Here is a 72,089-nt window from a genome sequence, read left to right on the forward strand (position 1 = left end):
CTAACAACATTCTGGCTGCTGAACCACCTAATTAGCTTACTGATCAGTTAAAACAATGTCTTGGTTCAAAGCTTAGTTTCCTGAGCTCCACTGAGCTAAAAGCCTTGGCACTCATCAAATGAGTTCATGAGTTAGACTTCACTCCCTTTTGTGCGTTCAGTTTCGATTCAACGTTTGCTACAGTGCGTGATGGTTTATACTGAATGATACGTTTCCCCAAAACTGTTCTTCAACTGCTGGTGATGTATTTGATACCATTCCATTGATTCCACTCCAGCCATTACCACGAGCCCGTCCTCCCCAATTAAGGTGCCATCAACCTCCTGTGCTGTACATATCATTCTTAGCTGATCTCAGCTCAGCTCCATACCCCCCCCCCCCCCCCGCAGCTCCATACCCCCCCCCCCCCCCCCCCCCCCCCGCTTACATGCCCAAGCCTCCCCAGTTTCTCTTTCACCCAAATCCAGATAGATGTTCTGAAAGAGCTGCAACACCTGGACCCGTACAAATCAGCTGGGCTAGACAATCCAGCAATTATCCATTGCCATTGTTGCAACCCCTGTTACTAGTCTGTTCAACCTCTCTTTTGTATCGTCTGAGATCCCTAAAGATTGTAAAGCTGCCGCGGTCATCCCCCTCTTCAAAGGGGGTGACACTCTAGACCCAAACTGTTACAGACCTATATCCATCCTGCCCTGCCTTTCTGAAGTCTTCGAAAGCCAAGATAATAAACAGGTCACTGACAATTTTGAATCCCACCGTACCTTCTCCGCTGTGCAATCCGGTTTCCGAGCTGGTCATGGATGCACCTCAGCCACGCTCAAGGTTCTAAACGATATCTTAACCGCCATTGATAAACGACAGAACTGTGCAGCCGTCTTCATCGACCTGGCCAAGGCTTTCGACTCTGTCAATCACCGTATCCTTATCGGCAGACTCAACAGCCTTGGTTTCTGAAATGACCAACTACTTCTCAGACAGGGTTCAGTGTGTCAAATCAGAGGGCCTGTTGTCCAGACCTCTGGCAGTCTCTATGGGGGCACCACAGGGTTCAATTCTCAGGCCGACTCTCTTCTCTGTATACATCAATGATGTTGCTCTTGCTGCTGGTGATTCTCTGATCCACCTCTACACAGACGACACCATTCTGTATACATCTGGCACTTCTTTGGACACTGTGTTAACTAACCTCCAAACGAGCTTCAATGCCATACAACTCTCCTTCCATGGCCTCCAATTGCTCTTAAACGCTAGTAAAACCAAATGCATGCTTTTCAACAGTTCACTGCCCACACCTGCCCGCCCGACTAGCATCACTATTCTGGACAGTTCTGACTTAGAATATGTGGACAACTACAAATACCTAGGTGTCTGGCAAGACTGTAAACACTCCTTCCAGACTCACATCAAACATCTCCAATCCAAAATTAAATCTAGAATCGGCTTCCTATTTCGCAACAAAGCCTCCTTCATTCACGCCACCAAACATACCCTCGTAAAACTGACTATCCTACCGATCCTCGACTTCGGCGATGTCATTTACAAAATAGCTTCCAGTACTCTGCTCAGCAAACTGGATGCAGTCTATCACAGTGCCATCCATTTTGTCACCAAAGCCCATTATACCACCCACCACTGCGACCTGTATGCTCTAGTCGGCTGTCCCTCGCTACATATTCATCGCCAGACCCACTGGCTCCAGGTCATCTATAAGTCTATGCTAGGTAAAGCTCCGCCTTACCTCAGCTCACTGGTCACGATAGCAACACCCACCCGTAGCACACGCTTCAGCAGGTATATCTCACTGGTCATACCCAAACACCTACTTTGGCCGCCATTCCTTCCAGTTTTCTGCTGCTATTGACTGGAACGAATTGCAAAAATCACTGAAGCTGGAGACTCATATCTCCCTCACTAACTTTAAGCATCAGCTGTCAGAGCAGCTCATAGATCACTGCACCTGTACATAGCCCATCGGTAAATAGTGTACATAGCCCATCTGTAAATAGCCCATCCAACTACCTCATCCCCATATTGTTATTTATTTTATTTTTTGCTCCTTTACATCCCAGTATATCTACTTGCACATTCATCTTCTGCACATCTATCACTCCAGTGTTTATTTGCTAAATTGTAATTATTTCACCACTATGGCCTATTTATTGCCTTACTTCCCTTATCTTACTTCATTTGCACACACTGTACATATATTTTTCTATTGTGTTATTGACCGTATGTTTGTTTATGTGTAACTCTGTGTTGTTGTTTTTGTCGCACTGCTTTGCTTTATCTTGGCCAGGTCACAGTTATAAATGAGAAATTGCTCTCAACTGGCCTACCTGGTTAAATAAAGGTGTTCTCAACTGGCCTACCTGGTTAAATAAAGGTGTTCTCAACTAGCCTACCTGGTTAAATAAAGGTGTTCTCAACTGGCCTACCTGGTTAAATAAAGGTGTTCTCAACTGGCCTCCCTGGTTAAATAAAGGTGTTCTCAACTGGCCTCCCTGGTTAAATAAAGGTGTTCTCAACTGGCCTACCTGGTTAAATAAAGGTGAATAAAATCAAATAAAGTGCCACCAACCTCCTGTGCATATCATTCTGAGCTGATCTTGTGTAAATGTTCCTGGTGTTTATATACATATACTATATGCTATTTGTGTTAATTAGATTCGTCCTGATGTTCTTGATATCTTTTTGATATTTGTTTTTTGTCAACCTTTTATTTTATTTTTACATTTTACTGTTAATAAGCATTTCGCTGCACCCGCTATAACATCTGCTAAACTGTGTACGTGACCAATAAACTTTGATTTGTTTTGACAGGGCTTTAGTGGAGCCGCTTGAGAGCTTCATGCTCCTCGATGTCCACATCACTAAGGACCTATCATGGTCCACACACACCAATACAGTCGAAGGCACGACAACGCCTCTTCCCCATAGGAGGTTGAAAAGATTTGGCGTGGGTCCTCAAATCCTGAAAAAGATCTACAGCTGCACCATTGAGAGCATCTTGACTGGCTGCATCACCGCCTGGTATGACATCTGCTTAAGCATCCTACCACACAGTGCGTACAGCCCAGTACATCACTGGGGCCGAGCTTCCGACCTTCCAGAACCTCTATACCAAGCGGGAGTCAGAGGAAGACTCTAAAAATGTTGAAAGACTCCAGCCACCCAAGTCATAGTAGCTGTTCTCTCTGCTACCGCATGGCAAGCGGTACCGACGCACCAAGTTTAGAACCAACAGATTTTACCCACAAGCCATTAGACTGCTAAATACTTTGTTAAATAGTTAACCAAATAGTTACCCAGACTATCTGCATGCTCCTTTTCGGACAACATTTTTTAAACTCATCACATACGTTGCTGCTACTATTTATTATGTACATATTTAGTTATTTGTACATATTTACCTCAATTACCATGTACCCCTGCACATTGACTCAGTACTGGTACCCCGTGTATATAACCATACCCCTGCACATTGACTCAGTACTGGTACTCTGTGTATATAACCATACCCCTGCACATTGACTCAGTACTGGTACTCTGTGTATATAACCATACCCCTGCACATTGACTCAGTACTGGTACTCTGTGTATATAACCATACCCCTGCACATTGACTCAGTACTGGTACTCTGTGTATATAACCATACCCCTGCACATTGACTCAGTACTGGTACTCTGTGTATATAACCATACCCCTGCACATTGACTCAGTACTGGTACCCCGTGTATATAACCATACCCCTGCACATTGACTCAGTACTGGTACCCCGTGTATATAACCATACCCCTGCACATTGACTCAGTACTGGTACCCCGTGTATATAACCATACCCCTGCACATTGACTCAGTACTGGTACCCCGTGTATATAACCATACCCCTGCACATTGACTCAGTACTGGTACCCCGTGTATATAACCATACCCCTGCACATTGACTCAGTACTGGTACCCCGTGTATATAACCATACCCCTGCACATTGACTCAGTACTGGTACTCCGTGTATATAACCATACCCCTGCACATTGACTCAGTACTGGTACCCCGTGTATATAACCATACCCCTGCACATTGACTCAGTACTGGTACTCTGTGTATATAACCATACCCCTGCACATTGACTCAGTACTGGTACCCTGTGTATATAACCATACCCCTGCACATTGACTCGGTACTGGTACTCTGTGTATATAACCATACCCCTGCACATTGACTCGGTACTGGTACCCTGTGTATATAACCATACCCCTGCACATTGACTCGGTACTGGTACTCTGTGTATATAACCATACCCCTGCACATTGACTCAGTACTGGTACCCTGTGTATATAACCATACCCCTGCACATTGACTCAGTACTGGTACTCTGTGTATATAACCATACCCCTGCACATTGACTCAGTACTGGTACCCCGTGTATATAACCATACCCCTGCACATTGACTCAGTACTGGTACTCCGTGTATATAACCATACCCCTGCACATTGACTCAGTACTGGTACCCCGTGTATATAACCATACCCCTGCACATTGACTCAGTACTGGTACCCCGTGTATATAACCATACCCCTGCACATTGACTCAGTACAGGTACCCTGTGTATATAACCATACCCCTGCACATCGACTCAGTACTGGTACCCTGTGTATATAACCATACCCCTGCACATCGACTCAGTACTGGTACCCTGTGTATATAACCATACCCCTGCACATTGACTCAGTACTGGTACCCCGTGTATATAACCATACCCCTGCACATTGACTCAGTACTGGTACCCTGTGTATATAACCATACCCCTGCACATTGACTCAGTACTGGTACCCCGTGTATATAACCATACCCCTGCACATTGACTCAGTACAGGTACTCTGTGTATATAACCATACCCCTGCACATTGACTCAGTACTGGTACCCCGTGTATATAACCATACCCCTGCACATTGACTCGGTACTGGTACTCTGTGTATATAACCATACCCCTGCACATTGACTCAGTACTGGTACTCTGTGTATATAACCATACCCCTGCACATTGACTCAGTACTGGTACCCCGTGTATATAACCATACCCCTGCACATTGACTCAGTACTGGTACTCTGTGTATATAACCATACCCCTGCACATTGACTCAGTACTGGTACTCTGTGTATATAACCATACCCCTGCACATTGACTCAGTACTGGTACCCCGTGTATATAACCATACCCCTGCACATTGACTCAGTACTGGTACTCCGTGTATATAACCATACCCCTGCACATTGACTCAGTACTGGTACCCCGTGTATATAACCATACCCCTGCACATTGACTCAGTACTGGTACTCTGTGTATATAACCATACCCCTGCACATTGACTCAGTACTGGTACTCTGTGTATATAACCATACCCCTGCACATTGACTCAGTACTGGTACTCTGTGTATATAACCATACCCCTGCACATTGACTCAGTACTGGTACCCCGTGTATATAACCATACCCCTGCACATTGACTCGGTACTGGTACCCTGTGTATATAACCATACCCCTGCACATTGACTCGGTACTGGTACTCTGTGTATATAACCATACCCCTGCACATTGACTCAGTACTGGTACTCTGTGTATATAACCATACCCCTGCACATTGACTCAGTACTGGTACTCTGTGTATATAACCATACCCCTGCACATTGACTCAGTACTGGTACCCCGTGTATATAACCATACCCCTGCACATTGACTCAGTACTGGTACTCCGTGTATATAACCATACCCCTGCACATTGACTCAGTACTGGTACCCCGTGTATATAACCATACCCCTGCACATTGACTCAGTACTGGTACCCCGTGTATATAACCATACCCCTGCACATTGACTCAGTACAGGTACCCTGTGTATATAACCATACCCCTGCACATCGACTCAGTACTGGTACCCTGTGTATATAACCATACCCCTGCACATCGACTCAGTACTGGTACCCTGTGTATATAACCATACCCCTGCACATTGACTCAGTACTGGTACCCCGTGTATATAACCATACCCCTGCACATTGACTCAGTACTGGTACCCTGTGTATATAACCATACCCCTGCACATTGACTCAGTACTGGTACCCCGTGTATATAACCATACCCCTGCACATTGACTCAGTACAGGTACTCTGTGTATATAACCATACCCCTGCACATTGACTCAGTACTGGTACCCCGTGTATATAACCATACCCCTGCACATTGACTCGGTACTGGTACTCTGTGTATATAACCATACCCCTGCACATTGACTCAGTACTGGTACTCTGTGTATATAACCATACCCCTGCACATTGACTCAGTACTGGTACCCCGTGTATATAACCATACCCCTGCACATTGACTCAGTACTGGTACTCTGTGTATATAACCATACCCCTGCACATTGACTCAGTACTGGTACTCTGTGTATATAACCATACCCCTGCACATTGACTCAGTACTGGTACCCCGTGTATATAACCATACCCCTGCACATTGACTCAGTACTGGTACTCCGTGTATATAACCATACCCCTGCACATTGACTCAGTACTGGTACCCCGTGTATATAACCATACCCCTGCACATTGACTCAGTACTGGTACTCTGTGTATATAACCATACCCCTGCACATTGACTCAGTACTGGTACTCTGTGTATATAACCATACCCCTGCACATTGACTCAGTACTGGTACTCTGTGTATATAACCATACCCCTGCACATTGACTCAGTACTGGTACCCCGTGTATATAACCATACCCCTGCACATTGACTCAGTACTGGTACCCCGTGTATATAACCATACCCCTGCACATTGACTCGGTACTGGTACTCTGTGTATATAACCATACCCCTGCACATTGACTCAGTACTGGTACTCTGTGTATATAACCATACCCCTGCACATTGACTCAGTACTGGTACCCCGTGTATATAACCATACCCCTGCACATTGACTCAGTACTGGTACTCTGTGTATATAACCATACCCCTGCACATTGACTCAGTACTGGTACTCTGTGTATATAACCATACCCCTGCACATTGACTCAGTACTGGTACCCCGTGTATATAACCATACCCCTGCACATTGACTCAGTACTGGTACTCCGTGTATATAACCATACCCCTGCACATTGACTCAGTACTGGTACCCCGTGTATATAACCATACCCCTGCACATTGACTCAGTACTGGTACTCTGTGTATATAACCATACCCCTGCACATTGACTCAGTACTGGTACCCCGTGTATATAACCATACCCCTGCACATTGACTCAGTACTGGTACCCCGTGTATATAACCATACCCCTGCACATTGACTCAGTACTGGTACTCCGTGTATATAACCATACCCCTGCACATTGACTCGGTACTGGTACTCTGTGTATATAACCATACCCCTGCACATTGACACAGTACTGGTACCCCGTGTATATAACCATACCCCTGCACATTGACTCAGTACTGGTACCCCGTGTATATAACCATACCCCTGCACATTGACTCAGTACTGGTACTCTGTGTATATAACCAAGTTATCATATACTCAGTACTGGTACTCTGTGTATATAACCATACCCCTGCACATTGACTCAGTACTGGTACTCTGTGTATAAAACCAAGTTATCATAGACTCAGTACTGGTACTCTGTGTATATAACCAAGTTATCATAGACTCAGTACTGGTACTCTGTGAATATAACCAAGTTATCATAGACTCAGTACTGGTACTCTGTGAATATAACTAAGTTATCATAGACTCAGTACTGGTACTCTGTGTATATAACCAAGTTATCATAGACTCAGTACTGGTACTCTGTGTATATAACTAAGTTATCATATACTCAGTACTGGTACTCTGTGTATATAACTAAGTTATCATAGACTCAGTACTGGTACTCTGTGTATATAACCAAGTTATCATAGACTCAGTACTGGTACTCTGTGTATATAACTAAGTTATCATATACTCAGTACTGGTACTCTGTGTATATAACCAAGTTATCATAGACTCAGTACTGGTACTCTGTGTATATAACCAAGTTATCATAGACTCAGTACTGGTACTCTGTGTATATAACCAAGTTATCATAGACTCAGTACTGGTACTCTGTGTATATAACCAAGTTATCATAGACTCAGTACTGGTACTCTGTGTATATAACCAAGTTATCATAGACTCAGTACTGGTACTCTGTGTATATAACCAAGTTATCATAGACTCAGTACTGGTACTCTGTGTATATAACCAAGTTATCATAGACTCAGTACTGGTACTCTGTGTATATAACCAAGTTATCATAGACTCAGTACTGGTACTCTGTGTATATAACCAAGTTATCATAGACTCAGTACTGGTACTCTGTGTATATAACCAAGTTATCATAGACTCAGTACTGGTACTCTGTGTATATAACCAAGTTATCATAGACTCAGTACTGGTACTCTGTGTATATAACCAAGTTATCATAGACTCAGTACTGGTACTCTGTGTATATAACCAAGTTATCATAGACTCAGTACTGGTACTCTGTGTATATAACCAAGTTATCATAGACTCAGTACTGGTACTCTGTGTATATAACCAAGTTATCATAGACTCAGTACTGGTACTCTGTGTATATAACCAAGTTATCATAGACTCAGTACTGGTACTCTGTGTATATAACCAAGTTACTCATTGTGTATTTATTATTACTTTAATATTTCTACTTTCTTTCTCTCTGTGTTGTTGGGAAGGATAATTGGTAAGCATTTTCCTGTTAGTCTGTACACCTGTTGTTTACCAAGCATTTCCTGTTAGTCTACACCTGTTGTTTACCAAGCATTTCCCTGTTAGTCTACACCTGTTGTTTACCAATCAGTTCACTGTTAGTCAACACCTGTTGTTTACCAAGCATTTCACTGTTAGTCTACACCTGTTGTTTACCAAGCATTTCACTGTTAGTCTACACCTGTTGCTTACCAAGCATTTCACTGTTAGTCTACACCTGTTGTTTACCAAGCATTTCACTGTTAGTCTACACCTGTTGTTTACCAAGCATTTCACTGTTAGTCTACACCTGTTGTTTACCAAACATTTCCCAAAACATGCTTACCTAGCATGTTTTGAGCACACACCACACACAGTCTCCCTCTGTGCCACCGTAATCACACCGCTCTTCAACCCCAGGTTTCCTGCTATTCACATGAATCATTCAAATTTTATTTTATAAAGCCCTTTTTTTTACATCAGCAGTTGTCATGAAAGGGATTTACAGATACCCAGCCTAAAACCCCAAAGAACAAGTGTAACAGTATAACTTTAGACCGTCCCCTTGCCCATACCCGGGCGCGAACCTGGGACCCTCTGCACACAACAACAGTCACCCACGAAGCATCGTTACCCATCGCTCCACAAAAGAGCAAGTGACGTCACCGATTGAAACACTATTTAGGGCTGCACCACCACTAACTAAGCTAGCGTTTCACATCCGTTACACAAGCAACGCAGAGGCAGGAGTACAGTGGCTAGGAAAATATCCCACTGAGCTAAATCCGTCTTCTGCTCTCTGGCAAGGTTAATCATCATCATGCATGGCTTCGAACCACGTATGTCATAAAAGCATCTGCTATGGCATATTATACTACTCTAAGAGAAAAATATAACAAATGAATGGTGTTACTTTCCTTGTAACAGTTACTTAGACCCAACGCATATAGACACATTTCCTATAAAGAGTCTATGATTTGATATAATTGTGTGGCACAGTCATCTGACCTTGAGGAAAACAAATGATTCGGCCTAGTAGAACTACAATTCCCATCATGTCCGTGTGTACAGCGCATGTGCGGATCCATTTCCTGGTCCGACCTTCTCATATAAATACCATACGCAGGGTTATGAGTCAGAGTTCGTAGTCTGAGAAACACGAACCAATGATTCCCATATGTCCAGTGGTCTCCTTCACCTATGGTGAGTAAATCTTTATGAAAAACAAATAAATATATTTACAAACTATTCATTATTTATCATGTTTACGAGGAAAGCTTGGTTTTGGGTCGGTGGGTCTTGGATTGAGGAGCTCTCTTTGCGCTAATGCGGGGTATAGCTGTTAACTAGCTAGCCAACCAGTACTAGCCTACCGTTTACCCTCAATATATCTATTCTGCAGTGCCCAGCCGGCTAGGTGAAGATGCTAAAATGGCTACCGGCAACTACTTTGGATTTACCCACGGTGCTGCCGCGCAGTACAGGTAAGAAACGACGCATTGGGAGATGCGATCCATCGCCGTACGAGACCAATTTACTGTCAGTACAGATACCCCCCAACCCATAGTTAGGTTGCTATTGTTTCAGGTTGGGGGAGGGGGTGATAATAGTAAGTATTCTGCGGAGCTGATATCTGCCAGTGGCTGGCCAGTTAATTAAGAACAAGGGTATTTTATTCTCATTGACGATGATTTCGAGAGGTATCGATTGTCGAGTGAATTGTAAGTTTCTCACGTCTCCTACGTTACAGCCGGAGGTTACACATGGCACTCGTTCAACAGTAGCTACAGATTGTAGTACTGTATGTTATAACGAAATTCGGTACTAGAACAGTGAAATGTCTTTACGTTATGTACTGATTGAGTGGATCAAGTCAGCCTAGTAATTTGTCCGAATCTTCTGAAGGGGGTTAGTAAGCAACGTGTATATAAATCCTGGATTGCTGATGCTTTGTATTGGACATGAGAGGATTTGAAGGCCACTGGTCAGCCATATTGGCACTGTCCCGTAGGAGCAGTCATCCATAGTGATGAATTAAATTCTACACACTTACAATTTAAAGTATTTCAAGGATAAAAATTAACATGTATTTTTGTTGTAGTGAGGATGGTAACATTGGTCATCAAAAAAAATATATACTTTAAGGAAAATGTTTTTAGGCATCTTGTGTTTTAACTCGCATAATTAAACAGTTTATTAATATAATTGTACTTTTTATTTCAACAAGGAACATAGAATGAGACCACTGTCTCTTTTACAGCTGGGCCCTGCATATACATGTTTACACATATACAGTTTAGGTCCAATGATTTAAGAAACTACACAAGACAAACACAACCATCACAGATAACACAAACACATACAGCACCAGATTACATTTACACACAGGGGAATAACCTGTTAGTAGAATAACCTGTTAGTAGAATAACCTGTTAGTAGAATAACCTGTTAGGGGAATAACCTGTTAGGGGAATAACCTGTTAGGGGAATAACCTGTTAGGGGAATAACCTGTTAGGGGAATAACCTGTTAGGGGAATAACCTGTTAGGGGAATAACCTGTTAGGGGAATAACCTGTTAGGGGAATAACCTGTTAGGGGAATAACCTGTTAGGGGAATAACCTGTTAGGGGAATAACCTGTTAGGGGAATAACCTGTTAGGGGAATAACCTGTTAGGGGAATAACCTAACAGCACTAGAACTTGTATTACCCAAAACAGTTACAAGCAATACGAAAATAAAATCCTCTAATAAATATTTAAAATGGGCGACAGGGGGACGAGAGTCTCAGGTTGAAGTTTAGTCTGCAGGCTATTCCATAGGTGAGGAGTGTAACAGGGGGACGAGAGTCTCAGGTTGAAGTTTAGTCTGCAGGCTATTCCATAGGTGAGGAGTGTAACAGGGGGACGAGAGTCTCAGGTTGAAGTTTAGTCTGCAGGCTATTCCATAGGTGAGGAGTGTAACAGGGGGACGAGAGTCTCAGGTTGAAGTTTAGTCTGCAGGCTATTCCATAGGTGAGGAGTGTAACAGGGGGACGAGAGTCTCAGGTTGAAGTTTAGTCTGCAGGCTATTCCATAGGTGAGGAGTGTAACAGGGGGACGAGAGTCTCAGGTTGAAGTTTAGTCTGCAGGCTATTCCATAGGTGAGGAGTGTAACAGGGGGACGAGAGTCTCAGGTTGAAGTTTAGTCTGCAGGCTATTCCATAGGTGAGGAGTGTAACAGGGGGACGAGAGTCTCAGGTTGAAGTTTAGTTTGCAGGCTTATTCCATAGGCGAGGAGTGTAACAGGGGGACAAGAGTCTCAGGTTTAAGTTTAGTCTGCAGGCTATTCCATAGGCAAGGAGTGTAACAGGAAAAGGCAGCCATACCCAACTCTGTGGAGATCGCATGGGCCTCAAGTGTAATCCATGCGTGAGACCTGGTTTTAGGAATTCTAATTCTAATATTGATGACCGATGATAAATAAGAAGGTAGTTTATTCAGAAGTGCTTTATAGACAAACACTAGAGCATGTTGTTCTCGTCTCACGGACAGCGAAGTCCAACCCACATTTTGATATAATACACAGTGCTGAGTTCTGTAGCTAGCACCCGTAATAAACCTGGAACAATATGGTGTCTAATTGAATGAATGTAGACATTAATAAATGCATTTCTATAGCTTCCCCATCATTCTAAACAATATTTTGGGAGTGCCAAGTTAGAGGCAGCCTGGTCTCATTGACTAGATGTAACATAGTAAACGTGATTCCGGGACACTCGTAATTAGTATAATATGTTTTGGTATGGTTACTTAAGGCAGAAACCCAGGGTGGGTGAATGGATGGGTGTATATACTGAATGTCTAGTGAGTTAAAATCTTATCATGCACAACTTTAATATTTTAGCTAATTAGCCATTTTTCAACCACGAGCAACTACTTAGCATGTTCAGATAACAGTTCAGTTAACTCCTAAAAGTAACCCTAGCATAGCTAGAAATCATATCAGATGTTATTGGTTACATACACATGGTTAGCAGATGTTATTGGTTACATACACCTGGTTAGCAGATGTTATTGGTTACATACACCTGGTTAGCAGATGTTATTGGTTACATACACCTGGTTAGCAGATGTTATTGGTTACATACACCTGGTTAGCAGATGTTATTGGTTACATACACCTGGTTAGCAGATGTTATTGGTTACATACACCTGGTTAGCAGATGTTATTGGTTACATACACATGGTTAGCAGATGTTATTGGTTACATACACATGGTTAGCAGATCTTATTGCCAGTGTAGCGAAATGCTTGTGTTTCTAGTTCCGACAGTGCATCAATATATAACAATTCCACAACAAATACCTAATGGAGTAAAAATATATGGATGAGAAATGACAGAGCGGTATAGTCTAAGATGCAATAGATGGTATAGAATACAGTATATACATATGAGATGAGTAATGCAAGGTATGTAAACATTAAAGTGACTAGTGTTTGGCCTTCCTGTGACATCGGGTGCTGTAGGTGTCCTGGAGGGCAGGTAGTTTGCCCCCGGTGATGCGTTGGGCAGACCGCACCACCTTCGGGAGAGCCGTGCAGTTGCCGTACCAGGCAGTGATACAGCCCAACAGGAAGCTCTCAATTGTGCCTCTGTAAAAGTTTAGGTGACAAGCCAAATTACTTCAGCCTCCTGAGGTTGACGTGGCGCTCAGCACACTCTGTGTGGGTGGACCATTTCAGTTTGTCGAGGAACTTTAAAACGTTCCACCTTATCCACTGCTGTCTTATCCGGCGATAGGGGGGTGCTCCCTCCACGATCATCTGTTTTGTTGACGTTGAGTGGGACGTTGTTTTCCTGACACCACACTCCGAGTGCCTCACCTCCTCCCTGTAGTCTGTCTTGTTGGTAATCAAGCCCACTACTGTTGTGTCATCTGTAAACTTGATGGAGTTGGTGTGCTTGGTCACGCAGTCATGGGTGAACAGGGAGTACAGGAGGGGGCTGAGCACACCCTTGTGGGGCCCCAGTGTTGAGGATCAGCAAAGTGGAGATGTTTCCTACCTTTACCACCTGGGGGCGGGCTGTCAGGAAGCCCAGGATCCAGTTGCACAGAGCCCGGTTCAGACCCAGGTCCTCGAGCTTGGGGTGTACTATGGTGTTGAATGCTGAGCTATAGTCAATGAACCGCATTCTTACGTAGGTATTCCTCTTGTCCAGGTGGGATGATGCAATCGCCATACACAAGCTTCCCACAACACAGTTGAAGTTTACATACACCTTAGCCAAATACATTTAAACTCAGTTCAAAATTCCTGACATTTGATCCTGGTAAAACATCTCTGTCTTAGGTCAGTTAGGATCACCACTTTATTTTAAGAATGTGAAATGTCATAATAATAGCAGAGAGAATGATTTATTTCAGCTTTTATTTCTTTCATCACATTCCCAGTGGGTCAGAAGTTAACATACACTCAATTAGTATTTTGTAGCATTGCCTTTTAAATTGTTTAACTTGGGTCAAACGTTTCAGGTTGCTTCCCACAATAAGTTGGGTGAACTTTGGCCCATTCCTCCTGACAGAGCTGGTGTAACTGAGTTAGGTTTGTAGGCTTCCTTGCTCACACACGCTTTTTCAGTTCTGCTCACACATTTTATATAGGATTGAGGTAAGGGCTTTGTCATGGCCACTCCAATACCTTGACTTTGTTGTCCTTAAGCCATTTTGCCACAACTTTGGAAGCAGGCTTGCACTTTTCACACTAAAGTACATTCATCTCTAGGAGACGGAAGATGTCTCCTTCCTGAGTGGTATGACTGCTGCTTGGTCCCATGGTGTTTATACTTGCGTACTATTGTTTGTACAGATGAACGTGGTACCTTCAGATGTTTGGAAATTGCTCCCAAGGATGAACCAGACTTGTGGAGGTCTACAATTTTTTTCCTGAGGTCTTGGCTGAGTTCTTTTGATTTTCCCACAGTGCCTCAAGCAAAGAGGCACTGAGTTTGAAGGTAGGCCTTGAAATACATCCACAGGTACACCTCCAATTGACTCAAATTATGTCAATTAGCCTATCAGAAGCTTCTAAAGCCATGACATAATTTTCTGGAATTTTCCAAGCTGTTTAAAGGCACATTCAACTTGGTGTATGTAAACTTCTGACCCACTGGAATTGTGAGTGAATTATACGTGAAATAATCTGTCTGTAAACAATTGTTGGAAAAATTACTTGTCATGCACAAAGGAGATGTCCTAACCGACTTGCTGAAACTATAGTTTGTTCACAAGAAATTTGTGGAGTGGTTGAAAAATGAGTTTTAATGACTCCAACCTAAGTATGTATTACTAGTGCAAAAAGGACATGTTAATTAGTGGGTGATTTCATAACCAAAGTGGGTGGACAAATTTGATTGTGGTAGATGCCTCGTCTCCCTTATGGTTCAGGTGGGGACGGACAGATGCCAGCAGATCCATCCGCAGCAGATATTAATTTAGAATGGAAAATGGATGTGTGTATGCAACATGTTAGTGCCTACCTGGTTAAAATAAAGGTGAAATAAAATAACATGTTGTGCATTGATTTGTTCCTCTAATCAAACCCACTCGTACAGAGTTGTTTCAAACTAAAACGTATTGTCTCGGCGCCCGAGAATATCTATTCTGACCAAAAATATACATGTGGTGGGTCCCATGTTTGAGGAGCTGAAATTAAAAAATACCAGAAATGTTCCATGCACACGGTGTATTTCTCTTAAATTGTACACAAATTTGTTTTACATCCCTTTTTTAGTGAGCGTTTCTCCTTCGCCAAGATAATCCGTCCACCTGACAGGTGTGGCATATCAAGAAGCTGATTAAACAGCATGATCATTACACAGGTGCACCTTCTGCTGGGGACAATTTTAAAGGCCAGTTTAAAGTGCTGTTTTGTCACACAACTCCAGATGTTTCAAGTTGAGGGAGCGTGCAATTGGCATGCTCACTGCAGCAATCTACGCCAGAGAATTAAATGTTCATTTCTCTACCATAAGCCACCTCCAACATTGTTTTTAGATAATTTGGCAGTATGTCCAACTGGCCACAACCACCGACCACGGCAGCCCAGGACTTCAACATCTGACTTCTACACTTGCTGGATTGTCTGAGACCAGCCACCCGGACAGCTAATGACACTGGGTTTGCACAACTGAAGAATTTCTGCACAAACTGTCTCAGGGAAGCTCATCTGCGTGCTCGTCGTCCTCATCAGGGTCTTGCCAATGAAGAGGAGTGGGAAAACATTCCACAATCAACAGCCTGATCCGCTCTGTGAAGGAGATGTGTCTCGCTGCATGAGGCAAATGGTAGTCACACCAGATACTGACTGGTTTTCTGATCCACGACCCCCTAACTTGTTATTAAGGCATCTGTGACCAACCGAAGCATATCTATATTCAGTCATGTGAAATCCATATATTGGGTCTGAATTGGTTTAATTTCCTTATTTGAACTAACTCAGTAAAAATCTTTGAAATTGTTTCGTTTAAGTGTAGATTTTGAAAGATGCACACCCCCAGTTTACCTCATATATCCGTCCATACCGTCTATTGGTTTACATGTATTTTTATAGCCACCCCGGAGTGCAGGTCATTGTTTTAAAAGCGCTATGAAATGTGAGTAACTCTCAAGGGACCAGAATTATAGTTATGACATGTTCCTACACAATTGACTGATTCTTACATGCGGCCCACTGAGACGTTAAATCATGGATAACATTTTAGTATTTTACCCACTGAGAGAACAGATTTCCACCAAATTGACCATTTTCATGATTTATGTTTCTGGGTTTGTATTCTCTTTTTTGACATTTCATTCAATGAGAATCGCCTCTTTTTAGTGGAGTTGATTTTACCTGATCAAATCAGACGGCAAGTTATTCTGCTGACGGCCACCTTCTTTGCATGCAGTTTGACTTGCGTGAGATGTTTACCTAGCATGACAGATGAAAACATCTATTGGACACAATGTGTTTACAGTAACTAAGCGATTTCGCTATCTTGCTGTCACCCACTAAGCTAGGTACTTGTCATATTTTCCTCTAAAAGTAAACTGTAAACATCTCCATGTTATATCGCCACCTTGAATTGGGTTTAGATCCACTTTAATGCCCTGAATTGGGTTCAGATCCACTTTAATGCCCTGAATTGAATTTAGTCCCCCTGGTGTAATGTTTCCGTTCATCTTAAAGGGTTGAATGATTCCCAAATGAATGAGATTTTTTATTTTTAGTCCTGCCTTTTTTTTAAATCAGTCATCTTGGCATTTCAGATGGAGAAGCGCACAATAACCTGTCTCACTATTACACTTTTGGGTGGATCACCCTGCCAATCGGCGAAGAGGAGTGAAACTGATGTCTAATGAGGGAATGAGAACCAGGAATTGACCCCCCCCCCCTTATATACAGTGCATTCAGAAAGTATTCAGACTCTTGGACCTTCACCACATTTTGTTACATCACAGCCTTATTCTACAATGGATTAAATCAAACATTTTCCTCATCAATCTACACCCGATACCCCATAATGACAAAGTGAAAACAGGGAACCACAAGGTGGTTTCAGCACCTTGTGAAAGTCTGCTCTTGTGTAAATCTGAGCTTTTAAAAAAAAAACTTTATTCTGTTTTAACTAGAGCCTATGTGTACGTTGTAATCTAAATGTACATCTTAATTGGCGCATTTCAAACTGTCATTTTTTAATGTGAGGTGCAGCTGGGAACCAGTTCTGTATTTATTTACCCTTTTTATTTAATCAGGCAAGTCAGTTAAGAACTAATTCTTATTTTCAATGACGGCCTAGGAGCAGTGGGTTAACGGGCCTAGGAGCAGTGGGTTAACGGGCCTAGGAGCAGTGGGTTAACGGGCCTAGGAGCAGTGGGTTAACGGGCCTAGGAGCAGTGGGTTAACGGGCCTAGGAGCAGTGGGTTAACGGGCCTAGGAGCAGTGGGTTAACGGGCCTAGGAGCAGTGGGTTAACGGGCCTAGGAGCAGTGGGTTAACGGGCCTAGGAGCAGTGGGTTAACGGGCCTAGGAGCAGTGGGTTAACGGGCCTAGGAGCAGTGGGTTAACGGGCCTAGGAGCAGTGGGTTAACGGGCCTAGGAGCAGTGGGTTAACGGGCCTAGGAGCAGTGGGTTAACGGGCCTAGGAGCAGTGGGTTAACGGGCCTAGGAGCAGTGGGTTAACGGGCCTAGGAGCAGTGGGTTAACGGGCCTAGGAGCAGTGGGTTAACGGGCCTAGGAGCAGTGGGTTAACGGGCCTAGGAGCAGTGGGTTAACGGGCCTAGGAGCAGTGGGTTAACGGGCCTAGGAGCAGTGGGTTAACTGCCTGTTCAGGGGCAGAACGACAGATTTGTACCTTTTCAGCTCTGGGATTTGAACTTGCAACCTTTCGGTCCAACATTCTAACCACTAGGCTACCCTGCCGCCCCTGTATGATGGTGGGGTGGATAAACAAGGAGGATTCTCATCGTTTAAATGTCCAGTTTGGGGACAAAATATGTCAATTACAACGGTGACAGAGTATATCTCCACTGCTCAACTAGAATAGCCTATGCAGCTGTCAACTCCTCAAACAACATGTTGACACATTAACGCCAACATCCGTCTCCCCTCCGCATTCGAGCAGCCCTTTGTAGCTGATTCTTACCGGGGCCAAAGAAATTACTATTTGATAATAGGCGCAGATATGCGTCCATTCTCGGTGGTCGAGAATAATGGGTGGTTTCAGCTCCTTGTGAATGTCCGAGCAATGTGTAACATTGATTTCACATCCATATTGCACTGTATTTTACCATAGAATTAGGAATCAGAATACTAGAATGAACCTTCTTATGATGGGATGAAGATCAGCCATGTTGATCAGGGAGTTGGTCAACCATGGTTTGCCAGTGTTGGGATTGTGAAGAATGTCTGCAATGTTAGTTAACCAGCCAGTTTTGGATGGATTGTTCAAATGAACTGCCAATATGCTGACATTTCATTCAAACAATGCGTTCAATTCAACAGCCATAGACTGGCTGAAATCAGTTGTAAATATAGGACTTGGGACAGGTAGTGGTAGTAAATATAGGACTTGGGACAGGTAGTGGTAGTAAATATAGGACTTGGGACAGGTAGTGGTAGTAAATATAGGACTTGGGACAGGTGGTTGTCGTAAATGCAAGTATTGATACTGTATCATAATTGCACTCACAGCTTTCCAAGAAAACTAAATCTGAGACTTGGTCTGTTTACAGTTTGAGTTTTATACAGAATCTGTATGAAACTCACTAACAGTATTTCTAACTGACAAAAGTCTGATACACAGCACATGCCTTTTTTGTATTTCCTATGTCTCTGCTGCCATTCATTCCAATTTTAGATGGCTTTTGGATATCTCCCTGACCAAGATGGCTGCCATTTTTTTTTTTTATTGACCCATTCTAGAATGTTGAGTGTTTATGACAGCTTCTCCAGTAATTTGAATAGGATCTCTGTGGTTGTCGCTTGGTTCCTTGATCTATAGGCTATGTATCAAAGTAGCTTACGCTGCCTTGATAACCAAAATATAATCTCAGCAATTGTTCAAACAATAAACTTAACTTTGTAGTCTTATAAGAATCCACCAAATGGGTATTTCTGAAGTAATAGTGAACTACTGATGCACTATAAACACAGCTGGTGGCTGTGAGCCGTCTCTCTGTGATATCAGATTAAAATAGAATGTAAACCTATGGGAGAGAATACATTGAAGCAGCATATCAAACTGTAATGTTGTAGGCTACGGGAATATTTGTCAGGGCTAGTTATTTTATTAATCTTATTTGGCATGGGGAAGATCTGGGAAGCTTAAAGGCGACCGACAGGCCCGGCGACCGACAGGCCCGGCGACCGACAGGCCCGGCGACCGACAGGCCCGGCGACCGACAGGCCCGGCGACCGACAGGCCCGGCGACCGACAGGCCCGGCGACCGACAGGCCCGGCGACCGACAGGCCCGGCGACCGACAGGCCCGGCACAAAAACAAGGCGATGTAATGAAAGTTCAGGTTGGATATACATGTAGGCCTAGCTAATATTTAAATATGCAGTCCTTTCAAATGAGCTTAGTGGTAATGTTTTTCAAGTTTCCCATCTGCCTACATCAAATGGGAAAACAGATCTCTGCCCCCCCCCATAAGTACCTGCAAGCATTTGATTGTTACTGTTAGTGAAATTTCATATTTAAAATTTTATTTTTATTTTTTTTAACAAATTGTCATAAATAAAATGTTATTTGGGAGTCTAGAAATGAGTGGACCGGCGAGGTATCATGTTACCAAATGGTGTCCGCTGTTCAGACTCCACCCAAGCTCTCGCATGTAGCTCTCTGCACACAGAGCCTTTTGTCGGAAGCTTTTCCTGACCCAACCGACCTCTTAGTCTGCTGGTCATCAGAGCAAACGTCAAATGATTTTCCTGAATATTGCCTCTCTCTCTCTAATATGTCCAACACCTGTTTCCTCATTTTGATGCAGTGACGTCTCCTCTGCAAGTCACATGATGACAAGTTCCTGCCGAATCAGTGTTGTCAAAGATTCCTGTTGAAATGGTTCCCCCTCTTAATAAACACACGATGGCCTGCCATCACTACAGTGTTCTATTAGAATCTATGGGAGCATATAGGCTTGCTGTTACATATGAATATATTTTTTTAAGTGGGAAATTGAATGGTGGCAATGCTTCGATACCCATCTAGATATGGATTTGATATTTGACTTTTTGTTGTCAATTCCTATTTGATACTGATGGTGTTCAGGAGCTGAGCTGCATCGGTCTCCTGTGTGTGCATCCTAATGCCTTTGAGTCCAGTCTAAAATCCACAGAGCAAGGATTTAATACTTGATTTTACACCTCAGATTTTTTAAATTGTGGTATGGAGTAGAAAAACCACGCCTCTACAATATAAATGACTGGAAGTATTGATACGTTGTTTTGGTTATCGCCTCGGCCAGGGTTTCCGTTAAGACGGGAATATCCGGTGTTTGGATGATTTTAAATATTTACTTATAAAACTGCCGTTGGCTAATTTTGTCTGGAGGGGGGGGGGGGGTCCAACTGCAAGTGAATAGAAAACCATGACTGGTCAAATGCATATCGGTCAATAGGTCACTTTTGTATAATATAGTGGAATTAAATTGCTGTGTGGATTTTCGTTAGCCTATGATAAACTACTATGAACTGAATCTCAGTGGCGCCCCAGCCTCTCTGACGGCGCCCCAGCCTCTCTGACGGCGCCCCAGCCTCTCTGACAGCGCCCCAGCCTCTCTGACAGCCCCCCAGCCCCTCTGACAGCGGCGCCGCTGTATTGAAACTTCTGCCTAATCATTGCGCAACAATTCTAAATGCAATTGTGTGTTAACAGTTTTAGATGGTTTAATGAACTCTTTATTGCTCAATTGAAGCGCGGTTCCCATTCGCCATTAAAGTGCATAGGCAATGGTAGGTAGGCTTCAGTGCATCACACCACTTTGCAATGAGCTGAAGGCAGTATGCGTTTTGAAAACCGTGTATTCAGAACCCTTCACTTTTTCCGCATTTTATGTTACAACTTGATTCAAAAATTGATTTGAATAGTTTTCTCATCTACACAAAATACCATAATGAAAAAGCGAAAACAGTTTTGTTTTTTTGAAAATTTTGCAAGTTAAATTACATGGAACTGAAGTGTCTGTCCTAAATCTGAGAGATATAAGAAAGTTGACGAAATATATATATATATATATATATATATATATTATAAATTTTAAATACATTTATTTATATAAGGATTCCGACCCCTCTGAGATTCGCATTTTGTTTCCATTGAACTTTCTACAACTTGACTGGAGTCCACCTGGGGTAAATTCAATTGATTGAACATGGTTTTGAAAGTCACACCTGTCTATATAAGGTCCCACAGTTGACAGTGCATGTCAGAGCGAAAACCAACCCATGAGGTCAAAGGACTTGTCCCTTGAGCTCTGAGACAGGACTGTGTTGAGGCACAGATCTGGGGGAGGGTACCAACAAATGTCGGTCGCATTGAAGATCCACAAGAACACAGTGGCATCCATCATTCTTAGAAGAAGTTTGGAGCCACCAAGACTCTTCGGAGAGCTGGCTGCCCAGTCAAACTGAGCAAATAGGGGAGAATGGCCTTGGTCAGGGAGGTGATGGTCACTCTGAAAGAGCTCCAGACTTCCTCTGTAGAGATGGATGTCCTTCTGGAAGGTTCTCCCATCTCTTCGGTACTCCACCAATCAGGCCTTTATGGTAGAGTGGCCAGACTGAAGCCACCCCTCAGTAAAAGGCACACGACAGCCCGCTTGGAGTTTGCCAAAAGGCACCTAAAGGAGAAAGAAGATTCTCTTGTCTGATGAAACCTAGATTGAACTCTTTGGCCTGAATGCCAAACGTCACATCTGGAGGAAACTAGGAACCGCTCAACACCTGGCCAATACCATCCCTACGGTGAAGCGTGGTGGCAGCATCATGCTGTGGGGATGTTTTTCAGGGACTGGGAGACTAGTGAGAATCAAGGGAAAGATGAACCTTCATGAAAACCTGCTCAGGACCTCCTACGTGGTCTTGGCTGTGTGCCCCCAGTCGGAGTGGCTTCGGGACATGTCCTTGAGTGGCCCAGACGTGAACCCAATCAAACATCTCTGGAGAGACCTGAAAATAGCTGTGCAGAAGCGCTCCCCATTCAGACAGAGCTTGAGAGGATCTGCAAAGAAGAATGAAGAAACTCCCCAAATACAGGTGTGCCAAGCTGGTAGCGTCATACCCAAGAAGACTTGAGGCTGTAATCGCTGCCAAAGGTGCTTCAACACAGTACTGAGTAAAGGGTCTGAATACTTATGTAAATGTCATACTTCAGTTATTTTTCTAAATGTTTTTACACATTTCCTTTATCATTATGGGGTATTGGGATGACATTATGGGGTATTGGGATGACATTATGGGGTATTGGGATGACATTATGGGGTATTGGGATGACATTATGGGGTATTGGGATGACATTATGGGGTATTGGGATGACATTATGGGGTATTGTGTGTAGATTGATGGGGAAACTTAATCAGTTTTAGAACATAACTGTGAAAATGTGCCAGGTTCTGAATACTTCTCGACTATATTTAATTGTTTGAGACTTGAATGTTTTACCACTTTGTATTGAGGTCTTTCTTTAAAGTAAAATCTGACCATATAAAAAGAGGCAATTAGGGAACACTTAAACAACACAATGTAACTCTGTCAATCACACTTCTGTGAAATCAAACTGTCCACTTAGGAAGCAACACTGATGCTTCACATGCTGTTGTGCAAATGGAATAGACAACAGCTGGAATTTATAGGCAATTAGCAAGACACCCCCAATAAAGGAGTGGTTCTGCAGGTGGTGACCACAGACCAATTCTCAGTTCCTATGCTTCCTGGCTGATGTTTTGGTCACTTTTGAATAATGGCGGTGTCACTGAGCACATGTGACAGAGTCTGGAGATGCCGTGGAGAACGTTCTGCTGCCTGCAACATCCTCCAGCATGACCGGTTTGGTGGTGGGTCAGTCATGGTGTTGGGTGGCATTTCTTAGAGGGCTGTGCGACTTGTTTTAAGGACATTACATCAAAGTTGGATCAGCCTGTAGTGTGGTTTTCCACTTTAATATTGTGTGACTCCAAATCCAGACCTCCATGGGTTGATCAATTTGATTTCCATTGATCATTTTTGTGTGATTTGTCAGCACATTCAACTATGTAAAGAAAAAAGTATTTAATAAGAATATTCCATTCATTCAGATCTAGGATGTGTTATTTTAGTGTTCCCTTGAATTTTTTTGAGCAGTGTAAATTCTGGCAATCCGACCAATAGAACATGTGCGGTGGTACTTAATGAATATGATGTCAGTTCAGTTGTCATCTGAGACATTCTCATCAATGACAAGATGACATAAACTCTACAGTGGAAAGTCTACACATCAGAGTTATCTGATTCACATGGAATTGTTGTTCAATTTAAATGTTTTAATATTAAATTATTTGTGATTGGATGAAATGTGATTTTTAGCTTCTAAAATGTGAGATTTAGGTTTTCATAAGGCAGGGCTCTGCTCAGTGGCCCGCCCCTGTGAAGGGACGTGGGCTATAAAACTTTTCAAACACGCCCTCCTCTCCCTTCCTATATAAGCCCTTGACAACAATATAACTTCCTGTTCCGAGGATGTAGGATGACGGTCCTATGTCAGAATGGTTCAGATAATGACTACAGAACAAAGCTAACATCAGCGTGAGCTTTGGTTGCGAATGGTATGAACTTTGAACTCTTATTCACTACAGAAATGATAGCTCCTAGCCGTTGAGTTAGCAACAGCAGATGCAAACGAGGGTTTGGAAGGAACAGACAGTATCCCATCTATCACCCAACGACGTTACTACAACGTATCCAATTGACCACCAGAGACATTATACAAAGGACTCGGTTTGGCAACACGGCCTTCCATCTACCACCAACCTACTGAAGCGCAGCTCAGAGTAAATATTTATTGCATTTTCCTTTTCCAAATGGGCGGTAATTTAGAATGCATAAGATACTGTATTTACGATAGCACAGCTTCTCCCTGTGTCCCTCAGTCTTCCCGCTCTTTCACTCCAAACCAGACCTTTTCCTTTTGTGTAGCAAGCTGTCATATCTGTTCCGCCCGCTAGGGACGTTTTCCTTTATGACGTAATTTTGTAATCAAGTTATGATTTAATTGTGTGACTATTTCGTAAATTAAAATAATTAAACCCAATTTTTGTATTGCTGATTCAAATTGTTAGCCAGGGTTCGTGCAGATAACCAAGAATTTACAACTTTCAGATGAGACTGAATTAAGATGACGATTGATATTGATGTAAAATATTACTAGGTCTTTAAGAGTTTATTCGGAAGATAACAGCTCTATAAATATTATTTCATGGTGCCCCGACTCTCTAATTACATTTACATGATTAGCTCAATCAGGTGATATTAATTACGGAGAAATTATTTTATAGAATAGCATGTCATATCACTTAATCCGGCATAGCCAAAGACACGACAGCAGTATGCATTAGGGCAGGTAGCGTTATCCTCGTATCCGCCAGACCCAGATCTGTCCGTCGGACTGCCAGATAGTGAAGCGTGATTCATCACTCCAGATAACGCGTTTCCACTGCTCCAGAATGGCGGCAAGCTTTACACCACTCCAGCTGGCGCTTTTCTTTGAGCATGGTGATCTTAGGTTTGTGTGCGGCTGCTCTGCCATGGAAAACCATTTCATGAAGCTCCCGACGAACAGTTCTTGTGCTGACGTTGCTTCCAGAGGCAGTTTGCAACCGAGGACTTTGTGCATTCGGCTGTTCATCCTGTTCTTTTGACCTTGTGTGGTCTACCACTTCACAGCTGAGCCGTTGTTGCTCCTAGACGTTTCCACTTCACAATAATGGCACAGTTGACTGGGGCAGCTCTAGCAGGACAGAAATTTGACGAACTGATTTGTTGGAAAGGTGGCATCCTATGATGGTGAGCTCTTAAGGCCATTCTACTGCCAATGTTTGTCTATGGAGATTGCATGACTGTGAGCTTGTGTTTTTATACACCTGTTAGCAAACTTGTGTGGCTGAAATAGCCGAACCTACACATTTTGAAGGGGTGTCCACATACTATTTGTGTGTATGAATTGTCACAATGATGATCTTCAAATTTATGCATTTCATTGTCTCTGCTGCTCTGGACACTTCAGAGTAAAGAAACCAATGTGTCATTTAAACTGAACTATCAGTTGGTAGGGTTTCAGACCTGTCCGTCACTGTGGGTGGGACTTTGAAGGAAGTTTGTCGATCCTATTTACATTTTGAGGCAAAAGAAACTAAGGGGTTCTGTCAATATGGATTTCCTGTTGAGAAACCATATAGAACTGCAGGAAAAATAGTTTTAAAAATGCACAAATTTTCAGGGGAAGGACCCCCCTCCCCCCCACACACACACACAAATTATGCACCCCCACTTTTATATGACGTCAGTCGTAATAAACGGACGGGTGTGGTTGGAGAATGAAGCAGGTGTTAAACATGGGCTTTGAATAGACCTCTGTGATGGATATAGGATAGACTTCATTCAGTTCCACACCTTTTTATATATAAACCTAGTCCACACTCGCTGTTCACTCATCAAAGCACAGTAAAATAGCCTTGGCGCCCAACTTTGTGGCTGTATAGGCCTATGGATCATGCAAAAGACAATGAGTGTGCCACAAAAAAACGACGTAGATTTCAACTCATTACCACTTACATTTACATGAGACATGTAAATTCCCTCACCGGAGACGATGATGAAGCATAATGCTCTGTGAAAATAAATTTGACTGCGGGGGCAACCACAGTGTACAACAAATAACACTGGTACCGAGGAGGCGGGGCAGACAAACCAGCTCTTTTTCCCCATGTCATCGCTGGCTTTGACTGACAGGTGCCTGTCCTATCAATAGATCACTAGAAGATGCGTATCGTTCATTCTAGCGGGAGAAGGGTTAAACAGACTTTTCTGACACAGCGAATTGAAACTAAAATGTAAAAGGAGTTTTAATTTATGAAGTGGAAAAAGAAGCTCACAGTGAGTCTCTGATTGGCCGTTTAGCTGTCGTAAAGCGCAGACATGACCTGCAATCAGAACTCTGGCCTATTGGCACGCAGCCGTTAATACTACCCTTCTTTTTCTCCAGTCAGCAGCCGGGCGCGGTGGCCTACACCCACCCTACCACCGTGGCCAGCTACACAGTACACCAGGCACCGGTGGCTGCCCACACCGTGGCAGCAGCCTACGCTCCCACCGCTGCCACGGTTGCTGTAGCCAGGCCCGCCCCAGTTGCCGTGGCAGCCGCAGCCACCGCCGCAGCCTACGGCGGGTACCAGCCGGCGCACGCCACAGCAGACTACGGCTACGCACAACGCCAGCCGGACGTCCCACCCCCGCCTCCCCCGGTCACCTCCCAGAACTACCAGGTGGGTTACCAGGTAACTAACTGCCCAACTCTGTTTTTAATTCAACACAATGTTTTGAGTGTTCGTGAATTTTTAGGCTAAAGCGTTCTGAAATGTACCCTGGGGAAATGTACCCTGGGGAAATGTACCCTGGGGAAATGTACCCTGGGGAAATAACAAACAAGGAAACGGCTGGTGAAATAGCGACTAGCTTTCTCCTTTAAGTTCCTTTTTTCTCTTTCAGAAGCGTTGCGAAGGCTCCCCATTTCAATACTTATTTTGGAGTGTCTACTGGGTTTTTAGGCTTAATTATTTAATTTTTTCTCCAGACCGATTTTTGAAGGTGTTGGACCTCAGATATTCATTTTTAAAGTCTGTTCCCAGATTCTCTTTTTGGTTTTTAATCACAGAACAGCTGAATGATTAGAGGGGGTCTTTAAACTGCAGCTGTTGATCAGTTTTACCCAGTACTGCTGTCAGCTGTGATCAAAACTCCTTGCAATGTCTTCAATTAGGTCTAGTATGCAGATGTTGCTGTAATATTAGACAACAACTCTGTTACGGCCAAAATAAGTTTCATTACAGTCCTGCACCATTTAACAAGGGTAGGGGAACTACCCCTAGTGGTTAGAGCGTTGGACTAGTAACCGAACGGTTGCAAGATCGAATCCCCTAGCTGACAAGGTAAAAATCTGTCGTTCTGCCCTCTGAAAAAGGCAGTTAACCCACTGTTCCCAGGCCGTCATTGTAAAATAAGAATTTGTTCTTAAGTGACTTGTCTAGTTAAATAAAGGTTAAATGTTTTTAATCCATGAACGTAGCATTAGCTAGCATTAGCTATTTTGAGAGAAGGTTAGAGAATCAGGATACCGTACTGAATCACCTTGTTTCACATCTTTTATGTTTAAATAAATAATAATAATAAATATGGGAGGTGAAATTATTTTGTTTTTCCCTGACAACTCCCCTGTGCTCTCCTCATTCAGGACTCCTACTCCTACGTACGGTCTACGGCCCCGGCGGTAACCTACGACCCTAAGCAGTACTACCAGCAACCCGTAGCTAGCGCTGCGGTAGCCGTACAGCCCCAACCCACGGCCGAGTCCTACTACCAGACCGCCTCCCTTAACACCTGGGACACCCCGTGGAAGAAATCCCTACCAGGTGATGGCGACTTTACACTTTTGCTACATATTCTTATTTATTTTAATTTTTGGGGGGGGACATTCAATTAGATTGACATAATCTCTCTTGTCCTAAATAATCTCATCATGTAGGCCAGGGGTCTCCAACATTTTCTAGCATAAGAGAGACTTTTATTTTTGTAGTTTCAAATGGGCACAGTCTTCTCCTCTACCCTACAACTCTTTCTCCGGGGTCCTTGGTGTAAAGTGTTTTTCTGTCAATATAATTGGTAAAATAATAGTTAATTATTTACTCCTAAAACCCCATGACATTATATTTAGTTTTTCTTTTCTGGTTTGGAATTTTTTAATATATTTTTTTTACACTCGGTATTAATTATTCACGGACCAAACAATGAAATGAATGACTCGGAACAATGTCAATGCTTAAATCACAACCGAAGACTATTTGGGGGGGGGGGTGAGAGAAGAGTGTAACTTCCCCTTTTTAATTGATTTAATCATCTAACAAGAGAAATGTGTTGTTTCTGCTGTTAGGACTGATGCTGCACGTCAATACACACTTAGCCAAACAATCGACACCCAATTCATACAAATAATCATTACATAGTTCTGTCAGTTTTAATTTAAAGGGTTTTGGGCGGGAAAGTCTGTTTCCCCACATGCTAACTGGTTATATACAGAGGGACAAATGCCGCCACCTGACAGACCAGGGCAGTATCGCTGGACATTCATTGGTAGATATTGTTATGTTTGGCTTCTTTTTATTTTTAAGCCAATTGTGGCTAACCAGGGGTGGGATCATATCGATGTGTCTGATTGGATAGTAGCCGGGATCTTTGTTTATGACAGTTTGCGATGGAACGCATACAAAAAATCTATGTGGTTTCAGAATTGATTGGCAAGACTCTCATAGGTGGGCTGGTAGTTACTAGATCAGCCTGTTGTAGACACTAGATCAGCCTGTTGTAGACACTAGATCAGCCTGTTGTAGACACTAGATCAGCCTGTTGTAGACACTAGATCAGCCTGTTGTAGACACTAGATCAGCCTGTTGTAGACACTAGATCAGCCTGTTGTAGACACTAGATCAGCCTGTTGTAGACACTAGATCAGCCTGGTTGGGAGACACTAGATCAGCCTGGTTGGGAGACACTAGATCTGCCTGGTTGGGAGACACTAGATCTGCCTGGTTGGGAGACACTAGATCTGCCTGGTTGGGAGACACTAGATCTGCCTGGTTGGGAGACACTAGATCTGCCTGGTTGGGAGACACTAGATCTGCCTGGTTGGGAGACACTAGATCTGCCTGGTTGGGAGACACTAGATCTGCCTGGTTGGGAGACACTAGATCTGCCTGGTTGGGAGACACTAGATCTGCCTGGTTGGGAGACACTAGATCTGCCTGGTTGGGAGACACTAGATCTGCCTGGTTGGGAGACACTAGATCTGCCTGGTTGGGAGACACTAGATCTGCCTGGTTGGGAGACACTTACTTTTACACAATACTTTTTTGTATTCATTAGTGTTGAATGTGAAATATTTAACTTGCATTATCTACACTGTCATTACACACAGACTTATCTGCAAAAAGTCCATTTAATGGAAACATCTGTTTGGAAAATGTACCTGTTTTTATTTATTTATTTATATTTACACGGAAACCGTGCAAATATTCACATCTCTGCTTCTGCAGCTTCTAAAACAGGCTACACCCAGACAAGTCTGGCCCCCTACACCCAGACCCAGCAGACCAGGCAGGTGACGGCCATCAAGCCTGCTGTGCCCTCCACCTTCTCCATCTACCCGGTCTCCTCCACCGTTCAGCCCGTAGCCGCTGCCTCTGTGGTCCCCTCCTACTCCCAGAGCCCTACCTACTCTACCAACGCGGTCACGTACTCTGGTAAGCACGACATGCAAGCCGTAACCAGCATGCACTACCTGCCAACTACCTACTCAACCAACGCAGTCACGTACTCCCAGAGCCCCACGTATAGTACCAACCCCGTCGCCTACTCTGGTAAGCATTCAAATACACCTAGGGGTTGCAAAATTGGGCACATCTCCCCCACCCCTCCAAATTCCCTCCCAGGATTCCAGAAATTGCGGTTGGAGTATTAGAGTCTGAAGGAGGAAGTCCTCCAACCAAGATTTCTGGAAAACCTCTTTGAATTTTGGGATTGTTACTGTAATTTTGTAATTAACTTCACCACTGCCTACCCAACTGTCTGACTTCTGGCCTGTCCTCTAAACCTCCTGTCCTCTTATCCCTGTTGTCCTTCTCTCCTCTTATCCCTGGTGTCCTCTTATCCCTGGTGTCCTCTTATCCCTGGTGTCCTCTCCTCTTAACCTCCTCTCCTCTTATGCCTGGTGTCCTCTCCTCTTAACCTCCTCTCCTCTTATCCCTGTTGTCCCCTCGTCTTATCCCTGGTGTCCTTCTCTCCTCTTATCCCTGTTGTCCCCTCTTAACCTCCTCTCCTCTTATCCCTGGTGTCCTTCTCTCAACCTCCTCTCCTCTTATCCCTGGTGTCCTTCTCTCCTCTTATCCCTGGTGTCCTTCTCTCCTCTTATCCCTGGTGTCCCCTCGTCTTATCCCTGGTGTCCTTCTCTCCTCTTATCCCTGGTGTCCTCTTATCAATGCCCTCCTCCCAAGGCACCTCGTATTCTGGCTACGAAGCAGCGGTGTACTCTGCTGCCTCAACCTACTACCAGCAACAACAGCAGCAGCAGAAACAGGCTGTGGCGGCTGTCGCAGCTTCAGCAGCCTGGACAGGCAGCTCCTTCACCAAGAAACCTCCCTTCCAGGTCATATTTCTATTAGTGTTTTCTTACTGTTTTAAGGATATATATTTTTGGTATCTTAACTGCTTCTATTGTTAAGATTAAAATGAATTATTTACCCCCCCCCCCCCCCCCTCCTTCCAGAGCAAGCAGCTGAAACCCAAGCAGCCCCCCAAACCACCACAGATCCACTACTGTGACGTCTGCAAGATCAGCTGTGCAGGACCCCAGGTGAGTTTAGAGAACACCTGTAGCTAGGACCCCAGGTGAGGTTAGAACACCTGTAGCCAATACCCCAGGTGAGGTTAGAGAACACCTCTAGCCCTCCCTCTAGCCAGGACCCCAGGTGAGCTTAGAGAACACCTGTAGCCAGGACCCCCGGTGAGCTTAGAACACCTCTAGCCAGGACCCCAGGTGAGGTTAGAGAACACCTCTAGCCAGGACCCCCGGGTGAGGTTAGAACACCTCTAGCCAGGACCCCAGGTGAGCTTAGAGAACACCTCTAGCCAGGACCCCAGGTGAGTTTAGAGAACACCTCTAGCCCTCCCTCTAGTCAGGACCCCAGGTGAGCTTAGAGAACACCTCTAGCCAGGACCCCAGGTGAGGTTAGAACACCTCTAGCCCTCCCTCTAGCCAGGACCCCAGGTGAGGTTAGAACACCTCTAGCCAGGACCCCAGGTGAGGTTAGAACACCTCTAGCCAGGACCCCAGGTGAGGTTAGAACACCTCTAGCCAGGACCCCAGGGGAGGTTAGAACACCTCTAGCCAGGACCCCAGGGGAGTTTAGAGAACACCTCTAGCCAGGACCCCAGGGGAGTTTAGAGAACACCTCTAGCCAGGACCCCAGGGGAGTTTAGAGAACACCTCTAGCCAGGACCCCAGGGGAGTTTAGAGAACACCTCTAGCCAGGACCCCAGGGGAGTTTAGAGAACACCTCTAGCCAGGACCCCAGGGGAGTTTAGAGAACACCTCTAGCCAGGACCCCAGGGGAGTTTAGAGAACACCTCTAGCCAGGACCCCAGGGGAGTTTAGAGAACACCTCTAGCCAGGACCCCAGGGGAGTTTAGAGAACACCTCTAGCCGGGACCCCAGGGGAGTTTAGAGAACACCTCTAGCCGGGACCCCAGGGGAGTTTAGAGAACACCTCTAGCCGGGACCCCAGGGGAGTTTAGAGAACACCTCTAGCCGGGACCCCAGGGGAGTTTAGAGAACACCTCTAGCCGGGACCCCTGGGGTGAGCTTAGAGAACACCTCTAGCCGGGACCCCTGGGGTGAGCTTAGAGAACACCTCTAGCCGGGACCCCTGGGGTGAGCTTAGAGAACACCTCTAGCCGGGACCCCTGGGGTGAGCTTAGAGAACACCTCTAGCCGGGACCCCTGGGGTGAGCTTAGAGAACACCTCTAGCCGGGACCCCTGGGGTGAGCTTAGAGAACACCTCTGTCCCTCTAGCTATAATTTACCTTAAGGTATCATTATTTAGTTACATTATCTCAATGGGGCCACTGGGCTAGAAATAGGAGCTAAGTTCAATGGTCAGGTCACTCTGAGGGAGTTGTCGGCTTAATGTCCAAACGCCAGTCACCTGTTGACATTCTGTAACAGTGGATATAACGTAAGCTAAAATAAATCCAGCTAATTCTTTGAGTGTTCCAACTCCTTTCTACCTCAAACTTAGTCCTTTTTTTGGTTTTTCTTAGTAAGCCCTTGATGATTTGTCATTTTGTGTTGAACACACCCCTCCTTTCCATTGTGTGCTGAAGCGCGAAGGCCCACCTGAACTCTGAGCTAAAAACGATCTAGAGAACATGATTTTTACATGTCTCCCCGTCCTCCCACCCAGACCTACAAGGAGCACCTGGAGGGCCAGAAGCACAAGAAGAAGGAGGTGGCCCTGAAAGTCTCCCAGAGCAGCAGCAGCAGTAGTAGTGGAGGAGGCTCAGCCCGGGGGACTCAGAACCAGCTCCGCTGTGAGCTCTGTGACATCTCCTGCACCGGGGCAGATGCATACGCTGCACACATCCGAGGAGCCAAGCACCAGAAGGTAAGCTACCTGCTTTAAAAAAAATGCTTGTATGAAGCAGTTGTCACAGTGCTTTACATTTTTACATGGACCCAAAGAACCAGACTCTGAGGGGAGTTCCACAATTACAGAGTCATAGTACTTAGCTTTACTTAGACACCAACAATACCAGACAGCTATCTGCTTAATCTGTCAACAACTCCTATCAAATACTTCCAGACCTCCGGGCCAGTCTAGGGGGGGGGGGGGGCTGCTTAGGGGAAAAGGATACCACATGCTGTTTGGTCACCCAAAGAGAACTCGATCTATGACTGCATCACTCATCCGGTCAGGTTCCCCTGCTTAGACGGCACATTGTTTCAACCAATGGTTGCACGCGCCACGTCGTCATCGACTGTGTTCTGTCACCACGTTGCTGACACGTGTGACGCGCTCCGTTAAAATACCTATCCAGGCGTTGTAAGAGCTGGCATGTTTCAGAAACACCTCCATCTACAAGTGCCGTTTTGGTCACATCCTCTATATTCATCCCTGATCCCAGTCAACATTATTTTTAGTTTTAAAACTGCTGGGGTTGCATATCAGGGATGTTTTGTGCTGAAGCCCCACTGAAAAGCTTTACATTTACATTTTCCCCGGACTCTCTGAAATGTTCACGGCCGCACTGGTTGAGAAGTACCGCTAAAATGTCTCTTGTTCCCTGTGTAAAGGTGGTGAAGCTCCACACCAAGCTGGGGAAGCCCATCCCCTCTACAGAACCCAATGTCGTGACCCAGACCCCTACGTCAACCACGGCCTCCTCCTCCTCCAAGACCCCTGCTTCTTCCACCCTCACGGGCTCCACGTCTAACTCTTCCTACCTGAAACCGGTCAACATTGTCAGCCAGGGTGGGGTTGGGATTGGCAAAGGTCCAGCCACAAACAGCCTATCAGCAGCCAATGCCACCACAGCCGTCAAGAAGGTCAACACCCCCAAGATCAACTTTGTTGGTAAGAAGGGGCTGTCTTGTCTGTTACATATCTTTTTAAAAAATCAAATGGGAAGTACTGAAAGACTTGGAGAATCTTTTCCCTTCCAAAAAACCCTAGGATATAAAAAAATATATATATATATGACCGTTATGCCCCCTACTGAAATAAGCTTTGCAATGTGGAACGTGGTTCCTGTTGAATGACGAGAGGCTAAGTCTGCACTAGGTTAGTCTGGTGCTGTGTTGGCAGTAGGGCTTCCATGACCAAAAAAAACAAATATTGGTTCACCGACAGTCCGTTCTTTTGACCAATTGATTGGTCTAAATTTTGAAACGTCTATTTTTTTCAATAGACACAATAAAATCAACTATATGTAGGTCATTGAGCTTGTCTGTTGCTTTTTCAAATCATTATGACACACAAATTACTAACGGGGGAAGCCTGTCCCTCCCCTCCTCCCGCCGCTGCTGGCCAGATTCTACCGTTTACGCTCCTGAAGTTACCGGTAACAGGCTACACCAGCGATTGGAAACCTTTTCCATTTGGGGTGCCAAGTTATCTTACCGTTTCTACTGATCTGTGTGCCAGTTGTGATTTTTCATATGCAGATTTTTGTTGACATACATAAAGCCAACAAAGAAAAACATTGTAGCCTGCAGGTAGAAAATATCCTGATTTTAAAAATATATATAATCAGCCAAGCTGAGGCCGGGGTCAACTAAGGCCAGAATTCAGACAGATTGTTCTGACAGGAGCATCTCTGACATCTCTCTTTCATTCTGATTATCTCTGTCTTTGTAACCATTTGTTAATTTGATGCAGTTTCACAATGTATTCTCTTTTTGTTCTTGGATTTATGACCATTTCAAACTGAGTTGTAGGTAAGAGTCCTATCAGATAATGCATAGAATTGAATTCTCATGCTTTATCTACTGGAGGAATTTATAAACTATTTGTATGAAATGACTGGACATGAAGTTTCTTGCTATACCACAGCTGTCAGGTGGATGGATTATCTTGGCAAAGGAGAAATGCTCACTAACAGGGATGTAAACTAATTTTGTGAATTTAGCTACTACATAGTGTGAATGACAATTTAATGTTTGTTTTCAGATCATCATGCATTTACATTCCAATAGGGCCTCTTTTGAAACCGCTCTTGAACCGAACTAACGTCTGAGACCTGTTGGATCAGAGGGTGAGGGCTAGGGCCACCCCTCAAAATCCCCCCTCAAAATCAAAAGTAACAGTCAGTATCTTGTGTGGTCACCAGCTGCATTAAGTACTGCAGTGCATCTCCTCCTCATGGACTGAACTAGATTTGCTAGTTCTTGCTGTGAGATGTTACCCCACTCTTCCACCAAGGCACCTGCAATTTCCCTGACATTTCTGGGGGGGAATGGACCTAGCCCTCACCCTCCGATCCAACAGGTCCCAGGTGTGCTCAATGGGATTGAGATCCGGGCTCTTCGCTGGCCATGGCAGAACACTGACATTCCTGTCTTGCAGGAAATCACACACAGAATGAGCAGTATGGCTGGTGGCATTGTCATGCTGGAGGGTCATGTCAGGATGAGCCTGCAGGAAGGGTACCACATGAGGGAGGAGCATGTCTTCCCTGTAACGCACAGCGTTGAGATTGCCTGCAATGACAACCAGCTCAGTCCGATGATGCTGTGATACACCGCCCCAGACCATGACGGACACTCCACCTCCAAATCGATCCCGCTCCAGAGTACAGGTCTCAGTGTAACGCTCATTCCTTCAGAGATAAACGCGGATCTGACAAAACCGTGACTCGTCAGTGAAGAGCACTTTTTGCCAGTCCTGTCTGATTCAGCAACGGTGGGTTTGTACCCATAGGCGACGTTGTTGCCAGTGTCTGGTGAGAACCTGCCTTACAACAGGCCTACAAGCCCTCAGTCCAGCCTCTGTCAGCCTATTGCCGACAGTCTGAGCACTGATGGAGGGATTGTGCGTTCCTGGTGTAACTCGGGCAGTTGTTGTTGCCATCCTGTACCTGTCCCGCAGGTGTGATGTTCAGATGTACCGATCCTGTGCAGGTGCTGTTACACGTGGTCTGTCACTGCGAGGATGATCAGCTGTCAGTCCTGTCTCCCTGTAGCACTGTCTTAGGCGTCTCACAGTACGGACATTGCAATTTATTGCCCTGGCCACATCTGCAGTCCTCATGTCCTCACATCTGCAGTCCTCATGTCTCCTTACAGCATGCCTAAGGCACATTCCGCAGATGAGCAGGGACCCTGGTCATCTTTCTTTTGGTGTTTTTCAGAGTCAGTAGAAAGGCCTCTTTAGTGTCCTAAGTTTTTATAACTGACCTTAATTGCCTACCATCTGTAAGCTGTTAGTGTCTTAACGACCGTTCCACAGGTGCATGTTCATTCATTGTTTATGGTTCATTGAACAAGCATGGGAAATGGTGTTTAAACCCTTTACAATGAAGATCTGAAGTTTTGGGGGGATTTTTACAAATTACCCTTGAAAGACAGGGTCCTGAAAAGGGGACGTTTAACTTTTTTTTTGCTTCACCAAGCAGACAACGCCGTAATCTTAACAATCGTTAGCATTCCCAAACCTTTTCACTAAGCAACTACTGACTTGTTTCTGCTCTGTGGCTGAAAATTCCTATGTTTTGTTAGAGGATAGCTCTCTGACAGATCACAATTTACGACTCTTTGACATCTGGGTCATTCAACTTCAAAGCACCAGAAAGATGCCAATTCTATGCCAATCTCAGATTATTCTGAAATCGTTTCTGGAGTTGGTAACCCAACACAATTTAGCAATCTTTAAATATTTGATCTCTGAGAAATTAAGCTAATTGATTGCACCCAAATTGGCTTTTTTTAAATTAAATTTTTATAGGTTTTAGATTGTTGGGTGCAAAGTTTGGTCCAAATCGGATATCACATAAAAAATAGTAATTTAACCTAAATTAACTAAATGTTTCAGGAATGCTAATCCTACAGGTTTCTAACTCTAAATGATTTCAAAACAATCTGAGATCGTGGGTGCAATGGTATTGCTGAAATGTATATGGAATGACATCTGTTTCCTGTAAAGCTGCAACTCATTGGTGGTTCTCATTCTGGAATTCTTCTTTTTCTCCCAGGAGGAAACAAGCTCCAGACTACCGGGAAAGTGACAGAGGAAGCCAAAGTGGAGGCATCCAAACCTCCTCTGCCCTCATTGGTCCCCCAGGTTCAGGAGTCCAAGAACGAGTCCTCTGATTCACTGTCTGCGTCCACCCTGGCTGCCCTGCAGAGTGATGTGCAGCCTGTTGGACATGACTATGTGGAAGAGGTACGGTTGACAACTGAATGACTGACAGGTGTAGTAGAATGTCCTATTTAAAACACAATAGGTGTTTATTAGAGACATGCTTCTATTTGGCTGTCTATTTCTCTAATGTACACAGTTTTTGCTCATTTGCATAATTGTTTAATTCCAGCATGGTAGCCTAGTGGTTAGAGCGTTGGACTAGTAACCGGAAGGTTGCAAGTTCAAATCCCCGAGCTGACAATTTGTACCTGACGTTCTGCCCCTGAACAGGCAGTTAACCGACTGTTCCTAGGCCATCATTGAAAATAAGAATTTGTTCTTAACTGACTTGCCTAGTAAAATAAAGGTAAAAAAAAAATATTGCTAGCATTTAAATCAATTTCTTCATTTCCTGCACTATCATTTATTTTGTCTTAGTATTACTCTACAAAATGTTTTATAATAATAAGTAAGGACTTTAATTATTATTCTCACTGTGCATTTGAGCCATTTCTTACGTTCGTCACTAGAGTGCGATCGACCGCTTTCTGGGGGTCTGTACTGAAATGTTTGTCGTTGTTCGGGCTATTAAACTGGACAGGTGGATATTTGAGACTCGCGGTTTTTAGTTTTACAGTATTTCTGGTGCCTGTCATTCATATTCCATTCACCCAGTTCAATGTAACAGTGACAGGTTTAGGCTACTATATGATACTAGAATGTTCCCTATACCCATCATGAGGTTGATACAACCTAGCCTATGAATGAAAGATTAAAACATGGCTGCACACCGGTCGAGAAATTTGAGGTGACAGACGGTGACATTCAATACCGCCTTGCACACTCTTGCCTGCATCTAGCTGATCTAGGATGTAATCCACGGTCCAACCGTAGCAAACGAGAGTTTCTATTGGACAAATTCGGGTATGTTTCTCACCTTTTCTGTTCGTTTCCGTTTAAGAAATGTTTCTCAACATAATCGGTGGAATGAATACTCCCGATCACACAAACACAGTTCACTTTCATGGCAGCCACGTTGTATTCCTTCTCACCTTTTCCCTTCGCTTGTGGACTTCAATGCACAACACATCAGCTGTATGTGACAAGGAGAGAACCTTTCCAAGCCAAACCTCTACACACAGCCTACATCGTTGTCCCCATATTAGATAACACAGCGTCATAGTCAGCATAACTAATAGAAGTGTGTTAGTAAACCCTGCATTTTATGCAGTGCTAGCTGAAGCTTATGCTTTCAGTGCTAGATTTCTTCTTTTGATTGGGTGGACAACATGTCAGTTCATGCTGCAAGAGCTCTGATAGGTTGGAGGATATCCTCCGGAAGTTGTCATAATTACTGTGGAAGTCTGTGGAAGAGGGCAAGACCCATGAGCCTCCTAGGTTTTGTATTGAAGTCGGTGTACCCAGAGGAGGTTGGAAACTAGCTGTCCTCCTTTCACACCATGGTGCTACCCCGCAGAGTGCTGTTGAGGCTACTGTAGACCTTCATTACAAAAGTGTGTTTTAATCAGTTATTTGGTGACGTGATTATATTTAGTTTAATTTGCGGCGGCAGGTGGCCTAGTAACTGAAAAGTTGCTGGATCGAATCCCTCGAGCTGACAAGGTCAAAATCTGTCGTTCTGCCCCTTAACAAGACAGTTAAACCCACTGTTCCCAGGCCGTCATTGAAAATAAGAATTTGTTCTTAACTGACTTGCCTGGTTAAATAAAGAAGAAAATGTAAAATAATGTGTGTGAAATTCAGAGGATGGTCCTCCTCTGAGGAGCCTCCACTGCTGCCCTGACCTCATCCCCCATCGAACACCTTTTAGGATGAACACCGACTATGAGCCGGGCCTAATCGCCCAACACCAGTGTTCCAACATCTAGTGGAGATCCTTCCCAGAAGAGTGGAGGCTGTTATAGCAGCAATGTTCCAACATCTAGTGGAAAGCCTTCCCAGAAGAGTGGAGGCTGTTATAGCAGCAATGTTCCAACATCTAGTGGAGATCCTTCCCAGAAGAGTGGAGGCTGTTCCACCAAAGGGGGGACCTACTCCATATTAATGCTTTTGATTTTGGAATTCGATGTTTGAAGAGCAGGTGTCCACACATTTTTATTTGGTCGTGTGTGTGGATATGGGGGGGGGGGGGGGGGGGATGTTTTGTATACAGGGCACATTTTGAAAAAGAGACCTAGGTCTTTACTGTTGAATAATGAAAGCAGTATCTGAAACACAACTAACTTCTATAGCCTTTAGGAAATACATGATGTTTTATTTCCTATCTGTAGGTGCGTAACGATGAAGGCAAGGTGATCCGTTTCCATTGTAAGCTGTGTGAATGCAGCTTCAACGATCCCAACGCCAAAGAGATGCATCTGAAGGGCAGGAGACACCGCCTGCAGTACAAGGTTAGTGGAGTCACTGAAGGGCAGGAGATACCGCCTGCAGTATGAAGTTAGTGGAGTCACTGAAGGGCAGGAGACGCCGCCTGCAGTATGAAGTTAGTGGAGTCACTGAAGGGCAGGAGAAGCCGCCTGCAGTACGAAGTTAGTGGAGTCACTGAAGGGCAGGAGACGCCGCCTGCAGTACGAAGTTAGTAGAGTCACTGAAGGGCAGGAGACGCCGCCTGCAGTACGAAGTTAGTGGAGTCACTGAAGGGCAGGAGACACCGCCTGCAGTATGAGGTTAGTGGAGTCACTGAAGGGCAGGAGACGCCGCCTGCAGTATTTTAACAGGTCGACTCTGTTGTCCACTGTCATGAAATCACAAGTGTTTGGATATCCAGTCAGTCACATTGGTATTTGAAGGTGTGCCTGTCTATCCAGGCCATTTTGGATGACCCTTTTGGGGTAACCCTTAAATGAGACGTTACAGGTGAAGCCCTCTATCAGAGCTGAGATCAAATCCAATTTTATTCATCACATGCTTACAGTGCATTCGAAAAGTATAAATGCATAAAATAAAATAAACACCACCTCCCTTGAATTTAGCCGACGCTGCTGTTCTGTCCTGCCGTTTGTGTAGCAAAAAAAAAAAAAAGCTAGATGTGTTGTCCTCGTTCAGCCACGACTCTGTGAAACAGGATATTAGTTCTTCAGATCCCGTTGCTAGGATAGTCTCCAACGGAGCTCATTAATTGATCACGAGCCCCTTACATTTGTGCTATGCCACGCAGCGCCATTCTCAACAGCACCCCCCCCCCCCCCCCCTGTAGAAAAAGGTGAACCCGGAGCTACAGGTGGAGGTGAAGCCCTCTATCAGAGCGAGGAAGATCCAGGAAGAGAAGATGAGGAAACAGGTTCTGAAGGAGGAGTACTGGAGGAGGAGAGAGGAAGAGGAGAGATGGAGAATGGAGATGAGGTACGGCGTGGGGCTGTCGCTTCCCAGTTGAAACTGTTCACACTCATATATATTATGATAAACTTGTGCCTTTTTCTTTCTTTTTGTAGTCCGACAGGTTTTTTTTCTGTCTGTTTGTGCGAAGTCTAAAGTTCGATAGCTGAAGTGTACACCCCCTTCAGGGGTACTAGTCAACAGTACTACTCCTAGTAGTACTAGGCCCCGGCCTAGTGTACGGACGAACCTCCCTAGCTAACCCTCTTATGTTAACTGAGTGAACACTAAAGGGGGAAATGTGGAGAAACTGACTCTTTCTCTCTCTCGTGTGTGTGTGTCGCTCTAGACGTTATGAGGAGGACATGTACTGGCGTTGTATGGAGGAGCAGCACCACTGGGACGAGAGACGTGGGGGGCCCAGGATGCCAGGGGACGGACCATACCTCCAGGGGCCTCCTGGCCCACCTGGACTACTGGGGGTTCGGCCTGGCATGCCCATCTCTCAGCCACAAGGACCTGTGGTAGCATATCTACCAGTCCACACACATACACAGATCCACACACGTAGATCCACACACAATCCACCATGCCCAACTCTCAGCCACAGGGACCTGTGGCTGGAAACAACCCCATGTATACACACACACACACACACACTAGATGTAATCGCTGCATGATCTAGTAAAAATGCACTGGGGACTATAAAAGAGGCATCAATCCAGTCCAAGGCAGTGCTGTGGCATTTTAATTGGCCCAAACCCTGTGATGTTTTATTTTTTACAATACAGACTATTTGAGCCGTTTTGTGTTCTCTTGACAGCCTCCCCGTCGCCCGGACTCGTCAGACGATCGCTACGTGATGACGAAGCACACGGCCATCTACCCTTCTGAGGAGGAGCTGCAGGCCGTCCAGAAGATCGTCTCCATCACAGAGAGAGCCCTCAAACTGGTCTCGGACATCACAGATCAGGAGAAGACTAAGGAGATGACTGGGGAGGAGAAAGAGAAGGAGGTCCCAAAGACTGCCCAAGACAGGTGAGGAGGAGGAGGTTCACCCATTTTGAATGTTGTGTTGTTTTTGTCCATCTGAGCCACGTTGATATTGATATTTTTTCCCCGTGTGACATCTGAGCTGTTGCCTTTGGCTCAACCTGGTCCTACTCTGTTCAGACAAGCCCAGCAAGACCCTGCGTCACTGCATAGCGGAACGTCTACGTCAAGCATAGAACTCTGTCGGCTGCTCTGTTTCTAACGTTAGATACCTAATGAACACCTCCCTCCTGTAGAGCTCTGAAGGGGGTGATGCGGGTAGGGGTGTTGGCTAAAGGACTGCTGCTCCGCGGAGACAAGAACGTCAACCTGGTCCTGCTCTGTTCAGAGAAGCCCACCAAGACCCTGCTGAGCTGCATAGTGGAACACCTGCCCAAACAGCTGGTGGTACGCACATACACACACACACACACACACACACACACACACACATGCACACAGTCCACCCTGCACAGCGTCTCTCTCTTACAGACACACTCCACTCTGCACGCACACAGTCCACTCTGCACAGCATCTCTCACACACACACACACTCCACTCTGCGCGCACACACACAGTCCACTCTGCATAGCGTCACACACTTCCTTCCTGTGTGCCAGCTGTTGATTTGATTTGGTTGATTGACAGCTGGTGACCCCAGAGAAGTACGAGGTGAAGGGTTCCATCGAGGACTGTTCTATCATCCTGACGTCAGAAGCCGACCCCAAAATGACAGTCACCGTCACCCTGACCTCCCCAAGCATCCGAGAGGAGGAGACCCCTGCCACACCCCCGCCACGGGATGGAGGTTGGAAAGACATCGCCCTTCTCTCCTCCCTCCTCCTCTCAGCCCTTCTTTCCCTCTCTCTCAGCCCTTGCTCCTTCTCCTTCTCTCTGCCACCTAGCTATGGGTGCGTTAGTTTAGTTTGTCCAGGAGCGCTGGATGTGTGGAGTTTACATGTTTTGGGCTATTTCAATAGTCCTAATGTGAAATCTCTGCTCACCTGGGGCCACTGGGCAAGCACAAATAAATGTGGCCTGTAAGATAAATTCCTTTTATGTTGATTGATCCTGAAGAGACCTACCCTGGTGGCACTTTAAATGTGACTTTCTAGTTTGCCCTGGCCACTAAGTGGATTTAATCTATTGGGCATCCAAGCCTCTCGCTCAAGATTTTTTTTATTTTTAATATATATATATTTTTATATATAATTTTTTTGTCTTTTAGAAACGCTAGTTATTTTAAACTTCAACCAAGGAGGTGCTGGAGCATGTCATGACAGGAAGCTGGTTGGTTCATTCTCAAAAACAGTACTCGTGCTTAGCGTCTCGTCTAAACCTTGGGGTAGACATTCTAATTTAGCTTAGTGTTTTTTTTGTTTTTTACTCACGATACGAAAAATAATACAAGGAACTACCATTTGGTCAAGAATTCAGATTGTCCAACACTTTATTTTTTAGTTCGAGAAGCCATATTTTTTATAGAAAATACCAAATCTGTGCCGCAAAGGGAAATCTGCATCAAAGACTGGTCATTGGAGGGATAAAAACCCTTCCCTCTAGTCATGGTTAGCTCAGCACTCCTTGTGAAGTTCAGATCCTGTTGTAATAGTGCCAGCAGAGTAGATCTTAGGTCTCCAACTCGGCTTCGGTGCCCTCTTGAAAAGCTGTCCCCTTTACAAACAGCATGAACAGTGTTTGACAACGTAGTCTATTTAAATTTTTTTGTTCACAGGTAAGATACATTTTTTTGTTTCGGGGTTTTTGTTTTTGTTTTTCAGTTTCAAAGTTAAACCAACTTTCCTACCGGGTCAATCGTTATTTAGCTCAGAACTACACACATCAGAGAAACGTTTTTTTTTTTCTCTACAGAGGATACCATTTGGACAGGGAAGTGCTGGGCTGAAATGTGCTCAGAACTCAAATCGTTCATAGATTGATGTCACCGGGGAGATTTTCAGCAACAAAATAATTTTTATTTTATTTTATTTGGGATTTGCCCAAATGACTAGTGTAGATAGAAAAGGGTTACAGAACAGACTGTTTTCGAACACAAAACAGGAAACAGGAAGTAGGATCACACTTCCCCCACAGGAAACAAATCATACTTTTTTTGTCTGGCAGTGAGGTAGTTGTGAAGTACTCCCTGAGTGAACTGGTGTCCCCCTTCATACCAAAGCCTATTTTTCAGAACGATCGCACTCCATTTCCTTATTGCAGCTAATCCTTCTGTCAGATATGACTTAAAGCCCTTTTCGATCACAATATTTTTTGCATTTGTTGACAATGGAGGGTTGAAGTAGTGAGTGTTGCCAGGCTGAAATGGACCTAAAAAAAAAATGTGTTTTTTTTGGTCTATGTCCGTCTCAACAATGGAACACTCGTGTTTCTAGCACGCACCTATATGTTTTGTTGTGCCAAATGTTCCACCCTTTCCAGAAGTGTACACTTGTGCACTCTGTCAATGGATTTGAAAGCATGGGATTGGTGTTCTGTCCCCGAGACTATTTCCCTGATTGTCCACCAGTGGTAAATCCAGTGTCCAGAAATTGAGCAAGTGCACACTTCACGAGAAAAGTTGCACAAAATGGGGACGTGGTCCACCTCCGGTAGGCCAGGGATGAAGGCTTTTGGCAGAGGACTCTGTGGTTGGACCTGAGTTAGTAGGAGTAGTATCAGTAGTATCTGCCAACTTATCAGCCAGGTATGACTCACCCCAGCCATGCATGCAGTGATGTCCAATCTAACCATTATTTTTTGCTGCTGGGGGAGCATGTTGTTGTTTGCTTTCCAACACGCTGCTGTCACCATAATTTCCATCTTTCTAACTGGTCCAGCCCCAAAGCCCTCTGAAGTGTATGAGAGGTTTCCAACCCCAGCCAACCAGCTCCTGCGGAAGGATTTTTGACCAAGGTCCCCTCCCCCCTCCCCCCAAACAGCTAAACACTCTGCCACACCTACCATTGCCACACCACTTGCTGTTAGTAGAAACTCCGTTCACACGCCAAGCAACAAGTCATTACTGTTCACAGATGGACTTCAGATTCTGTCTCTCCTTTGTTTGTTCTACTTATATACATTTTATTTATACTTATTTATACCATGACCCATTGGAATCCACCTACACTGTCAACTCGGTAGAGGATTGTAAGACTGAAAATTGACTAATGATTGGCGTAACGTTGCTTACATTAACGAGTAAACTTCTCTGTTTTTTCCACCCCCAAAGATTTTAAACTTCTCTGTCGGGTGTTGCATTTCAACACGTTACCAATAAGTTGAGTTTTTTTTTTTTTTTATGATCACTGTTGGGACAACTAGGTCAGCCTTCACGCAAGACCTAAGCAAGAGTTGTTTGATAATTCTCTGGCTGTTGTAGCTCTGTGGTTGAACTCATCCTGCTTCTATTTTGGTCAGCATTTTACGCCAGTCCCATAATTGACAATCCCCCTAACCTAACATATAACCAAACAACTCACACCAATGTGAATCTAATGTTACATTCATGACACTACATCTCCAATCCCTAGTAATATCGAGGTGAGGTCAGGTTGCTGGTCGTTCATTTGGCAGAAAATAAATCAAAGAGTGGTTAAATTCCTAGTTCCTTCCTGAAACCCTGAAACTTGGTATGTGTGGCAATGTGTTTGTGTCTTTAAGCCCAATGAGTCTTGCTTTACCTGGTCAAACACCCGTTCCTCCTCCTCCTCCTCCTCCCTCTTCCTCACCACAACCACCAACCCAACCGACCACCATTTTGACAATTGGACTCATCCGTTTTTAGATGTAACCTTGGTGAAAGACCCAGAGGACGTCTTGGACAGGCTAAAATGCCTTGCCGCTCTGGCGGCTCTGCGGCACGCTAAGTGGTTCCAGGTTCGGACACATCCATCTTACTTTCTTATTGTAGCCTTATGAGATGCATTTATTTTTTTTATTTACCTTTGGTTTTTAATTTTTTTTTTTAATTGAAGGAATTATTTAATAATGAATTTTAAGCATCAAACAAAAACTGATTTTTCATTTATAAATACAAATATTCAAGGATGCCACCCTTGTAATGATGATGTTTTTTGACCAGATTTGACTATTTAATCTTTATTATATTTATTCAGTTGAAACTTTAGAATTGTTTAATTTTCCCCAAAAATTTGAATAAATGGCATTCCTTTTGTTTTTTCCTTGGCTCCATAACAGACTGTTTTCTTAGTGTTAACACATGATTCCATAAGGCTGCAGAGATATCTTTGTCATCTGATAAGAGCTTCCATGTTGAGCATTTGTAGCTTTTTATTTCTGTTAGTAGAATGATGGGGATTGAGAGAAGGGACATCTGATTAGTTTACTGTGTCGCTGCCATGTACGAAAAGCAAACACACAGGCAAAGTAAAGCAGATTCCCTCCACTCTCTGTCCCCTATATCTTCTTTAGTACCGGACTGTCTGTGAAACACCTGGAACAACCCGAGAAGTCAAAGTTTATAAGATGACAAGGAAACTAAACCTACATTTTTCTTGTTTCATCTTGCAAACTGTGAACTCTCTCTTTTCACTAACGTTACAAAGAGGTGAAATACTCCTGGAAATGGCAGCTGATTCCCAACCAATTACGGCCATTTTTAACAATGCTTCAATCAACCAATCACAAGCTTCCATTGTGCACAGTAGTATTTGTACCTCTGACAGACCTGTTGTAGTGTGTGTGTGTGTGTATATATATTGTGTACTATGATCCCTTGTTGTCTGCTCCAGTCTCTTACTGTCACTAAACTAAACGTGTCGTTGCACCGCAAGGCTAGGGCCAACGGACTCCAGTCCTGCGTGATTGTTATTCGAATCCTGCGTGACCTCTGTCAGAGGGTCCCCACGTGGTCCTCCTTCCCCAGCTGGGTGAGTTCGTTGTCAGGCTGATATTTCTCTTATCTTCAACGTTATAAAGTGATGGCGGTGTTCCCTCTAATGTTTTTGAAGCAGAGGAAGCGTAATAGAAATGACTTCTCTTCCCTAGTCTTTCCAGACTGGAATTAAAAGCCAGAAGGACCTTTTGAAATGTTCTCCTGCTTTGCTGACCTGTACATTCTCCCTACCTGTGATTGGTGTCTTTTCTCCAGGCCATGGAGCTGCTGGTAGAGAAGACCATTAGCAGTGCCTCTGGCCCCCTGAGCCCAGGCGACGCACTGAGACGCGTCTTTGAATGCATTTCCTCCGGAGTCCTGCTCCCCGGTAACCATGACAATGTTGTATTTTTTGACTGATTGTGATAGACTATTTTGACCAGGGTCTAACATGTACTTTCTGGTCCACTAGTCACTGTGGCAGGTAGATTTTAAAACATTTACGAGCCCAATTTAGTTTCTGCTATAATTGCATAAAATGTGCTTTGTAATGTTTCTAAATCAAGAAATGTTTTCGTAAGAATTAGTCATATAAGGCTACATTTAGTTATATTTAGGAATTAGTCGTACAAGGCTACATTTAGTTATATTTAGGAATTAGTCGTACAAGGCTACATTTAGTTATATTTAGGAATTAGTCGTACAAGGCTACATTTAGTTATATTTAGGAATTAGTCGTACAAGGCTACATTTAGTTATATTTAGGAATTAGTCGTACAAGGCTACATTTAGTTATATTTAGGAATTAGTCGTACAAGGCTACATTTAGTTATATTTAGGAATTAGTCGTACAAGGCTACATTTAGTTATATTTAGGAATTAGTCGTACAAGGCTACATTTAGTTATATTTAGGAATTAGTCGTACAAGGCTACATTTAGTTATATTTAGGAATTAGTCGTACAAGGCTACATTTAGTTATATTTAGGAATTAGTCGTACAAGGCTACATTTAGTTATATTTAGGAATTAGTCGTACAAGGCTACATTTAGTTATATTTAGGAATTAGTCGTACAAGGCTACATTTAGTTATATTTAGGAATTAGTCGTACAAGGCTACATTTAGTTATATTTAGGAATTAGTCGTACAAGGCTACATTTCATAATCGTTTTTTGTGACCTCAGTCTTTTCAACAAAAATATGAAGACAAAAATGTTCAGCTGTCCCTTTTAAGGGGCGGGAGGTTGCCGTGGTAACGTAGCCATTTGAGTCACCTGTCACCTGTGGGGATCTGACTAGGGCGTCTCTTCGCGATCAGTTGACGCAGCCGACTCAAACTAACATTGATAAACAAGCAAGCTTGCGAACAAAACAAATGTAAATGGCCAAGAAATATGAGGACAGTCTCATTTTTGTAGACTTTGGTGTAAAATAGACTGCTATGCCGGTGTGCAGCACCTCCACTATTTCACACTGGGCAGGCGGTGTTGCTGCGCAAGGCTGGATATAGGATTCGTATTTCTTTGTGCAATTAGCAGCTATGAAACAGAACCGCAGAAACACTTTGAAAACGGCTACTGTAGCGTTCTTCTAACCTTAATGTCTTGACTAATATTCTCTAGTGTAACGCTCGCACTGTAGGGCCCTTCAAATGGACCACCCGTCAACGTGGCTGGTGTTATAGACATTCTTACCTGTCAGTACCAGTGATTATGGGGTTAGCAGAATGCTAATAAGTGTCGGTCTGTCCTCCTAGGTGGTCCGGGATTGGTCGACCCGTGTGAGAAGAACCCCACTGACACCCTGACAACCATGGAGGAGCAGCACAGAGAGGACATCACCTCAAGTGCCCAGGTACATGTACTGATATAGAATAAATCCTATATAATGTACACATTATAATAGCCTCCAGAAAGGATCATTTGAGCTACACCATCAATAGAAGGTACTGGCCATCCAACATGCATTGTAATGGTTTTTCCTTAAAGGTTTTGAGACTTGTTGGAAAGCAGTATCAACTCGTCGTCTAAATAAAATGGTCGTACTTGATACCGCTGCCAAATCATTTTATATAAACCATAATGACCCAGTAACCGATGACCATGAATATAGTCGTTATTTAACCTTTATTTAACAGGCAAGTCAGTTAAAAACAAATTCTTATTTACTTACTTATATTTACTTATTTATTTACAATGACGGCCTACCAAAAGGCCTCCTGCGGGGACGAGGGCCTGGGATTAAAAATAAAATGGTGTCTGATTTTGTAATCCTGTGGTACTGATCCTCCAGAGGCACATATTGATTGGTCTCTATATACACGATAACGGCGCAACAACAGATCCTTGAGGTACACCATAAATATAATGTACTGTGTGTAGTTATTAGGCTGACTCACTGTGTCTCTGTCCAGTTTGCTCTGCGGCTGCTAGCCTTCCGTCAGATCCACAAGGTGCTGGGCATGGACCCACTGCCCCAGATGAACCCTCGTTTCAACGTCCACAACAACCGCAAGCGTCGCCGCGACATCGACGGAGCGGACGGCTTCGAGGGCGAAGGGAAGAAGGACAAGAAAGATTTCGACAGTAGTTACTAGGACCTGTCCCCCTTTATTCATTTAACATAGTCTGTGGCCACGTTCCAGACAGACTACATTGCAGTCGCCTGGCAGATCTCACAACACCTGGATAGGTGTTATAAAAATGTGAGTTAACCGCATCGTATGATACAGCAATGTTCTGATGCCAGTTTGCGCAGTCACACACCGCCATTGGTTGATTCCCGTAGAAAGACTGCAATGTAGTCGGCCTAAAAACGCTTGCCTATATGTACCTTTTTTTTATTCTGTTGTCTCTGATATTAACAAAGGGGTTTGTTTAGAATTGAAAGACCACATCGGATAGGGCCTGGTCCTGTCAGCCATATAGACTAGCGATGCGTTCATTAGGGCACACATTTTTAAATGTTTTGCAACGGAAAAAATAAAAAAAAGATTTCTAATTCGGACAATTTTTCAAACAAATGTGAGTTTTCTTCCGTTTGTTGCCTAATAAATAAGACCCTATTTTGTTCTGCAGCTCTACTGCATAGGCTTACTGTATAGGCTTACTGCAGCACCCAGTTCGTCCACGATGTTTCTGTTTTGGCTAGAGATTGAAACGACCTGTGGTTGGGACCTAAACTTCTCCTTCCAAGCTCATACTACTTGTACCCTCTCTGCTTCTCCATGACAACGGGGCCTCCTCAGCATCTACTCCTTTTTTGACCCCCCCCCCCCCACCTCTTATTTTCAGGACCGACTTCCCAGGTTGAAGTTGTGAAAAAGACGCATCTAATTGTTTATAAATCCGGAGGATCATGATCCATGTTACTACCTAACATGTATGTTATTTCTAGTTGCATACAGTCAGTGTTGGTTGTTAGTGAGAGAGTTTAATACCTCGTTGTGAAGCCCATAATTTAATCAGTCGCCAGTAATGTTTTATTTTCCTCATAAGCTGTAATTTTGAATATATATATATTTTTTGTGGCATAATGCATAAAGTGGTGTAAAATCTATCGTCTTGTCCTCAATAAGGCCAGACTGCAATGTGTTCTAATGTTTAACACAGCCCCCCCCCCCCCCCCCCCCCCCCGGTTATACTACATTATCTGAAGAAAAGAATGATTTCTTATTCGTCGTTTAGTAGTGCAGTTATTCTCTAACATATGAAAATATACCTTTTAATAATCTCGCAACGGATCCAAAAAAAGTGTTTGGTTTGTTAGAGTGTGCATGGCTGTGTTTTCAGATTTATTTTTTTGTTATTTTATGGCTTTTAACGTCTTTTGGTTTTTACAGATTAACTATAATGGGAAATGTAATGGCTTGCCCCTAATCTTGGTTTAATGTTGTATACATATAGTTTAATTTTGAATAATCTATAGAAAATGAAAAAAACAGTCGAGTAAAAAAAAAAAAAAAAAAAAGTGTGATGTTGTAATTGAGGTTTAAATGTAGAGCCACTCTTTGATGCCTGACTGTCAGCCTCTCTGTCTCAGTACCTGCTTTACCATGGGCAGAATAAAGACATTTCCTCAATGAAGGACTCGTGGTGAAGTTTGTGTTTTTTTGTTGCTCTCTGTTCAACAGTCCACCTCACAGCAGGTCTCATTTTAGTACAAGGACTAGAGAGTAAAGGTAAGCTCTGAGACGATAACCTAAATTGTTTCTCCTCGATTTATTTCATCAGGGTAAGTCTTTCTCTAGTACACTGTTCTAGTGGGGCTTTTTGACTGATTGGTCAGATCCTACAGGCCTTAGTTTTGTCGCACCTGGACTACTGTTCAGTCATGTGGTCAGGTGCCACAAAAAAAGGACTTAGGAAAATTGCAATTGGCTCAGAACAGGGCACCACGGCTGGTCCTTGGATGTACACAGAGAGCTAATATTAATGTCAATCTCTCCTGGCTGAAAGTGGAGGAGAGATTGACTTCATCACTACTTGTATTTATGAGAGGTATAAACATGTTGAATGCACCAAGCTGTCGGTTTGAACTACTGGCACACAGCTCTGACACCCATACATACCCCACAAGACATGCCACCAGAGGTCTCTTCACAGTCCCCAACAGACTATGTAGTACTGTGCGCCTCCCATAGAGACATGACTACATGGAACTCTATTCCACATCAGGTAACTGATGCACCTTATGGGACGGAAGCAACACAAAGGCACAGACCCATGCATGAACACACACACTATAACATACGCACTATACACACACGGATTTAGACCTGTAGATATGTGGTGGTGTAGGGGCCCGAGGGCACACAGTGTGTTGTCAAATCTGTGAATGTTTTTAAAATAGCATAAACTGCCTTAATTTTAATGGACCCCAGGGAGAGTGCTAATGGGGAACCATAATGAATACAAACACAGACTGGTTGTTTAGCAACAACCTACAGATGGATTGGTTGTTTAACAAAACTGACGCAAGCACAATTTATGGGGGCGTAAGGTTGGCTTAGATTGACAATTTATCAACTATTTTAGTCTCAATGTTTATTGGTACCGTACATACACACAATGAGCACTTTGTATCAAACGCATTAGTTGGTTAGCTAGTGAATTGTTTTGACATATTAGCATAGACATGAAATCTGTCAACACAAAATGACATGTTTTCAATGACGAGCTGAAACGAGCCACCTATACGATTACCCACATGGCAGGAGCTCGTTGTTGCTAGCGGTCTGACCGTTCAGAATCATAATGCATGTGTTCTGTCCTCATCAATGCGCCATTATTTTGTGACACTGTCAGCCATGTTTATAAGTAATAGGCAAAATAATCATATTGATCCCTGCAAAAAGCCAGTTCAGAGCATATAAGGTCATATCAGTTTTGTCTTACCTTTAAAAGATCGGAGGAATCCACACAACAGAACGACTAGAGCCTGCTGACAGGCCCATGAAACCATACTAGTATTGTATTTTCAGCAATAAACAAATGTTTGTTCAATGTTTGGAAGGTGTAGGCTACTGTAGGCTTGCTGCATCTAAATGACAACCCATGATCAAGTTCGTATTCAATATCGACATTGGCCAAAGAGCTCTATTTTCATTTCATCTGACTAAAGCACCGGCTCTAATACAAGTGCCCGTGCTGTTTGGCAAATTCCAGGGTATTTTATTAGGATCCCCATTAGCTGTTGCAAAAGCAGCAGCTACTCTTCCTGGGGTCCACACAGAACATGAAACATAATACAGAACATCATTAGACAAGGACAGAACTACATACATTTTTTAAAAGGCACAAGTAGCCTACATATCAATGCATACACACAAACTATCTAGATCAGATTGGGGAGAGGCGTTGTGCCGCGAGGTGTTGCTTTATCTGTTTTTTGAAACTACGTTTGCTGTTTATTTGAGCAATATGAGATGGGAGGAAGTTCCATGCAATAATGTCTCTATATAATACTGTACACTTTCTTGAATTTGTTCTGGATTTGGGGACTGTGAAAAGACCCCTGGTGACATGTCTGGTGGGATAAGTATGTGTGTCAGAGCTGTGTGTAAGTTGACTATGCAAACAATTTGGGATTTTCCACACGTTCATGTTTGTTATCAAAAGAAGTGATGCAATCAGTCCCTACTCAACTCTTAGCCAAGAGAGACTGGCATGCATAGTATTTATATCAGCCCTCTGATTACAATGAAGAGCAAAACGTGCCGCTCTGTTCTGGACCAGCTGCAGCTTAACTAGGTCTTTCCTTGCAGCACTGGACCACACGACTGGACAATAATCAAAATTAGACAAAACTATTGCTTTTTGGAGTGTGGTGTCAAAAAAGCAGAGCATCTCTTTATTACGACTAGACCTCTCCCCATCTTTACAACCATTGACCATGACAGTTTACAATCTAAGGTAACGGCAAGTAATTTAGTCTCCTCAACTTGTTCAGCAGCCACATCATTCATTACCAGATTCAACTGAGGTCTAGAACTTAAGGAATGATTTGTACCAAATACAATACTCTTAGACAGACTGCAACTCTTTGTTAAGTGTTTCAGTGAATTCATTAGCTGTGGTTGCTGATGCGTATATGGTTGAATCATCAGTATACATGGACACACAGGCTTTGGTTAATGCCAGTAGCAGGTCATTGATAAAAAATAGAAAAAAGTAGAGGTCCTAGAGTGCTGCCCTGTGGTACACCACACTTTACATGTTTGACATTAGTGACGTTTCCATTAAAGAAAACCCTTTGAGTTCTTTAGATAGATAGCTCTGAGTTCACAATATGACAGAGGTTGAAAAGCCATAGCACCTAAGTTTTTTCAACAACAGGTTATGGTCAATAATATTAAAGGCTGCACTGAAATCTAACAGTACAGCTCCCACAATCTTCTTATCAATTTCTTTCAACCAATCATCAGTCATTTGTGTCAGTGCAGTACATATTGAGTGCCCTTCTCTATAAGCATGCTGAAAATCAGTTAATTTGTTTACAGAGAAATAGCATTGTATTTGGTCAAAGACTAATTTTTCCAATAGTTTGCTAAAAGATCACAGCAAGCTTATAGGTCTGCTGTTAGAACCAGTAAAGGTCCTCTTTACCACTCTTGGGTAGCGGAATTACTTTGGCTTCTCTTCAGGCCTGAGGACAAACTTTCCTCTAGGCGCAGATAAAAAATATGTCAGATCCATAGATTAGAATGGAAGGGGCCTCATTTATTCATGTTTTGGCACAAAACCATGCAAAGTTGAGATGTATCAATATGAGTGTTTGCTTGAGCGCATGTGTAAATGTCTGCACAGCCAAGACCCATGAGATCATGTGACACTTAGATTTCACACAGGTGGACTTTATTTAACTAATTGTGTGACTTCTGAAGGTAATTGGCTGCACCAGATCTTATTTAGGGGCTTCATAGCAAAGGGGGTGAATACATATACACAGGGGGTGAATACATATACACAGGGGGTGAATACATATACACAGGGGGTGAATACATATACACAGGGGGTAAATACATATGCACAGGGGGTGAATACATATACACAGGGGGTGAATACATATACACAGGGGGTAAATACATATGCACAGGGGGTGAATACATATACACAGGGGGGAATGCATATACACAGGGGGTGAATACATATACACGGGGTAAATACATATACACAGGGGGTGAATGCATATACACAGGGGGTGAATGCATATACACAGGGGGTGAATACATATACACAGGGGGGAATGCATATACACAGGGGGTGAATACATATACACAGGGGGTGAATGCATATACACAGGGGGTGAATGCATATACACAGGGGGTGAATACATATACACAGGGGGTGAATACATATACACAGGGGGGAATGCATATACACAGGGGGTGAATACATATACACAGGGGGTGAATGCATATACACAGGGGGTGAATGCATATACACAGGGGGTGAATGCATATACACAGGGGGTGAATACATATACACAGGGGGTGAATGCATATACACAGGGGGTGAATGCATATACACAGGGGGTGAATACATATACACAGGGGGTGAATGCATATACACAGGGGGTGAATGCATATACACAGGGGGTGAATGCATATACACAGGGGGTGAATACATATACACAGGGGGTGAATACATATACACAGGGGGTGAATGCATATACACAGGGGGTGAATGCATATACACAGGGGGTGAATGCATATACACAGGGGGTGAATGCATATACACAGGGGGTGAATGCATATACACAGGGGGTGAATACATATACACAGGGGGTGAATGCATATACACAGGGGGTGAATGCATATACACAGGGGGTGAATACATATACACAGGGGGTGAATGCATATACACAGGGGGTGAATACATATACACAGGGGGTGAATACACATACACAGGGGGTGAATACATACACAGGGGGTGAATGCATATACACAGGGGGTGAATACATATACACAGGGGGTGAATACATATACACAGGGGGTGAATACATATACACAGGGGGTGAATACATATACACAGGGGGTGAATGCATATACACAGGGGGTGAATGCATATACACAGGGGGTGAATGCATATACACAGGGGGTGAATACATATACACAGGGGGTGAATGCATATACACAGGGGGTGAATGCATATACACATGGGGTGAATGCATATACACAGGGGGTGAATGCATATACACAGGGGGTGAATACATATTCACAGGGGGTGAATGCATATACACAGGGGGTGAATGCATATACACAGGGGGTGAATACATATACACAGGGGGTGAATGCATATACACAGGGGGTGAATACATATACACAGGGGGTGAATACATATACACAGGGGGTGAATGCATATACACAGGGGGTGAATACATATACACAGGGGGTGAATACATATACACAGGGGGTGAATGCATATACACAGGGGGTGAATGCATATACACAGGGGGTGAATGCATATACACAGGGGGTGAATACATATACACAGGGGGTGAATGCATATACACAGGGGGTGAATGCATATACACAGGGGGTGAATGCATATACACAGGGGGTGAATACATATTCACAGGGGGTGAATGCATATACACAGGGGGTGAATGCATATACACAGGGGGTGAATACATATACACAGGGGGTGAATGCATATACACAGGGGGTGAATGCATATACACAGGGGGTGAATGCATATACACAGGGGGGAATACATATACACAGGGGGTGAACACATATACACAGGGGGTGAATACATATACACAGGGGGTGAATGCATATACACAGGGGGTGAATGCATATACACAGGGGGTGAATGCATATACACAGGGGGTGAATGCATATACACAGGGGGTGAATACATATACACAGGGGGTGAATGCATATACACAGGGGGTGAATGCATATACACAGGGGGTGAATGCATATACACAGGGGGTGAATGCATATACACAGGGGGTGAATACATATACACAGGGGGTGAATACATATACACAGGGGGTGAATGCATATACACAGGGGGTGAATGCATATACACAGGGGGTGAATGCATATACACAGGGGGTGAATGCATATACACAGGGGGTGAATGCATATACACAGGGGGTGAATACATATACACAGGGGGTGAATACATATACACAGGGGGTGAATACAAATACACAGGGGGTGAATACATATACACAGGGGGTGAATACATATACACAGGGGGTGAAGCATATACACAGGGGGTGAATGCATATACACAGGGGGTGAATGCATATACACAGGGGGTGAATGCATATACACAGGGGGTGAATGCATATACACAGGGGGTGAATGCATATACACAGGGGGTGAAATACATATACACAGGGGGTGAATACATATACACAGGGGGTGAATACATATACACAGGGGGTGAATACATATACACAGGGGTGAATGCATATACACAGGGGGTGAATACATATACACAGGGGGTGAATACATATACACAAGGGGGTGAATACATATACACAGGGGGCGAATACATATACACAGGGGGCGAATACATATACACAGGGGGTGAATACATATACACAGGGGGTGAATGCATATACAACAGGGGGTGAATGCATATACACAGGGGGTGAATGCATATACACAGGGGGTGAATGCATATACACAGGGGGTGAATGCATATACACAGGGGGTGAATGCATATACACAGGGGTGAATACATATACACAGGGGGTGAATGCATATACACAGGGGGTGAATACATATACACAGGGGGTGAATACCTATACACAGGGGGTGAATGCATATACACAGGGGGTGAATACACATACACAGGGGGGTGAATACACATACACAGGGGTGAATACATACACAGGGGGTGAATACATATACACAGGGGGTGAATACATATACACAGGGGGTGAATACATATACACAGGGGGTGAATGCATATACACAGGGGGTGAATGCATATACACAGGGGTGAATACATATACACAGGGGGTGAATACATATACACAGGGGGTGAATACATATACACAGGGGGTGAATACATATACACAGGGGGTGAATGCATATACACAGGGGGTGAATACATATACACAGGGGGTGAATACATATACACAGGGGGTGAATACATATACACAGGGGGCGAATACATATACACAGGGGGCGAATACATATACACAGGGGGCGAATACATATACACAGGGGGGAGAAATACATATACACAGGGGGCGAATACATATACACAGGGGGTGGAATACATATACACAGGGGGTGAATGCATATACACAGGGGGGTGAATACATATACACAGGGGGTGAATACATATACACAGGGGGTGAATGCATATACACAGGGGGTGAATACATATACACAGGGGGTGAATACATATACACAGGGGGCGAATACATATACCACAGGGGGTGAATACATATACACAGGGGGTGAATACATATACACAGGGGGTGAATACATATACACAGGGGGTGAATACATATACACAGGGGTGAATACATATACACAGTGGGTGAATACATATACACAGGGGGTGAATGCATATACACAGGGGTGAATGCATATACACAGGGGGTGAATGCATATACACAGGGGGTGAATACATATACACAGGGGGTGGAATACATATACACAGGGGGTGAATACATATACACAGGGGGTGAATGCATATACACAGGGGGTGAATACATATACACAGGAGGTGAATACATATACACAGGGGGTGAATACATATACACAGGGGTGAATGCATATACACAGGGGGGTGAATACATATACACAGGGGGTGAATACATATACACAGGGGGTGAATACATATACACAGGGGGTGAATACATATACACAGGGGGTGAATACATATGCACAGGGGGTGAATACATATACACAGGGGGGTGATACATATACACAGGGGGTGAATACATATACACAGGGGGTGAATACATATACACAGGGGGTGAATGCATATACACAGGGGGTGAATGCATATACACAGGGGGTGAATGCATATACACAGGGGGTGAATGCATATACACAGGGGGTGAATACATATACACAGGGGGGTGAATACATATACACAGGGGGTGAATACATATACACAGGGGGTGAATACATATACACAGGGGGTGAATACATATACACAGGGGGTGAATACATATACACAGGGGGTGAATACATATACACAGGGGGTGAATACATATACACCTGTCTCTTATACACAGCTAGATGTGTATAAGAGACAGGGGTGAATACATATACACAGGGGGTGAATGCATATACACATGGGGTTGAATACATATACACAGGGGGTGAATACATATACACAGGGGGTGATGCATATACACAGGGGTGAATACATATACACAGGGGGTGAATACATATACACAAGGGGTGAATACATATACACAGTGGGTGAATACATATACACAGGGGGGTGAATGCATATACACAGGGGGTGAATACATATACACAGGGGGTGAATGCATATACAACAGGGGGTGAATGCATATACACAGGGGGTGAATACATATACACAGGGGTGAATACATATACACAGGGGGTGAATACATATACACAGGGGGTGAATGCATATACACAGGGGGTGAATACATATACACAGGGGGTGAATGCATATACACAGGGGGTGAACACATATACACAGGGGGTGAACGCATATACACAGGGGGTGAATACATATACACAGGGGGTGAATACATATACACAGGGGGTGAATACATATACACAGGGGGTGAATACATATGCACAGGGGGTGAATACATATACACAGGGGGTGAATACATATACACAGGGGGTGAATACATATACACAGGGGGTGAATACATATACACAGGGGGTGAATACATATACACAGGGGGTGAATACATATACACAGGGGGTGAATACATATACACAGGGGGTGAATACATATACACAGGGGGTGAATACACATACACAGGGGGTGAATACATATACACAGGGGGTGAATACATATACACAGGGGGTGAATGCATATACACAGGGGGTGAATACACATACACAGGGGGTGAATACATATACACAGGGGGTGAATACACATACACAGGGGGTGAATACATATACACAGGGGGTGAATACATATACACAGGGGGTGAATACATATACACAGGGGGTGAATACATATACACAGGGGGTGAATACATATACACAGGGGGTGAATACATATACACAGGGGGTGAATACATATACACAGGGGGTGAATACATATACACAGGGGGTGAATACATATACACAGGGGGTGAATACATATACACAGGGGGTGAATACACATACACAGGGGGTGAATACATATACACAGGGGGTGAATACATATACACAGGGGGTGAATGCATATACACAGGGGGTGAATACAATAACACAGGTGGTGAATACATATACACAGGGGGTGAAATACATATACACAGGGGGTGAATACATATACACAGGGGGGTGAATACATATACACAGGGGGTGAATGCATATACACAGGGGGTGAATACATATACACAGGGGGTGAATACATATACACAGGGGGTGAATACATATACACAGGGGGTGAATGCATATACACAGGGGGTGAATACATATACACAGGGGGTGAATACATATACACAGGGGGTGAATACATATACACAGGGGGTGAATACATATACACAGGGGGTGAATACATATACACAGGGGGTGAATGCATATACACAGGGGGTGAATGCATATACACAGGGGGTGAATGCATATACACAGGGGGTGAATGCATATACACAGGGGGTGAATACATATACACAGGGGGTGAATGCATATACACAGGGGGTGAATACATATACACAGGGGGTGAATGCATATACACAGGGGGTGAATACATATACACAGGGGGTGAATACATATACACAGGGGGTGAATACATATACACAGGGGGTGAATACACATACACAGGGGGTGAATGCATATACACAGGGGGCGAATACATATACACAGGGGGTGAATACATATACACAGGGGGTGAATGCATATACACAGGGGGTGAATACATATACACAGGGGGTGAATACATATACACAGGGGGTGAATGCATATACACAGGGGGTGAATACATATACACAGGGGGTGAATACATATACACAGGGGGTGAATACATATACACAGGGGGTGAATGCATATACACAGGGGGTGAATGCATATACACAGGGGGTGAAATACATATACACAGGGGGTGAATACATATACACAGGGGGTGAATGCATATACACAGGGGGTGAATACATATACACAGGGGGTGAATACATATACACAGGGGGTGAATACATATACACAGGGGGTGAATACATATACACAGGGGGTGAATACATATACACAGGGGGTGAATACATATACACAGGGGGTGAATACATATACACAGGGGGTGAATACATATACACAGGGGGTGACATACTATATACACAGGGGTGAATGCATTACACAGGGGGTGAATACCATATACACAGGGGGTGAATGCATATACACAGGGGGTGAATACAATAGACACAGGGGGTGAATACATATACACAGGGGTGAATGCATATACACAGGGGGTGAATACATATACACAGGGGGTGAATGCATATACACAGGGGGTGAATACTATACACAGGGGGTGAATGCATATACACAGGGGGTGAATACACATACACAGGGGGTGAATACATATACACAGGGGGTGAATACACATACACAGGGGGTGAATACATATACACAGGGGGTGAATACATATACACAGGGGGTGAATACATATACACAGGGGGTGAATACATATACACAGGGGTGAATACATATACACAGGGGGTGACTACATATACACAGGGGGTGAATACATATACACAGGGGGTGAATACATATACACAGGGGGTGAATACATATACACAGGGGGTGAATACACATACACAGGGGGTGAATAAATACACCAGGGGTGCTGAATACATACACAGGGGGTGAATACATATATACACAGGGGGTAATGAATGCATATACACCGGGGTGAATACATATACACAGGTGGTGAATACCTATACACAGGGGGTGAATACATATACACAGGGGGTGAATACATATACACAGGGGGTGAATACATATACACAGGGGGTGAATGCATATACACAGGGGTGTGAATACATATACACAGGGGGTGAATACATATACACAGGGGGTGAATGCATATACACAGGGGGTGAATACATATACACAGGGGGTGAATACATATACACAGGGGGTGAATACCTATACAACAGGGGGGAATACTATACACAGGGGGTGAATACATATACACAGGGGTGTGACTGCATATACACAGGGGGTGAATGCATATACACAGGGGTGAAATGCCATATACACAGGGGTGAATGCTATACACAGGGGGTTAATCATTATACACAGGGTGGTTGAATAGATATACACAGGGGGTGAATACATATACACAGGGGGTGATGCAAGGTGCATATACACAGGGTGTGAAACATATACACAGGGGGTGAATACTATACACAGGGGTGTGATACATATACACAGGGGGTGAATACCATACACAGGGGGTGAATGCATATACACAGGGGCGAATACATATACACAGGGGGTGAATACATATACACAGGGGGTGAATGCATATACACAACCAGGGGGTGAATACATAACACAGGGGGTGGAATGCAATATACACAGGGGGTGAATACATATACACAGGGGGTGAATACATATACACAGGGGGTGAATACATATACACAGGGGGTGAATACATATACACAGGGGGTGAATGACATATACACAGGGGGTGAATACATATACACAGGGGGTGAATACATATACACAGGGGGTGAATACATATACACAGGGGTGAAGCATATACACAGGGGTGTGAAACATATACACAGGGGGTGAATACATATACACAGGGGGTGAATACATATACACAGGGGGTGAATACATATACACAGGGGGTGAATACATAGACACAGGGGTGAATACATATACACAGGGGGTGATAATATACACAGGGGTGTGATGCAATACACAGGGGTGAATACATATACACAGGGGTGAATGCATATACACAGGGGGTGAATACATATACACAGGGGGTGAATGATATACACAGGGGGTGAATACAATACACAGGGGGGTGAATACATATACACAGGGGTGAATGCATATACACAGGGGTGAATACATATACACAGGGGGTGAATGCATATACACAGGGGGTGAATACATATACACAGGGGTGAATGCATATACACAGGGGGTGAATACATATACACAGGGGGTGAATGCATATACACAGGGGGTGAATACATATACACAGGGGGTGAATACATATACACAGGGGGGTGAATGCATATACACAGGGGGTGAATACATATACACAGGGGGTGAATACATATACACAGGGGGTGAATACATATACACAGGGGGTGAATGCATATACACAGGGGGTGAATACATATACACAGGGGGTGAATACATATACACAGGGGGTGAATACATATACACAGGGGTGTGAATACATATACACAGGGGGTGAATGCATATACACAGGGGGTGAATACATATACACAGGGGGTGAATACATATACACAGGGGGTGAATACATATACACAGGGGGTGAATACATATACACAGGGGGTGAATGCATATACACAGGGGGTGAATACACGCACTATTTTTCAGTTTCTTGGTTGTTTTTATTTTTTATATATATTTGTAGTTTTTATTACATTTTTTGAAACAAGTTATTTATATATTTTTTCATTTCACCAATTTGGACAATTTTCAACATTACATGAAATCCAAATAAATATAAATTTAAATTACAGGTTGTAATGCAACAAAATAGGAAAAACGCCAAGGGGATGAATACTTTTGCAAGGCACTGTATACCGCTTCTTAGACTTGCTTTCGATGAGAATGACAGATCTATAACTCACATTTCTATGTGAATTTGGTCGGGTTATATATTGCAGCTTTAACTAAAAAGAGAACAACTTCTATGTTTTTATACCGCAGAAAGGGAGATTATTTTTGTACTCTACTGTTTTCCTCTTAAACTCTGTGGAATGGTATTCGAAACCAATACTGTCATACTTACCGCGCAGGTAGCTGTTATTGATGATAGTACGGCTCAGGACATGAGAAGAAGGCCTGGTAAGGGCTCTTTCCGGAGATTGAACCTTCTGGCCTGCATTTAGTCTACTGTCAGTCGCTCACTCAGTCACTCAGTCATTCATTTCATGTCCAACCTTACATTAGTTACTGCGGTAATTCGATAAGGACAGAAAATCGCTAATGTGCTCTTTGAATCCTATTCTGTAACAGTCTGCCTTCTACTTCGTATGGCATTAACAGCCTGCAGTTGTTTTAATATATACAGGTATTACAGTACAGCCCATATAGCTTCAGTTGTTTTAATATATACAGGTATTACAGTACAGCCCATATAGCTTCAGTTGTTTTAATATATACTGGTATTACAGTACAGCCCATATAGCTTCAGTTGTTTTAATATATACTGGTATTACAGTACAGCCCATATAGCTTCAGTTGTTTTAATATATACTGGTATTACAGTACAGCCCATATAGCTTCAGTTGTTTTAATATATACAGGTATTACAGTACAGCCCATATAGCTTCAGTTGTTTTAATATATACTGGTATTACAGTACAGCCCATATAGCTTCAGTTGTTTTAATATATACAGGTATTACAGTACAGCCCATATAGCTTCAGTTGTTTTAATATATACAGGTATTACAGTACAGCCCATATAGCTTCAGTTGTTTTAATATATACTGGTATTACAGTACAGCCCATATAGCTTCAGTTGTTTTAATATATACTGGTATTACAGTACAGCCCATATAGCTTCAGTTGTTTTAATATATACTGGTATTACAGTACAGCCCATATAGCTTCAGTTGTTTTAATATATACTGGTATTACAGTACAGCCCATATAGCTTCAGTTGTTTTAATATATACAGGTATTACAGTACAGCCCATATAGCTTCAGTTGTTTTAATATATACTGGTATTACAGTACAGCCGATATAGCTTCAGTTGTTTTAATATATACAGGTATTACAGTACAGCCCATATAGCTTCAGTTGTTTTAATATATACTGGTATTACAGTACAGCCGATATAGCTTCAGTTGTTTTAATATATACTGGTATTACAGTACAGCCCATATAGCTTCAGTTGTTTTAATATATACAGGTATTACAGTACAGCCCATATAGCTTCAGTTGTTTTAATATATACAGGTATTACAGTACAGCCCATATAGCTTCAGTTGTTTTAATATATACTGGTATTACAGTACAGCCCATATAGCTTCAGTTGTTTTAATATATACTGGTATTACAGTACAGCCCATATAGCTTCAGTTGTTTTAATATATACTGGTATTACAGTACAGCCCATATAGCTTCAGTTGTTTTAATATATACTGGTATTACAGTACAGCCCATATAGCTTCAGTTGTTTTAATATATACTGGTATTACAGTACAGCCCATATAGCTTCAGTTGTTTTAATATATACAGGTATTACAGTACAGCCCATATAGCTTCAGTTGTTTTAATATATACAGGTATTACAGTACAGCCCATATAGCTTCAGTTGTTTTAATATATACTGGTATTACAGTACAGCCCATATAGCTTCAGTTGTTTTAATATATACAGGTATTACAGTACAGCCCATATAGCTTCAGGTGTTTTAATATATACAGGTATTACAGTACAGCCCATATAGCTTCAGTTGTTTTAATATATACAGGTATTACAGTACAGCCCATATAGCTTCAGTTGTTTTAATATATACTGGTATTACAGTACAGCCCATATAGCTTCAGTTGTTTTAATATATACTGGTATTACAGTACAGCCCATATAGCTTCAGTTGTTTTAATATATACTGGTATTACAGTACAGCCCATATAGCTTCAGTTGTTTTAATATATACTGGTATTACAGTACAGCCCATATAGCTTCAGTTGTTTTAATATATACTGGTATTACAGTACAGCCCATATAGCTTCAGTTGTTTTAATATATACAGGTATTACATTACAGCCCATATAGCTTCAGTTGTTTTAATATATACTGGTATTACAGTACAGCCCATATAGCTTCAGTTGTTTTAATATATACTGGTATTACAGTACAGCCGATATAGCTTCAGTTGTTTTAATATATACTGGTATTACAGTACAGCCCATATAGCTTCAGTTGTTTTAATATATACAGGTATTACAGTACAGCCCATATAGCTTCAGTTGTTTTAATATATACAGGTATTACAGTACAGCCCATATAGCTTCAGTTGTTTTAATATATACAGGTATTACAGTACAGCCCATATAGCTTCAGTTGTTTTAATATATACAGGTATTACAGTACAGCCCATATAGCTTCAGTTGTTTTAATATATACTGGTATTACAGTACAGCCCATATAGCTTCAGTTGTTTTAATATATACAGGTATATATAAATAATATATACAGCTGGCTTGATGACTGTGTTGTTCTGGGCTTGATGACCGTATTGTTCTGGGCTTGATGACCGTATTGTTCTGGGCTTGATGACTGTATTGTTCTGGGCTTGATGACTGTGTTGTTCTGGGCTTGATGACTGTGTTGTTCTGGGCTTGATGACTGTGTTGTTCTGGGCTTGATGACTGTGTTGTTCTGGGCTTGATGACTGTATTGTTCTGGGCTTGATGACCGTATTGTTCTGGGCTTGATGACTGTGTTGTTCTGGGCTTGATGACTGTATTGTTCTGGGTTTGATGACTGTGTTGTTCTGGGCTTGATGACTGTGTTGTTCTGGGCTTGATGACTGTGTTGTTCTGGGTTTGATGATTTCCTCTTCAGGAAAATGTACAGTAAGTTTGGTTATTATTGCAATGCAGCGCCCTCTGCTGGTGACTAGAATAACTGCGCTCTGTAACATCAGGAGGAAGCAGCATTGTATTCTCCCACAGTAGAAAAGCTTGAAGACTGAAAATGGTCAGTTCAGGAAAACTCTAGTGGCCGCACAACTAAGATGAGAATCTTAACTCTTAATGGCAAAATTCTGTTCATTTTTATGAGAATTATAATTTGATTTGTATTTGAAGGTTGGGATGTGGCAATAAATGGTGGTTGAACTATATTGCATGTCCTTTTCAAGGAAGAATTGATAATGTCCTGTGCCCACAATCTTTATGCATGTTTACCGTAGTTATGAAGCGATTTAGAAAATATGAAAACATTATTTTCTTATGGACCATCCTGTACTGCTGCCTACTTTTTAATTAAATTAAAACCTGTGAATCCTTAGATGGTGAAACTGCCACGTCTGCGACATTACAATGAAGTTACTGCAAAATATGTTTTCTCCCCCTCTGACATTATTGCATGAGCGATAGAACAGCAGCATATAGTGTTATATTTATTATGCTGTGCGACGCTCCTCAGCTCGACAACAACAGTAACAACGGTGGCGCTGGTTCCCCGCTTCAGCAGATTCCAGAGAGCACTGAAATACGGAAAGAAATAAGATATTTGCTACTGAAATTAGTCGCTTTCTATTTTCCTTGCACTGATGGCGGAAACTGAAATTGTCACACCTAAATTGTCACACCTAAATTGTCACACCTAAATTGTCACCCCTAAATTGTCACACCTAAATTGCACATTGTATCCCTGTCTGATACTGTAAACATATCTAACATACAAACTATCTAGGTCAAATAAGGGAGAGGTGTTGTGCCGTGAGGCGTTGTGCCGCGAGGCGTTGTGCCGCGAGGCGTTGTGCCGCGAGGCGTTGTGCCGAGAGGTGTTGTGCCGTGAGGCGTTGCTTTATCTGTTTTTTAAAACCAGGTTTGCTGTTTATTTGATCAATATGAGATGGAAGGGAGTTCCATGCTATAAGGGCTCTATATAATAACGTTTGTTTTCTTGAATTTGTTCTGGATTTGGGGACTGTGAAAAGACCGCTGGTGGCATGTATGGCGGGGTAAGTGTGTGTGTCAGAGCTGTGTGTAAGTTGACCATGCAAACAATTTGGAATTTTCAACACATCAATATTTCTTATTTTAAAAAAAGTGATGCGGTCAGTCTCTCCTCTTAGCCAAGAGAGAATCCTCCCGGACACCCTAGACCTCCTCCAATTCGCATACCGCCCCAACAGATCCACAGATGACGCAATCTCAATCGCACTCCACACCGCCCTTTCTCACCTGGACAAAAGGAACACCTACGTGAGAATGCTGTTCATCGACTACAGCTCAGCATTCAACACCATAGTGCCTACGAAGCTCATCACTAAGCTAAGGACCCTGGGACTAAACACCTCCCTCTGCAACTGGATCCTGGACTTCCTGACGGGCCGCCCCCAGGTGGTGAGGGTAGGTAGCAACACATCTGCCACGCTGATCCTTAACACTGGGGCCCCTCAGGGGTGTGTACTTAGTCCCCTCCTGTATTCCCTGTTCACCCACGACTCCAACACAATAACACAATTATTACGTTTGCTGACGACACAACAGTGGTAGGCCTGATCACCAACAACGATGAGACGACCTATAGGGAGGTGGTCAGAGAACTGGTAGTGTGGTGCCAGGACAACAACCTCGCCCTCAATGAGCAAGACAAAGGAGCTGATCGTGGACTACAGGAAAAGGCGGGCCGAACAGGCCCCCATTAACATCGACGGGGCTGTAGTGGAGCGGATCGAGAGCTTCAAGTTCCTTAGTGTCCACATCACAAACAAACTATCATGGTCCAAACATACCAAGACATTTGTGAAGAGGGCACGACAAAACCTTTTCCCCCTCAGGAGACTGAAAAGATTTGGCATGGGTCCTCAGATCCTCAAAAGGTTCCTCAGCTGCAACATCGAGAGCATCCTGACCTGTGCTTCAATGTCTGGTATGGCAACGGCTCAGCATCTGACCATAAAGCGCTACAGAGGGTAGTATGAACGGCACAGTACATCCCTGGGGCCTAGCTTCCTGCCATCCAGGACCTATATAATAAGCGGTGTCAGAGGAAAGCCCATAAAATTGTCAGAGACGGCAAGCGGTACCGGAGCACCAAGTCTAGGACCAAAAGCCTCCCCAACAGCTTCTACCCCCAAGCCATTAGACTGCTGATCAATTCATAAAAATCACCACCGGACAATTTACTTTGACACCACCCCTCTTGTACACTGCTGCTACTCACTGTTTGTTACCTATGCATAGTCACTTCGCCCCCACCTACATGTACAGATTACCTCAACTAGCCTGTACCCCCGCACACTGACTCTGTACCTGTGTCCCCTGTATATAGCCTCCACATTGACTCTGTACCAGTGCCCCCTGTATATAGCCTCCACATTGACTCTGTACCGGTACCCCCCTGTATATAGCCTCCACACTGACTCTGTACCGGTGCCCCCTGTATATAGCCTCCACACTGATTCGGTACCGGTGCCCCCTGTATATAGTCTCCACACTGACTCTGTACCGGTACCCCCTGTATATAGCCTCCACACTGACTCTGTACCGGTGCCCCCTGTATATAGTCTCCACACTGACTCTGTCCTGGTACACCCTGTATATAGCCTCCACACTGACTCTGTACTGGTACACCCTGTATATAGCCTCCACATTGACTCTGTACCGGTACCCCCTGTATATAGCCTCCACACTGACTCTGTACCGGTACACCCTGTATATAACCTCCACACTGACTCTGTACTGGTACCCCCTGTATATAACCTCCACACTGACTCTGTACCAGTACCCCCTGTATATAGTCTCCACACTGACTCTGTCCTGGTACACCCTGTATATAGCCTCCACATTGACTCTGTACTGGTACACCCTGTATATAGCCTCCACATTGACTCTGTACCGGTACCCCCTGTATATAGCCTCCACACTGACTCTGTACCGGTACACCCTGTATATAGCCTCCACACTGACTCTGTACCGGTACACCCTGTATATAGCCTCCACACTGACTCTGTACCGGTACCCCCTGTATATAGTCTCCACACTGACTCTGTACCGGTACCCCCTGTATATAACCTCCACACTGACTCTGTACCGGTACACCCTGTATATAGCCTCCACACTGACTCTGTACCGGTACCCCCTGTATATAGTCTCCACACTGACTCTGTACCGGTACCCCCTGTATATAACCTCCACACTGACTCTGTACCGGTACACCCTGTATATAGCCTCCACACTGACTCTGTACCGGTACACCCTGTATATAGCCTCCACACTGACTCTGTACCGGTACACCCTGTATATAGCCTCCACATTGACTCTGTACTGGTACCCCCTGTATATAGCCTCCACACTGACTCTGTACCGGTACCCCCTGTATATAACCTCCACATTGACTCTGTACCGGTACCCCCTGTATATAGCCTCCACATTGACTCTGTACCGGTACCCCCTGTATATAGCCTCCACACTGACTCTGTACTGGTACACCCTGTATATAACCTCCACATTGACTCTGTACTGGTACACCCTGTATATAGCCTCCACATTGACTCTGTACCGGTACCCCCTGTATATAGCCTCCACATTGACTCTGTACCGGTACCCCCTGTATATAGCCTCCACATTGACTCTGTACCAGTACACCCTGTATATAGCCTCCACATTGACTCTGTACCGGTACCCCCTGTATATAGCCTCCACACTGACTCTGTACTGGTACACCCTGTATATAACCTCCACATTGACTCTGTACTGGTACACCCTGAATATAGCCTCCACATTGACTCTGTACTGGTACACCCTGTATATAGCCTCCACATTGACTCTGTACTGGTACACCCTGTATATAGCCTCCACATTGACTCTGTACTGGTACCCCCTGTATATAGCCTCCACACTGACTCTGTACCGGTACCCCCTGTATATAACCTCCACATTGACTCTGTACCGGTACCCCCTGTATATAGCCTCCACATTGACTCTGTACCGGTACCCCCTGTATATAGCCTCCACACTGACTCTGTACTGGTACACCCTGTATATAACCTCCACATTGACTCTGTACTGGTACACCCTGTATATAGCCTCCACATTGACTCTGTACCGGTACCCCCTGTATATAGCCTCCACATTGACTCTGTACCGGTACCCCCTGTATATAGCCTCCACATTGACTCTGTACCAGTACACCCTGTATATAGCCTCCACATTGACTCTGTACCGGTACCCCCTGTATATAGCCTCCACACTGACTCTGTACTGGTACACCCTGTATATAACCTCCACATTGACTCTGTACTGGTACACCCTGTATATAGCCTCCACATTGACTCTGTACTGGTACACCCTGTATATAGCCTCCACATTGACTCTGTACTGGTACACCCTGTATATAGCCTCCACATTGACTCTGTACCGTAACACCCTGTATATAGCCTCCACATTGACTCTGTACTGGTACCCCCTGTATATAGCCCTGTTATTCTTATTGTGTTACTTTTTATTATAACTTTTTATTTTAGACTACTTGGTAAATATTTTATTATTCTTGAACTGCATTGTTGGTTAAGGGCTTGTAAGTAAAGCATTTCACGGTAAAGTCTATACTTGTTGTATTCGGCGCATGTGGCAAAGAAAGCTTGATTTGATTTGACATGGACACACATGCTTTCTTTAATGCCAGTGGCAGGTCATTGGTAAAAATAGAAAACACCACACGGAGGGAGAGGGCCTAGAGTGCTGCCCTGCGGTACACCACACGTTACATGTTTGACATTAGAGACGCATCCATTAAAGGAAACCCTTTGAGTTCTATTACATAGGTAGCTCTGAATACACGATATGGCAATAGGGTGAATAGCCATAAAACATACGTTTTTTCAACAACAGGTTATGGTCAATAATATCAAAGGCTGCACTGAAATTTAACAGTACAGCTCCCACAATCTTATTATTATCAATATCTTTCAACCAACCATCAGTCATTTGTGTCAGTGCAGTACACGTTGAGTGCCCTTCTCTATAAGCATGCTGAAAGTCTGTTGTTCATTTGTTTACAGAGAAATAGCATTGTATTTGGTGAAACACAAACTTTTAGGTCTGCTGTTAGAACCAGTACAGACCGCTTTACCTCTCTTGGGTAGCCATTTTTTCCAACAGTTCGCTAAGAGCTGGCAGCAACATGATACAGTTGAAGCCGGAAGTTTACATATACTTAGGTTGGATACATTAAAACTCGTTTTGCATCAGATTATTTAACTTATATTTCACTGTATCGCAATTCCAGTGGGTCAGAAGTTGACTGTGCCTTTAAACAGCTTGGAAAATTCCAGAAAATTATGTCATGTGTTTAGAAGATTCTGATAGGCTAATTGACATCATTTGAGGTCAATTGGAGGTGTATCTGTGGATGAATTTCAAGGCCTGCCTTCAAACTCAGTGATCTTTGCTTGACATCATGGGAAAATCAAAAGACCTCAGCCAAGACCTCAGAAAATAAATTGTAGACCTCCACAAGTCTGATTCATCCTTGGGAGCAATTTCCAAACGCCTGAAGGTACCATGTTAATTTGTACAAACAGTACGCAAGTGTAAACACATGGGATCACGCAGCCGTCATACCGCTCAGGAAGGAGACGCGTTCTGTCTCCTAGAGATGAACGTACTTTGGTGCGAAAAGTGCAAATCAACAGCAAAGGACCTTGCGAAGATGCTGGAGGAAACAGGAACAAAAGTATCTTTATCCACAGTAAAACGAGTCCTATATCGACATAACCTGAAAGAACGCTCAGCAAGGAAGAAGCCACTGTTCCAAAACCACCATAAAAAAGCCAGACTATGGATTGCAACTGCACATGGGGACAAAGATCGTACTTTTTGGAGAAATGTCCTCTAGTCTGATGAAACAAAAATAGAACTGTTTGGCCATAATGACCATTGTTATGTTTGGAAGAAAAAGGGGGAGGCTTGCAAGCCGAAGAACACCATCCCAAACGTGAAGCACGGGGGTGGCAGCATCATGTTGTAGGTGTACTTTGCTGCAGGAGGGACTGGTGCACTTCACAAAATAGATGGCTTCATGAGGGTGGAGAATTATGTAGATATATTGAAGCAACATCTCAAGACATCAGTCAGGAAGTTAAAGCTTGGTCGCAAATGGGTCTTCCAAATGGACAATAACCCCTAGCATACTTCCAGAGTTGTGGCAAAATGGCTTAAGGACAACAACGTCAAGGTATTGGAGTGGCCATCACAAAGCCCTGACCTCAATCCTATAGAATATTTGTGGACAGAACTGAAAAAGTGTGTGCGAGCAAGGAGGCCTTCAAACCTGACTCAGTTACACCAACTCTGTCAGGAG

General features: G+C 43.7%; 1 protein-coding gene across 10 annotated transcripts; it reads left to right on the forward strand.

The window, feature by feature from the left end:
* The first annotated feature begins 9,856 nt into the window (after positions 1 to 9,856).
* On the forward strand, positions 9,857 to 50,289 carry LOC109884138 (zinc finger RNA-binding protein). 10 transcript variants are annotated; one of them, XM_031829560.1, is made up of 21 exons: positions 9,857 to 9,988; positions 10,188 to 10,269; positions 26,543 to 26,834; positions 27,788 to 27,965; positions 29,643 to 29,849; positions 30,600 to 30,751; positions 30,872 to 30,958; positions 32,569 to 32,769; positions 33,459 to 33,738; positions 36,854 to 37,044; positions 39,294 to 39,413; positions 40,220 to 40,365; positions 40,688 to 40,862; positions 41,162 to 41,376; positions 41,628 to 41,778; positions 42,019 to 42,178; positions 45,155 to 45,246; positions 46,164 to 46,259; positions 46,481 to 46,592; positions 47,961 to 48,058; positions 48,618 to 50,289. In XM_031829560.1, exons 1-21 carry the CDS (start codon positions 9,952 to 9,954, stop codon positions 48,798 to 48,800), a joined length of 3,255 nt encoding a protein of 1,084 aa, XP_031685420.1. In that variant the 5' UTR covers positions 9,857 to 9,951; the 3' UTR covers positions 48,801 to 50,289. The 10 variants fall into 10 exon arrangements, 8 of the variants coding, with proteins under 8 accessions (XP_031685420.1, XP_031685424.1, XP_031685422.1 ...); XM_031829564.1 differs by having other exon boundaries at positions 40,688 to 40,820; XM_031829562.1 differs by having other exon boundaries at positions 29,655 to 29,849.
* Positions 50,290 to 72,089: the final 21,800 nt, after the last annotated feature.

This window comes from Oncorhynchus kisutch, linkage group LG8, assembly GCF_002021735.2.
Source record: "Oncorhynchus kisutch isolate 150728-3 linkage group LG8, Okis_V2, whole genome shotgun sequence".
NCBI classification, from domain to species: domain Eukaryota; kingdom Metazoa; phylum Chordata; class Actinopteri; order Salmoniformes; family Salmonidae; genus Oncorhynchus; species Oncorhynchus kisutch.

What these genes read in the sequence shown, in the direction of transcription:
- LOC109884138 (XM_031829559.1), top strand. Translation starts at nt 9,952, where the DNA reads ATGATTCCCATATGTCCAGTGGTCTCCTTCACCTATG. An exon ending in CAACCCCGTCGCCTACTCTG is followed by an intron (nt 29,967 to 30,599) that starts GTAAGCATTCAA and finishes CCTCCTCCCAAG; the next exon opens with GCACCTCGTATTCTGGCTAC. An exon ending in GGCACGCTAAGTGGTTCCAG is followed by an intron (nt 45,247 to 46,163) that starts GTTCGGACACAT and finishes TTGCACCGCAAG; the next exon opens with GCTAGGGCCAACGGACTCCA.